Below are 71,843 nucleotides of genomic sequence, written 5' to 3'. Positions count from 1 at the left end.
TTGGTCCCAGCCCTTTTCTGGAGCAGGATGTCTAGCCAGAGGGCCATGGAAAACCCTGATGGCTTTTTCAGGGCTCTTAAACCCAGGGGCCAGAAGCTACCTGCATAGTTGACATACAGGGATGAGCAGTGACCACCTAAAACGGGCTGGGGGCTTGCTGCTCCAGCTGAGCACTACTAACCCCTCCTGGTCATTAATCCCCAGGAAACTGAGTCATATCACAGAACTGGAGGATAAATGGGCTGAGGAAACCTTGTGGGATCATCTTATCCAGCCCTCTGCCATGTGACAACATCAGAGAGCCTTTGCTCCAACACCTTTAGGTGTTGCAAGCTAAAAATGAGGAAGGAGAGGGAAAGGAGGAGAAAATATAAAGTGCTTAACGAAAGCTGCAGTGATACTGCCTCAGTGCATGCCCTGTTGTTGTTGGCTCTCAGCTGGCAGTCAGGTGAAGGCATAGCAGATATGTGGGTCCATGAAAATGCTCCAAGGGCTGGAGCTTCTCGGCTCTGGAGACAGGCTGGGAGAGCCAGGGGTGTTCACCTGGGAAAAAGAATGCTCTGAGGAGATCTTAGTGCGCCTTCAGTGCCCAAATGGGCTAAAGAGAGATGGAGAAGGAATTCTATCCAAGGGGTGTCGGGACAAGAGGGAAGGCTTTCAGACTAAATGAGAAGAGATTTAAATTAGATATTAGGGAGAAATTCTTCTCTGTGAGGGTGGTGAGACACTGGCTCAGGTTTCCCAGAGAACCTGAGGATGCTCCATCCCAGGAAGTGTTCAAGGCCATGTTGGACAGGGCTTGGAGCAACCTGCAAGGTGTCCCTGCCCATGGCAGGGCATGGAAGTAAATGATCTTTCAGGTTACTTCCAGGTGAAATTCAATTTATGATTGATTCTATGATATCTGAAGGGGGAATATTTCTTATGGCACAAATAGTCTCAGTGAAAGGTTTGTGTTGAACATCTGATTTGTTCCTTAGGAAGATCTTTCTGCTGTCTTGTTCTACTTGAAATAAATACAGCAAAAATTCAAATCAATATTGTGCCTGAAGTGGGTGTGTAAAAAAAGTTTACACAGATGTGTCTTTTTCTGCATTTTGCAGCTCTGTTTTACAAATTTGGGCTTATTGAGAAATTATTTTATCACACCTGGAAAATAAAAGTAAAATAAACATTTTTTCATACTGATTGATATTTTTGAATGAGGCTTCCAAGAAATCCCAGTCAGTTTTAAAAGTAATGTAGATAAGTAAAAATGTTCAGAATTCAGAAGGAAATTTCATATCACTTGAGAATAAAGTAAAATACAAAATCGGTTCTATAAATATTAAACAGAGAGAGAAAAACTATCTCATTTCCCCTAAAATGTTCTGTGTAGGAAACTTGATGCCACAATGTCATGGGAAGAAAAGATGATCCATGGATTTTTGTGTTGCAGAAGAGGAAGATGGTAGACACTTGTTTAATTGAATATATTAAAATATATGAATAATTTCTTCATATAAAGATTTTTTATTAAGTCCAAATGTATAATCTCAGGCTGCAACTGATAAAGGATATGTAAATCTGGATTTTCATACCCTAAATTCATGTTTTGATTCTAATTCCCCTTTTCCAAAACATCCTGAAGTCCCACACTAGGCACTTCTGAACCCTGCCCATTGTCTGAGTGACCTCCTGTCAGCAACTGTGCTCTTTTGAAAACAGAACATCAGTTTGGAGAGCTGACCACATCTGTAAATCTGGAACAGCTTTTCAAAGAGAATTAGATGTCAAGTTTTGAAAACACTGGTCAGCATTTAAATACCAGGATAGAAACAAATATTTATGTATATAACGCTTTCCTGTGACTCATCAGCCTCTGAGCAAAGAATTTCTTCCAAATATCTAACTTAACCCCTCCCTCTGTCACTTTGAAACCATTCCCCATTGTCCTGTCCCTCCAGACCCTTGTCCAAAGTCCCTCTCCCTCTCTCCTGGAGCCCCTTTAAGCACTGGGAGAAGCTCCAAGTTCTCCCTGCACCTTCTCTTTTCCTGGCTGAGCAATTCCAGCTCTCCCAGCCTGGCTCCACAGGAGAGGAGCTCCAGCCCCCTGATCAACTTAGTGGCCTCCTCTGGATTTGTTCCAGCAGTTCCATGACTTTCTGGTTCTGGGGGCCCCAGACCTGGATGCAGAACTGCAGGTGGGGTTTAGAGGACATGGTTTAGTGTGGGGTTGGCAGTTCTGGGTTAACAGGTGAATTTGATGATCCTAAGGGTCTCTTCCCACTAAAATAATTCTATAATTCTATGATTCTTTAAATTGACTTTTAATCTTGAATTGTCCTATTATCTGCTTTTTAAGGGTTTTTTTCAGGCAACCAGGCAGCAGGTATTTCTTATGCTCCCTGCTCAGAGTAAGCAAAACTTTCAGAGTGAGTTTGGTGTGAGCTTGGTGGTTACACAGCCTGAAACCACCTTTAATACCAGATCTGACACTTCACTGGGGATGCATGGATGAGCAACAAGTGAATATTACCCCCCCTGCCCTGCATCTCAGTCCCTAAACCCATCCTGCCAGCTTGCAATGCAGTGAGTGATGAGTCTGGCTCCTTTGTGAGCTCATCACACTTGAGGATTTCTGGAGACGGGGGATTTGTGAGCCCCAGACACTTCTCGGTGGCTGCAGAGGGCTGGTGCATCTGCTGCATGGTGTTCACTTACGTGGAGTCAGAGGAGCTGTCTGCCAGCTCCCAGCAGACTGATCAAACCAGCATAAAAAGGGATTAGTATCTGAGGACCGGATGGAATTCCCTGACGTTACCCCTTAAAAGTTTCAGGTGGAGGATAAAGAAAAATCCTGTAACTTGAAACCTTCTGATGTCCAAATTGTTATGTTACATAGGAAATCTCCTTCTCTCTTACAGCCCCTGGTGGACTTTCACTGATGAGTGAGTGGGCCATCTGTTTAATTTCACGATTAACGTGATTGTCGTGGAGTCACAAACACTTTCCTCCCTGTGCTGTCCGGCTGCCCATATCTGAAGTGCAGCTGATTATGGTCCAGAAACCACAGCAGGGTGTGTAATTAATAAGGGTAATGTTATGATATGATAAGTGCTGCAGTGTAGTGTGTGGTTGGGCCCATTGTTAACCCCAGAGCTGTTAATTTCAGGGCAATGTTTTAAGCTGATTTACATGGGAGATAAGCAAATTCATCTGTATTACAGCAATAAGACTATTTAGCACTTATCCAGCTGCAGATCTTAAAGCAATTTATAAACATTAATGAATTAACCTCCATCTTCAATCAAACTGCAAACAAGCTTACAGTGCTATAGCCCCATTTCTAGAAAGAAGTCCAGAAGAGTGGGAGAGAAATCCCTGTTTTACCAGCCCAAACTGAGAGAAACTGCCCCCAGGTTTTTTTTTGAAGTTATAAAAGGCTTATTGTGTGGCTCTGTCCTTCTTTGGACACCCTTTAACTTTTTTTAACCAAAGTTAAAGGGACAAAACTCCCTTTAACTTTGAATTTAACTGAGCATTCAATGCTCAGTTTCTCCTTACAACTTAATAGTGAAATATCCCTTTACCAAAATGGGGTACTTCACTGATAAATGAAGAAGTGGGTGAGTTTTTCCCGTGGTGTTCTGACGTACACTAGAAAAATATGTCTTTTATGCCCTATTTATCTATGTCTGTGTCTTCTCTCTCTTTATTCAACAATAAAATGAGAAAGGTCTGCATTTTTCAGCAGTCAGTTGGGGGATGTTCCCAGCTCTGTGTAATCAGTTAAAAGAGTCCTCGTGCTTTCCAGTGGCTCCAGCTCAGACCCGGAGGATAAATGCTCCTTCTTTTTAGTTGCTTTAAAGTCAGGTAGCTCTGCAGTAAGCCGGCCAAACTCACCCAGTGATCTGAGGATGTCTCAGCTGCCCAACAAAAAAGGCCTCATTAATTAAACAGGACCAGCTTCCACAGGTTTGCAGGATGTGGCTGTGCCCTGCAGGCATTATCCCGTGGTGGGATGGGAAGTCCTTGGGAAGGCAGCTGAAATGGTTGCTATAGGGTTTCACAGCAGGAATACAGACTTGGTTGGATGTGATCCTGATTGCTTGTGCCAGGCATTTGACTACTCAGTTGAAAGAGTAAATAGGGACTTCAAAGCCTCATCAACCTGCAAATCGAATATATCCACAGCTGGAGAGAGACGGTGCACAGCAGAGGATGGGAGATGGGCAAGATCAACCCAAGCACAGCTCTGATGAGGAGCAGCTGAGGGAGGAGCTGGGGAAGCTCAGCCTGGACCAAAGGAGGCTCAGGGGGGACCTTCTGTCTCTGCACAACTCCCTGACAGGAGGGGACAGCCAGGTGGGTTTGGGCTCTGCTGCCAGGGAACAGGGACAGGATGGAATAGCCTCAAGTTGTGCCAGGCAAGATTTAGACTGGATATTAGCAAAAATTTCTTCACTGGAAGGTTGTTTAGGCATTGGAAGAGGCCATCAAGGGAAGTGGTGGAATCACCATCCCTGGAAGTGTGGATGTGGCGCCAGGGAAGTGATTTAACCTTGGCCTTGGCAGTGCTGGGTTGAAAGCTGGACTTGATGATCTCAAAGGTCTCTTCCAACCTTAATGATCGAATAATTCTGTAATTCTAAGAGAAGAGATGTGGGCATCCTCCCCCCTGCACATGGATAAAGGTTTGGAAGAACATCTAACCAGAATTGCAATGAGCTCCACAGCCCTCACCAGTGGCATTCACCCTTTAGCTGTTCCTGTAAGTGACCATGTTTTCTGAATCCTCGGTGACCTGTGGTGGCCATCTCTGGCCACCAGTGCCACAGAAGGGCCCCCAGTGTCACAAAAAGGTGATTCTCAGGTGCTCTGCTCACACTTACAAACCAGAACAGGGTCATGGTCTCCATTTCAACTCAATGATCTTTGAAGTCTTTTCCCACTTTAATGAGTCTGTGTTTTCATCCCTGACAAGCTCTGAGGACAGGTTCTGCTGCATGGGCCATCCCAGTGTTGTTGTCTGAAATTCTTGTGAGCATTCCCTGTGATCTGCTGTTTTGTAGTGAGATTTTCAGTCTTGTGTCAGAAAAAAGTGTGAGGTGCTTCCAGCTGCAGCTTTTAATTGCTGATATCACCAAAAAGAATGTCTTCTGTGTCTTTGTAAAGCCTAGGGAGAGATGGAGACCCACAGGGAAGAGGAAAGCTGTATTTATCTAGTTGGCATTCCCTGATGTATGAGCTGGGACACTCACAGACAGAAAATAATCACTAACAGGAACTTTTCCCCTTCAGCTCATATAAAAAAAAAAAAAAAAAAAAAAAAGTGTGCCAAGAAAAATCCTATTCAGGGCCTCCTAGACACTTTCCCAGTGCCAGAGGATGATCTTTGAACATCTGTTACAGCTCTGCACATGAAAGGCTCACAGGCACATTAGTTTGCATGTCCAGCCATCCTATCTCCAAGGAGGATGCGCTCATCGCTGATGGAGTTATCTGCAGGATGTGATTGCTCATGCTGCACCCAGGTACTTGGCAAGTGAGGGGAGTGACGACGTTCTTGGCATCACACCTGCCCCATGTGATGAGCCACGGGCAGGATTTCCACAGCGCTGTCTCCCCTGCCCGGGCTGAGAGCGGCTGCGAGCTCACAGCTGGAGCTGGCCGAGCCCAGCAGCTCGGGAGGGAGGATTTTGTCTCTCCTTTCAAGGCAGAGCTGTGAAAAGGCTTGCACTTGATGGGTTTTTCCTCTCCAGCTAGACTGAAGGTGCTTGGTGAACTTGGTGGTCTTTGGTCTTTGATCAGCTTCTGACATTTTTTAGGTAAAGCGTTCTTCTTCCCTTGGGGTGACTTGCAGAAAATAACAGCTCTGACCCCTAAAATGCAGCAGGAGCTTTCCTGTTGGTTTCAGAGCAGCCCCAAAATTATCAAGGCAGTCAGGATAGGTTCAGCTGTTCTCAGCTCCTGTTGGTTTTCTTTGATTGCAAAACCTACCTTCACCAAAGCAGCATCCTCGCCTCCCTGTCTTATCCTCCTGTTTGCCAGCAGGATACCAGTTTAGATTGCTGTGATTTTTACAACCCTGCTTTTATGCAAAATTGGCAAGAAATCACCCCAAAAGGGCCAGTTGTCTGGAATACCTTGTGATCCTTGTTATTTTCCCAGCCAGAATAAGCAATGCTCCCCTGGGCAGCCCTTGCAAATGAGTCAGGCAGGGTCATGACGCTTTGTTCATTTGTCTCTGCAACTCTCTCTTATCTCTTCTACATATTTATTTCAAAGAAAGTGTTTGGGCTGTTCTTAGGGCAAAGTTCAGCTCAGTCCCCTGTTATATCTAAGAGTCACAGGCTCATTAAGGTTGGAAAAGCCTGCTAAGACACCAAGTCCAACCCCAGCACTGCCAAGTTCCCCACTAAGCCATGTCCCCAGGTGCCACATCCACGGTTTGAACAATTCCAGGGATGGTGATTCCACCACTTCTCAGGGCAGCCTCACCTGCGAGTGCCTGATCACCCCTTCAGTGAAGAACTTTTTCCTAATATCCAGTCTAAACTTCCCCTGACACAACTTGAAGCTGTTTCCTCTTTTCCTATCACTTGTTACCTGGAAGAAGAGAATGATCCAGCAGTGATTCCATTTTATACTTTGATTAAAGACTTTTTACAAGGTGTAAGCAAGGCAGAGAACAGCACCTGGTTTCACACAGGGTACCAGGCAAATGCCACACCAGTGACAGCTTTTGGTCACCAGTGGTAGGGGCTGGGGTTACATCTTGTTGCTGGGAGATAAAACATTTTTTCCTTGGCCAAATGCTGATCTGTGTGGTTGTGGGACTGCTCCCTTCAGAAAAAGGAGACACAGAGATGGGGCAAAACTCCATCCTAAGTCTTACCAGAGCATCAATCTCTCTCTCTTTTTCTCCATCTCACTCCATTTAATTCAACTCTTACTTCCAATTTGCAACAGTGTGTTATTTTTGTCTCTGCAGACACAAATCCAAATCCTGATCTCATTAATGTTAATGGCAAAACTTCTAATAACTTCAGCTGCACCAGGACTTGGCTCACTGTGAAGAAAATGTTGTTCTGAAGGCAATATGTACTGCCACAAGGCTTCAGACATCCATAAATCCATCAGGCCAATGAGTATTTCCATCTGCCATCCAGCATTTGGAGTCGTGTGTTAACAATATGAGCTAAAGAGTGAAAGTTACCAGCAAATGCATTTCTGCAACCATTTCCCCCTCCTTATTGATGGGGCTTTTGCATTCACTGTCAGAAGGGTGAAGAACAGCTTCCAGAGCACAGTAGATTCTGTGTAGGTTGGCTCTTGGATGTCAGCGTGATGGACACCTTGAAAATGCTATAGCAAGACCTAAAAAGGTTGATTTGGTTCAGGAAAAGCTGAGCTTATTTCCCAGCTCTGCCACCAACCTCCTGTGTGTCCCAGGGCAAAACACTTGATCTCACTGTGCCTCAGTCCCTCTGCTACAACATTCCTAGCTCCTGTCCTTTGCCTATGCAAAGCTACAGGCAAGGCTGTAATACAAATACAAATACTACTACTACTACTACTAATAATAATGTAAATATGGCCCATGCACTGCATCAAATCTCAGCCACCCACATCTGGCCAGCTACATTCTGGCAGGACTCTCACAGCTGATCAGCACACACAGGAACCCTTTAGCTGGGGAAAAGAAAAAAAAGTCTTTCCCTTTCCTGGTAAATAATTTTAGGACTAGACTGGTAGCAAAGCCAGAGTGCAACCTGGAGGCAATTTTGCTGGCGTTCTGAAATGAGTTTTATTTAAGTCCATAAATGTTTTTGAAAAGTCTGCTTCAACAGAGGCCAGAGTGCCCTGGGGTGACTCTCTTTAAAGAGCTTTGTTTGGTTAATAATGATTTGTAAATTCTGCCTGTCAGAAATGCCACTGCCACTATCTTGGGGAAGTCTCTGCTGGGAAACACAGGTACCTTGTGTTTATTGAGGTGCTTTGAGTGTTTTCCTGCCAGAGCCCCGACCCTGTGTGGCTGCAGTGAAACCACGCTCAGCTCACAGCCATGTGCTACATCCACACATCCATTGCTTCTCTGGCATGTGGGATGTCACCATGGGGAGCAGATGGCATTGCCCTGGGATCTGGGGAGGTGAACACCTTGGGGAGCTCACCAGACCATTTCTGAGCAAGGACAACCCCTGGCAGATTGCTGCTGCAACCGCAGCTGGATGTGCTGTGGTGTGAATAAAGGACACATCTCACCTGTCCTGTCCTTTGCCAATTCATGGCACAGAGAGGGCCCTGCTGGGATGGTGAATGGTTGCCCTGGGAACTAGGAGCCAAAGCCACAAATCCTGGCATTAACTGTCAGAGAAAGGAAAAGATCAGTCATTTAAATCTCTATATTTTTATCTAGTGGGAAGTAGGACTTCTAAATGACCTTGAGAAATACTCAGAGTTGTATTTCTGCTGCTACTCTCCAAGCATGTACTGTGTAAAAACATGATGCTTGCTATTTCTGCTAAAATCCTACAGTTTGGTTTCTCTGCAATCACTGTTTCAAGCCTCTGTGTCCTTTCAGAGGGCTCAGCTCCATCCTGCAGGGATCAGCAGCACTATTTCCACCCCTCAAATCTACTCCAGCAGCTTCAGTTTGGATAAAATTACAGCAGCCATCAATCCAGTGCTCGTACTCCAGAGCCAACACTAATCACCACAGAGGGGAAGGAAGCAATTTTCTTCACACTTTATTACTGTGCAGCTCCTTACTTACAGATCTCAGTGCTGCTCTTTATTTTGCATCCTTGAGGAGCATCCATCACCATCCAGTGATGGAAGGGCTGACAGAAAACCAGGCTGGCCAGACCACTGCACTGCCCAGGCAGGATTCACCTGACCTAACTGTGGCTGCCTGAAAACTTGGCTAACGCCAGATATCTTTTTCTAGTTGGTGCAGAGACTGGGAGAGGGTCAGGGGATGATTTATCCCATGCTAGGAGAGGTGTCTGAGGCAGCCAGGATGAATCACCCTTTGGAGGCCCAGCTCTGTAGGTGGAGCCCATATGATTCACCCCTGTGAGATTCCAAATTTCTTGATGGCTGTAGTGGAGAGAGGTGTTCCTCACCTCTCTTGGCCATGGGTGATGTATTCCTGAGCCTCTGCAGCAGTTCTCCTTCAGATAAATGAAATTCCAGAAGATTTACTTTTGCTTAATACAAAATTGCCCCAGGCATGCTGCCTCTTAGCAGGTTGATGCAGGACACTAGAGCAATATGGATTCGCCATGATGATAATAATTATAATAATAAAAATTGCTGGCTTGGAAAAGAGAAATATAACAGCTGAAACTCAGCAGAAGGGGCCAGTGAGAAGTTCCAAAATGATTGTTCACTGAGATGAGATGGAAGAGGAGGGGAAGTTTTATTAATTATCGTACTTAAACCTGAGTGCAACAGCAAACATTGCTGCTTTTAAAACTTCCCAGCTGTTCCTTCCTTTGTTCTGGCGACTGCTTGGAAGTTTGAGCAGTGATAAAAGCAAAGGCTCTTAAAGCAGTTTGCAAAGTTGTAGGAGACTTTAAACAGCTGGTATGATAAAACACCCGCATTTCCCTTGACAAATGTAAGCTCCACCGGTAGCTTTTAGTACAGGGATCTGTACCAGAGCCATAAAAGTAATCAAATGGTTAAGTGTGGAGGTGAGGTCCCGGGTTTTCCCAGCTCAGTAAAGATATATCCAACCAGCCATTATCACACAGGTGCACGTATATCATTCAGCATCAGACATCAAGGAAAAATAATCGCCTGGAGCGAGAGAGTAAAGTTCAATGAAAGTTTGAAAGCGTTACACACCAGCTCTCCTGGAAGGATAATCAGACACACACACACACACACACACTCACACACACTCACAAAATTACTCCCATGCTTTTGTTTGGTTGATGAGTTTGGGTTTTCTGGCTGCATCAAATGAGATCTACAAATCCATCTTCATTAGACTTCTTCTAAAAACAATTGTACATTTCCTGGAAGCTCATTAACAGAGGAGCATTGCCAGGCTCTTATTCATAATGACCCTGATTCAACAAAGTAGTTAAACATGTGCTCTGGGACTGATGATTTATAATAGAAAGTATAAAAGGAACCCAGATTTTTTCTAAATTGTAGAAAAAACTAAGTCCAGGTTTCATTTGCATTTTTAGTGAAAATTCTGGTCAATCCCCCTTTTCTTTGATCAGATTTGTTTTAAAAAATATGTCCAATATCTACCTATCCATTATTTCATCACTCATCATAAATTCATGTTGAGCTCAAAAATACTTGATGACTCCACCTCAGCATCTACTGATTCCTCCTTCTTTCTTCTGAAATACTTCAAATACTCCAGAGGCTGGGAGGGCAGCAGCTTCTACCTGTTGAGCACAAGGATATGGAATCATGAATGATTTGGGTTGGGACAGTTGGGACAGGCCAGAAAGTTCATCTGTTCCAACCCCTTGCCATGGGCAGGGACACCTTCCACTAGACCAGGTTGCTCCAAGCCCTGTTCAGCCTGGCTTTGAACAATTCCAAGAATGGGATAGCCACAGATTCTCAGAAAAACCTGTGCCAGGGCCTCTCCAGCCTCTGAGTAAAGAATTTCTTCCTAACATCTAATCTAAATATACCCTCCTTCATCTTAAAGCCATGTAGGTAAAGATCTTTCATGTAGGTTTAAATTTATTTTTTAATAGTTTAAATATCTTTTCCTATTGCAGTTTCCTCACTAGAATAGATTCCCTATTCCTGGCTGAACTTTGATCTGGCTTTGGTCCTTATTCCAACCACCTCCAAGGCATCAGCATCTACTGCTGCTTTGTCCAATTTATTGCTATTTCACCTTTCCTCTTCCTGTAGGATGATAGCCCCAACAGTGATTAATCCCTTACTACATCCTAAGCTCTGTATAAACATGTAGTCAGAGATTAACATCCCTCTGAGAAGCTTGTAACCTAAATAGATGAAATAAATTAGGAGGTGAAGTGATTTGCCAGGAGGAAAAGATGATTTTTGGATTTGCACCTGACGGCGCCAGGTCTCGGTGCCTGGTCATTAATCCCCCCTTCCCCAGGGGAGCACGTGTGTTACCTGCTGGAAGTCCACAGCTGGAAAACGTTCCAGCTACAGCTTTCCTACTGCACTTCTGCTGGATGCAGATCTCTCCTTGCTTGACACATGGAGCTGTATGAAGTCTCATTACAGAAAATGTTTTATGCTGTCGATCTTCCAAAGCGTCGTTGCTGCCAGCAGGGCACTGGCTTCAGAATGGGTGGATTGTGCTTCCAAAAGCTAATTAAAATCATTAGTGGCTTCCTCAGATCAGTTGCCAGAAGCTATCCCTCATGACAGCAGCCTCACATTCCCCTTGTCTGCTTGAGTACATTTAAGAGTTATTCTGAAGTTTATTATCTACCTTTTTAAAAATAATTAATGGTTATTTTATGGTAAGGGGAGACATTTTAAAATGGTTATGTATACCCAGATAAGCAATAAAAATCACAGAGGTCAAGAAAGAGAGGGCCTGTTTTGAATGTTACAAGTGTTCTGTATCTGCTGCTGGATTCAAGGCCAGAACCTTTGCCAAATCCCCTGAAGTCAGATATTTTTGCACTCTCTGCCTGTTACAAATGGAAGCTACAAAGCTGCTCAATGGGAAGGAGTTGGAAAGATGAAAGGGGAATTCTCAACCAGAAAATACTCATGAGACAATATCACCATTTAGGATTTCCTTTTCTTTGCCCTGAATTTCTATTTCCCTCATCCTGCACCATTCCCAGGCTTGTATCCCTTGGAAATGGATAGAAGCAGGAGATTCACACAAGCAAATCTGTGTCTGTAATACGGATAAGAACTTTGACCAGGATTTATACTACTTACCTGAATACCAAAGAGTTGAGCTGCATTAAGTCCCTGGACTGAGAAGGGTGGTTCAGTTCACTGAATTCAGGTTCTGATCCTCAGAAAATCAAAGTAATACTGCTCTCCTCTGAGCCCTTTCTTGTCCTGTCTGCTTCAAGTATATTTTATTTGCCTTCCCCAGTACATACAGTGGATTCTCCAGGTGCTGACACAAGGTATTTTGAGATTTGTAAGCCATGTTACACCTGCAAAGTTCCTGGTAACAGCTGTGAGAGGTGCATTTGTTCCAGCTCTGCTCAGAGCTACTGGCTCCAGCCATTTGTATGGAATAGCTTTGAGCTGCAGTTATGTAGATTTAGATAAAGACATTAGGAAGAAATTCTTTACTGTGAGGGTGGTGAAGCCCTGGCACAGGTTTCCCAAAGAAGCTGTGGCTGCCACATCTCTGGAAATGTTCAAAGGCAGGTTGAATGAGGCTTTAAGCAACCTGGTCTAGTGGAAGGTGTTCCTGCCCATGGCAGGGGATTGGAAATGGATGATCTTTAAAGTCTCTTCTCAACCCAAATTATTCTATGATTTTGGCAGGGAAATTAAGTGTCTAAAACAAAGGATTTGAGGCTACTGGGAGCAGCTCTTTGTGTGGCAGATTGCTTTCATGGACATGGAAACTCATGCTGGAAACGTGGTTCTAATAATTAAATTCATTTGGATATTTATGTAGAGGGTCAGCTTAGCTTTGTAATAATAAATTCCAGTTTTTCTTCTGTTTGCAGTAATTTAACTCTTACTGGAAGAATCACTTCTGTTCTACTTCTGCTTCCCACTCACTGATTAGCTCTAGTGCCATGGATTTATCCCCATATATGGTTTTTAAAAAGCACAGGACCACCTGTAAGATGGGGCTGCCCATTGAATCTCTGCTCAGGGCTGCCAGTGATTCCAGCACAACAAAGAGCAGCTCTGAGTGGTTTTCTCCTAAAAAGAAGATAGAAAGAATGTTCTTTGTGCCTGCCTCCTTCAGTAAGCCTCTTCCATAGTGATGAAAGGTCCTGGTCCACTTCCTGCCTCTCCCACCTGGAAAGGCTACATAACAATAATATTTCCTGGCTTTAGCTGTGCTCCTGCTCAGTCAGGATTTGTTAAAATTTGCAGAAATAGCCATTGGAACCCAAATGTGAAGTGAAGTTTCTGCAAGTCTGATTTTTGCCATGCAGAAAGGCTGTACCTATGGCAGTTGAGAAACACTGCTCAGTGGCAGTCACCTCTGCAGCCATCCTGCAGGGAAAGCAATAATCCAGCCACATTCATCAGTTCAGAGTGAATGACCACAGTTGCTCTGTGCATCCTTCATCTAATGACAGGCTGCCTTCAAAAGTTTTATAGCTTTTTTTATTTTTTTTAAATTTTTTTTTGGTAGTAGGAAGCATCCTTCCAGTGAACATAAGACCATTTGATGTTACAATAAACCATTCTGCTGGCTCAAATCAAAGATGAGGCACTGAGGTGCTGTAAAAATCTTTGAGTCAACGAAAGACAGCTGGTTGAATCATTTCCCAGATTTTCATATGACTCATAAATTTGTTACATAGTGAGGAAATTCCCTGAAAGCTTCTTGGCAGGCACCACCAGTCTGACCAGTAGCTAAGAAACACATAACCTTCCAGTTATAGGGAGGGAGCAGTGTGGGGAGGAAACAAAGAACATCTGCCTTCAGGTTTGAGCCTGGGGTCAGTTGGAAATGCATTTCTGCCACCAAAGCCACAATCCTTCTGCACAAGGGGACAGGACATTGAAGTGACAGCTCTGGGCTGTTATGACAATGTCCAGAAGTCTTGTCCCCTCCTCTCTCTCATTCCACCCCACTGAGTTTGTGCACAGAAACACACATGTCCAGACTCCACAGTGGTGACCTGGTGGTGCAGACACCTGTATCAGCCAAACACATAAAATTAGACCTTATCCATGCTATCTGAGAGCCATAAATTCATAAATGAAATATCAACTCATTCCAACCCTATTCCATGGGCAGAGACCTCTTCCACTATCCCAGGTTGCTCCAAGCCCCATCCAACCTGGCCTTGAACATTTCCAGGGATGTGGTTGCCACAGCTTCTCTGAGCACCCTGTGCCAGGGCCCCACCATCCTCTGAGGACTAGAGAAGCACTGGAGCAAGACAGGGACCCCAGTCCTGTCTTATTTGGACACCTAACTAATGACAAAATTTGAGCTGTTTCTGCCACCATGATCCATGTTTCTTGGGGTAGTTAATGAGGAGCACCTCAGAGAGCCTCTAAAGGGAAAAGCCTACCATGAGCAGGTAGGTTGGGTACTTGTGTTCCCCCAAAAAAATTCAAAGCTGTGTTTGGCTTTTTTACTCTCATCACCGATTGTATATGACAGAAAGGTCTTGCTTCAAGCAAACCAATTAATTAGACACCTATAACCTTGGCACAGATTGGGGCACAGTGATTTGGACCTCAACTTAAGCTGTATGACCAAATACCAGTGACCATCTCATTGACACAAGCATTGGGCCAAGATCTTCTCTGGTACCTCAGAGACCATTTGAGCCTGGAGTTGTCTCCATTACCCCAGAAAAATGGAACTTATCCACAAAACTCCAGCTTCAGAAGTTGCTGGTGCAGACTGCACCTGAATTTCTGTGATCCCTTCTTTGTGTCTGGAGAAAAGGAAGAGCAGGTTCCTCTCATACCAAGCTGTTGAAGCTCCATATGACTTCAGGTATCATGCAGATAATCTCACAATACTTTTCTTTTATATCCCTGTGATATATAGAGAATAAACTCAGGACACACTCTTGAAACATGCTGTGTAGAGTCATTCGTAGCTCTACAGTAAAACTCAACAATGCAGCATTTGGTTGTTCTTTTGGGTCTCTAAGCTCTGCACTTTGTTATCTTTTGAGGGATCCCCAAGGCATCTGCAGGGTCTGTGCACATCTTAGACTGAAGCACAGAATCCTAGGTGCTTTGTGATGTTGGCCGACAGGTCAGCTCAGGGTTTTTCCTGGTCACTGGCACCAAACCCACAAGTCACAAGGAGTAATTGACTCCAGTGTGTTGGGCTGGGTGATGGAAGTGAGACTGCCCAGGTTAGAGGGTGTGAAGATGATGACCACCACCTTTCAGAGACTTGGGGACCACCAGAAAGGCGTGGGCTCCTGTTTGGGGCCCGCCAGAACCAATATTTTAACCAATGCTTAAGAAGAAGCTGTCTGACCTGGCCATTTGCCTCACAGAGTTTTCACACATTTAATTAATTCATCAGGTAATTCAACAGCCGTGGATGATCACGGATAAAAATCCCACTGAAGTCCCAGTGCGTGAGCACACCCAGGCCCAGGCACATCTAATGGAACGCGGCTCCTGGCTCCCCAAATCCCGCCCTGCTTAAAATGGCCAAAGGAAACACAAATGACATTTTGTTTCTTCCCTGTGAAAAACACTTGCAAAACCCTGACCGGCAAGAATGGATTGCATTTCAGGGACTTGTTTATTCATCCGAAGCTCAAAAGATTTAAGAGTTTAAATAAAACGTCTGAATGAGGCTCTGGGTATGTGAGGCTCTGAAATGCTCTTTTTAAGAGACAGACGCCTGACGCCTTGGAGGAGCTCCTCGGTGGCAGAGAGGGGTTTAGCAGCTTCAGTTGGCTGCAATTAAAGCTGATCAGGGCTTCGAGCTGGTTGACAACACAGAAAATCATGCCCAGTTCAGCCCTCCAAAATGCCTCCCCATTTCACATATTTGTCACAGCTTTAGCTTCAAATTGCAGCATGAAATACACAGCCCATCACCAGGTTAGGGGTAAAAATGTTCCTAGGAATTCAGAAACTTTACCAAACCGTTATTCTGACTGCTTTCCAGATTTAGCCTTTTTATTTTTTTTTTTATCCTCTCTTTCTTTTGGTTGCTTTAATTTACTAGAGGAAGCAAAGGCAAATAGTTTAATCATAACCATCCCTAGGGGCAATTTAGAATCATTTTCTCATTAGTGCCTATAATATGCAGTATAAGTAATGTTCAATCAGATGGTGGCTACAAAGGCCTGTGCAGACAGTGAAATGAAATGCACTCCAAAGCCAGGAATAGCTGAATGAGAATAATCTTGTCTTTTTGTATCTTGCTCCTTTGCTGGTGGGTGAGCAGGACTTTTTTCCCTCCTTTATTCTCTTTCTGGTTTTTGGGGGATGAATCAAACTTTCTCCTAAATAGTAAAATCAAGTTATTGAAGTGGAGAGATTCCAAGACTGTTAAGGCTCTGGGGAGTTCAGTCACAGACAGCCAAGGGCAGGAAATATTTGAAGGGGGAGAAGAAAATAAAAACATGAGAGAGCAGGAAATACGTGCTCCATAAAGATGACTTAAGCAGGAGACATGTGTCACACATCCATAAGGAGGGTCCAACGGGAATACCTGAGGGTATTTTGGGAGAGACAGTAGCTTCAAAGGCTTGTTCTTCCCCAAAAAGATTCTCAGCCTGGGATGCAATTACCCCCATCCCCGGTTTCTTCACAACCTCGTGTGGGTCACGGTTGAAATCAGATCATGGAAATGATTCCCATTAAAAAACAAGCTATGAAGATTCAAAATGGTGGGGCAGGAAGATCTTGCACCATCTCTCCTGCCAAAGCTGGCACACTGGGATTATCCCCTGAGTTTGGATGGGTAGATAAGTAGAATTAAAATGCTCATTATTTGGATGGCAGACAGTTCAGTGGTTGCCCTCTTGCTCCTGTTGGGTGGGATGTGCTGCTCAGTGGCAGCTACAACACTTAAATGGGATGTCATGGATCATCCTGACCATGATGGGGAGCCCAAAGAGCACTGCCTGCCAGCTGGGAGCTGAGAAAGGTAAATTCTTTCCTCTTTCCAGGAAAAAAAACAGTAAGACCCTTAGTTGTGTTTCTCTCTGTTTCTCAGGAGGCTCTTGACTTGCTCAGGGTGGTACCTACTGGCTTTGATGGGCCTTGTCTAGGAAAAGGGCAAATTCTGGGATTTCCTGCTTTCCAGCTGGCCCAAGGTGATGACTGGGATTGGATATTGTCTCTTGAATAGCTAAGTCTCTACATAAAAAAAAAAATGTAGTGGCTTCACTTGTCTGTTTTTTATAGGTTGGAAGAGACACTGGTGCTGCTCCCAGCATCCACAGAGATCAAAGCTATGAAATTGGACTCCATAGCAAGGGGTTTTGCAGATCATTTTTCAGGATCATTCAATGAGGGCTTGAACCTCCCAAGTTTCACTTAATTCTTCATAACTGAATAAAACCAAAAATTCAAAGTGAAACTCAACCCAGAAATCCACATTCAGCTTGGTTTTGGATGGATACCAAAGGAAATCATTTAATCCCAACATGGTTTCTACCAGAAGCTCTGCTTTGGTCTGGGTTTGGTTGAAGCTCAGCTTTTGCTTCCCTTTGCTGAACAGTTCATGTAAACTATGGGATAAGAAGAAACAAATTCAGGAAATACTTGTGTATTTTCCTTTAACTGTTCAAAAATATCCCCTGAATTCTATCAAACACATCAGTTCCATGAAACTCCAGAAAATACATCAGTTCAAACTCTCTGTAAATTAGAAAGAACAGAAATTTGTCACTGTTTATCTTCAACACAAATACAGATATCCCACCACTGGAAGAACTTGGATATGTAACCTGCATTTTTTTCCCCCATAGGTGGGGAAAAAAGCTTCAGAAAAAATTATTTGATTTGATAAACAAAAATGAAAGGCTTAATTAATGCTGTAAACAAGCTTTCTTCTCACTTTTGCAAAGTCTGAAGGAAACAAAAGCAGCACATTTACTGCTACAAGAGACTTGGAAGATTTTTTCCCTGAAATTCAAAAACGATGGTATTATACAAATGTCCTATTGGACAACAGGCTTTGAGTGATTAAGGACAAGCCTAATTATTGTCTTGTCTCATGGGTCACGGCAAGGAAAACTCTATTGAATAGGAGGATGGTAAGACTGTTCAGGTAATACATGAATAGTGAGTAATGGGTATGGAAAATAGGTATTTCTTATTTTAGTATGTGTTTGTATAAGTCTGTGTAAGGCTTGTCTGGCTCATATCCTCTTGACCATGAGAATGTGTAGCTTCATTGGAAGGGACAAGAAACCATAATTTACTCTTATGGGATGAGCAGGTTTTTAGTTCAGCCAACAATTAGGGGCACCCTGAACTCAGAAGCTGAAGTATTTGCCCCTTTGGGCTCACAGATGAATTGGTATCTGTAGATTTGGATTATTAAAGGCCAGGTTGGATGGGGCTTGGAGCAACCTGGGGTAGTGGAAGGTGTCCCTGCCCATGGCAGGGGTTGGAATGAGATATCTCTAAGGTCCCTTCCAGCTGAAATCATTCTGTGATTCTGTGATACTACTGTAAACTGGTATTCCCCCTTAGGAATTCTGGATGGCAAAAGTACTTGTTTACAGTTTGGGGTATGATTGTTACTCCACAGGGAGCTCTGGGCGTCTGCAAACTGTGTGCTTGGCAAACTCACACCCTGGAGATATTTCGTGGAAATTCCACTTGCCCGTTTTTTGGTTGTTTCTTCACAAATTCCTTGTTAATACATTCTCCACTAATAAATCTTTTAATTGCTCAACCAGCTCTGCAGAAAACAAAAGTACTGCTGGGGAGTGTTTGATTGCAACATTTCTTTCTACAGAAATAATTATCATCCAATAAAGTTGGAAGGAGCTTGGCAGAGTAAAATCCTCCACTGGGATTGGATCCCCTTGAAAAGACTCAAATTAATTTTGCCGTTGCCATGATTTGATTAGATCTTGTTTCACATGTGGTTGAGCTTCAAAACAGAGATTTATATCTGTGCAGCTAACCTGTGCAACAGCACTTGTTGCTTCTTTTAATTTTATTTAATACATTGAATGAAGCATATAAGCACATTTGAAAGCATGTAAAGAAGCAAACCTAAGGAAAACATTTAAAATACTAACTCACACACATGATGTTTTTGTGCTTCTCTTCTTACACTGTCTGCAAAAACATCATGTGTTTTGGCCAGGCCATTGTCAGAACAGACAGAGATTAATTACTGCAGCCATTTGTTCTCTTACAGAAAAGATAAAAATAACTCATGAGTCATGACAAGAGTGAACACTGTGGAGCCAAATCCTGCATCCCATTTGCCATTTTCTAGCCTCAGCATAGAAGAAGAGATGTGATTTTGAGACATGACCTGATGCTATCTTTAGTCCCTCTGTGGTGTTTGCACAGCTGGGGAAGCCAGTGCCTGGCGCTGCCTTTAGGGACGTGCAGACCTGGCTCAGGGGAGGTGTCCTGCTGCAGGCTGTGGAGTGAGGCCACACCTCGAATCCTGGGTCCAGTTTTGGGCCCCTCATGGCAAGAAAGACACTGAAGGGCTAGAGCGTGTCCAGAGAAGGGAATGGAGCTGGGGAAGGGTCTGGAGCACAGCTCTGATGAGGAGCAGCTGAGGGAGCTGGGAAAGGGGCTCAGCCTGGAGAAAAGGAGGCTCAGGGGGGACCTTCTCATCCTCTACATCTCCCTGACAGGAGAGTGGAGCCAGGTGGGGTCAGAATCTGCTCACAGGGACAAGGTCAGCACAAGAGGAAATGGCCTCAAGTTGCACCACGGGAGGTTTAGATTAGACATTTGGAAAAATTTCTTCATAAGAGGGATGGTCAGACACTGGAACAGGCTGCCCAGGCCAGTGGTGTAGCCACTATCCCTGGAAGTGTTCAGAAATTGTGTGGAAGTGGCGCTGTGGGACATGGTTTAGTGGTGAACATGATTGTGGTCCTGGGTTGATGGGTGGACTTGATGATCTTAGAGGTGTTTTCCAACCTTGATGAGTCTGTGATTCCATAAAAATCCACAGGATGTGCTATAATAAGCATGAAATACATAAACATGACATACATGTGTCACCACTGTGCTGGACCCAGGGTCTGTGAGTGTGCTCCCTTTGCAGCATGGATTTCAAGGCTTTCCTCAGATGTTAGCATGGGCCAGGGAAAATTTCTGACATAGTTATCATCCTGGGAAAACCAGTTTAATAAGGTCATGGACATAATCCATGCAAGAGACAGGTGTGGTTTAGTTTTCTGTCACAGATCATAGAATTGTAGAATCACAGAATCATACAATTATATAATATACTGAATTCAAAGGGGCCCACAAGGATCATTAAGTCTAGCTTTTGTCCCTGCACAGGAAAAACCTAATCCAGTCCTGTGCCTGAGAGCATTGTCCAAACACTCCCTGAACTCTGTCAGGCTTGGTGCTGTGACCACTGCCCTGAGGAGCCTGCTCAGTGCCCAGCCACCCTCTGGATGAAGAACCTTTTCCTAATGTCCAATCTAAACCAATCTAACTTGGCTTCAGGCCATTCCCTTGGGGTATATGATCACCACAGAGAAGATCTCAGTGCCTGCCCCTCTTCTCCTCGTGAGGAAGCTGTAACTGCAATGAGGTCTCCTCTCAGTCTCCTCTTCCCAGGGCTGAACAGACCAAGTGACCTCAGCTGTGCCATGCCCTGCAAGGAGCTCCCTGTGACCTCAGAGGGACAGACAGCAAGCAGGGACCAGTTCTGGACTCCACACCCAGGCCCAAGGACTGCTCAGATATTTTTCATTTAACAATGACTGGACAAAACAAACAAAGACAAATCTGACTGAAGCCTCCCAGCCTCCTCCTTGAAGTGCTCCTGTCTGTCTGGCCTAGGATGGGGTGAAGAGGAGTTGAGTGCCTTGTTGCTACAGTGCAAAATTGGGCAGCTCCTGATCCAGGCACTGCTCAGCAGCAGACAGTTATGATGATGATGATGATTGTCTTCCAGCTGTGCCTGTCCCTTCCCTTGTTTTTTACTGGGCCAAGTTCTCTGTTGAGGAGCTTGAGCCAGAGATGGCCAAAGACCAAACACGTCACCTGAGTCCCATCATCTCTGGGAGTGTGGTGATGCCAGACAGAAGGCATCTGAGGTCAGCCCTGCATGTGTGACATGAGCAGAGAGGTATCAGGACTCACTCTTTTTTTTTAATTTTGCTGGCACACGTCTTGAGTGTCAGGTCATTCCTTCACACATGCACATGTGTGCACTTCATTACAGCTTCTCATCTCCCTCCCTTCCTCTGCCTTGCCCTGCTTCCCTGCAGTATCCTCCTTCCACCCTGGGGCTTGGAAGCTGTGCTCAGTCTCTGCAGGAAAACTGCTTCCAGCTGTGTGCTGTGACAGGCTCTCAGCCGCTGTGCAGCTGTTCCCTGGCTCCTGATCCCCACACCAAGGGGATGGGTGGGGAAAAGCTGTTCTGTGCTGCTGACTGCCTTCTGAAGCAGTTGTCTGAGTCTGGGTCTGGAGCCCACCCTGTGCCTGAAAGCATTGTCCAAATGCTCCTTCAGTTCTGTCAGGTTTGGTGCTGGGACCATTTCTCTGGGGACCCTGCTCAGTTCCCAACCACCCTCTGAGTGAGGATCCTTCTCCCAATATCCAACCTAAACCTTCCCTGGCACAACTTCAGGCCATTCCCTAGGGTCCTGTCACTGGTCACCAGTGAGGAGATCAGTGCCTGCCCCTCCTCTTCCTCTCCTGAGGAAGATGTAAAACACTGTCTTCACAGGAAGGTGCCTCCCACCCAGCTGACGTCTCAACCTCTCCTGGCATCACCACTATTTGTGGTCACTTTTTGCTTGGTGCTTTCCAAGGACATGTGTCTGCCTGGCCCAAGCTCCTCTGTGAACCCTTGTCCTTCTGGCTGATTCAGCAGTTTTTTCAATTACAGTCACAGCCACATGGGCTTGGCTGTGCTCCTGCCACGCCTCGCTCCTGCTGGAATAAGGGGAGGCAGGCAGACGTTTGTGCATTCTCTGGTGATGCACAATCCCCGTCCTGTGGTCACTGGGTAACTGTAAAATTAAATCAGATCTTTGCTGTTAACCAGAAGGCATCTGCAATGAAAGGAAGTTAAATGCAGAGCTGGAGGGGTTGTTTTGCTGCTAACAACACATTACAGGACCTGCTAGGAAATCAAATTCACTGTTCTATCCTCGCCCACATGATTAAGTTCACCCTCAGCTTAATGTGATTTAGGTTTAGGTGGGATGTTTTATATTGATTGTAGGTTCAAGGACCCCTTTTTTTTATCCCTGGACTTTGGTAACACTGCCATTATTAAGAATGACAGAATGAAATGGCCTCAATTTGCACCACAGGAGGTTTAGATTAGACATTTGGAAAAATTTCTTCATAGAAAGGGTGTTCAAACACTGGAGCAGGCTGCCTAGGGAAGCAGTGGAGCCACCATCTCTGAAAGAGTTCAAAAATTGTGTGGAAGTGGCGCTGTGGGACATGGTTTAGTGGTGAACGTGATTGTGGTGCTGGGTTGATGGTTGGACTTGATGATCTTAGAGGTTTTCTCCAACCTTAATGATTCTAGGATTCTATAAAATCCACAGGATGTGCTAAAGCAAACATGAAATACATAAAATACAATTTTTTCCCTATGTATAATTCTTCCATGAGGTAGAAAGTGGCCAGACACTCTCATCTTCTTCTCTAGGGACCAGGCAGGAAGCCAGAGACAAAAAATTCTGCCTTTGGGTGCTTTCCAGGTAACACAGTGATGCTGGAGGGTTGATCTCTGGGACTGTCAAAAGTGTGACCAAAGGTGCAGACCTTCCAATCCAGTACATGGAGGAAGATTTGGCATCTCCCCAGGAAAGGCACTTTGTCACAGCAAAATGACACAGTTGTGTGACTAAACATCTGCTACAATGGGGAAAGAAACTGTTCAGGGCCCTCTAAAGCAACGACCAACCATTTATTGTGTGGGGTGAAAACACCTCATGGGTGTTCCCACCAAACTGCTGTGTCTGGCTTTGTCTTGTTTTCCTCTACCCTTGAAACAAGATGAGCATCTCTGTCTCTTTTCAAATAAAGCAGCAGCAAAATGGGGAACAAAAACCCTCGAGGTCACTGTTGGAGCCAGGATGAGCTAAGGATGTAGAAGCAGCATTTTGAAGGGAGAATATCTTTGAATAAACCAGCTGGAACAGGGAGGTGAGTTTTAGAGTTCAGGGTAAATGAAATATCTGTAATTATCTGTGTTCTTCACCTTTCTAATGAAAGATCCTACTTCTTCCCAAACCTTGGAAGAGCTCAGCAGGAGCATAGATCAAGGAGGGATAAGACTGTTCAGTGCTAGAGATTGATTTGGTTGAGTCAGAATTAAGAAAAAAAGATGGGGGAACACAATCTAAGGAATAATTTAACTTTTATTTATAGTTATTTTATGGTCTGCCATGGAGCTTAATTAATGTGGTCAGTAAACTCACTCTTTTTTTAAGACCCAGTTACAGCGATGGTCCTGCCCAAGCCCTAAGATAATTCACAAACAATTATAGATAAGAGAGAGACAGCTTTGAAATCAATGTTTTACACAAGAGCCAGATAATACAAAGATCAATGCAATAATTAGGTTTTTAAAAAAATAAATATATCATACAGCTGAATTACTCCAGGGGTGCCTTTGTGTCTGAGGTTCAACCAGTGGATTCTTTTAATCAGAATTAGTTCTGGAATAGATTTTGCTGGCTATAGAGCTAAAAACGTAATCCTGGCTGGCTCATTCAGCTTTATTAAGCATTCATGACTATTTTTCAAAAGATGATCTCTTTCTTCTCCTGACACAAAGGCTCATCAAATACAGACAGGAGAGGAGAGGAAAGGAAATCTCAGCTCCATTGAAGCTGAAGCCAAATCTCCCATCGAATTCACTGGGGCCACAGTCTCACCTAAGCCGAATAACACACTTAAAAATGCTACTGGCCTGAAAATGATACAAAATAGACCCCACATTTCTGTCCTGGGAGGGGAGAGGGAGCAGAAGAGGGGAACCTAACACACACATCTGTCTGATCCTGTGAGGCATTTACTAGTAGCATGTACTTGGCAAAAGATGTGATGTATGAAGTGAATAAATAATAAAATAGTCTGTGTTTCCTTATGTCGCAATTAGTAAATGCTTTCAATGCACATAAATGATCCTAAAATACGTACTTGCATTTCCTTTGAGGAATCCTTGAGGAATCCAAACACATCAGCACCACAGTTGTGACTTGGAAACTGAAAGTCATCAAATGAGGCAGATTCAGTCTAATCTCATCTGTGAAAAACCTTGGAGTTGAGAGCAAGACTTTTCTAACCCTGACACTAAGGCATCTCTCAATAAATTACAATAAACCCAGACAGCACCCCCCAACACCTGGCAAACAATCAAACCCGCTATGAGTAATCACACCAGCAGCTGAAGTGATGCTGTAAAACACTGCTCATGCCCACTTCTTTACCTTTTCACCTACTGTGTGCATCACAGTCATGCCTGAGGCAGCAGGAATTGGTTAAAGCCACCTCATTTAAATACATAAAAAGCTAATGAGGCTTCCTGGAGGGGAGATGACTCACCTAATGGCCTGCATGGAACCAAAAAAGTGAAGCTGCTCTTTTTTTATCCACAGCTATTCCCTTTTGCTTCAAAATTATTAGTCTCAAAAGTGCTTAGTGTGGAACTTTCAAAGGGTGAGACAATTGCTCGTACTTAGTGGAGATACAGGGCTGCACTGGCTTAGATATGTGTCAAATGTGCCTTTTGAAGTCTTTTTCAGGGTCTGATATCACTCCTAATGTCAGTGCAAGTCTTCAAGATCAGCAGAACCAGGTATTTTTTGTTGGTAAGGAAAGGTAGAAACCGGAGCCCTGGAAAGGCAGAGCACACAGGTCTGGAATCAGTTACAGGGACACTTTGCCTTGAGATGAGTATCTGGCTATTTTTCAAGGTGCTTTTCACTCAGCTAGGAAAATGGGGGAAATGCTATTTGATACTCCACTTTTAAATCCTGCTTGGGAGACAGGTGTTGCTTTGAACCCACATTATGGAAGATAACTGCAAGCTGGGTTCCAGAGATGAATGTGAGACAGATTAAGTCCAGACCACAATAATCTCTCTTCTCCAGCAACATCACTGACCGAGGATACTGAAGGCAAGCCAAAGTTCACACACTGGTTTATGATACTGTTAGCAAGTCTGCAGCCAAAACAAAAGTTCAAACATGGGTTTTGATGCATTTTATTTAGAAATCTATGTTCAGGCCATGATGACAAAAAACAATGAATTTCCAGCGTTTTCATCAGGGGCACAGATCCAGCTGAGTCTGTCAGAGGATCTAATTGTGGGTAGTTACCTCATGTCAGCTACTGGCCCTGAAGCACTGCAGCCCAATATTTCACACTCACTTTAGGCAGACAATGAAGTGGGACATCCTCTGACAGAAGCAGTCTCAGAATCATTAAGGTCAGAAGAGACCTCTAAGATCATCAAGTCCAAACATTAACCCAGCACTGCCAAGCCCAGCACTAAACCATGTTTCTGTGCACCACATCTCCATGGTTTTTCAACACTTCCAGGGGTAGTGGCTCCACTTCCCCTGTACAGCCTGTTCCAATGCCTGATCACCCTTTCAATGAAGAAATTTTTTCCAGTATCCAGTTTAGCCCTCCTTGGTGTAATCTGAGGTTATTTCCTCTTGCCCTATCACTGGTTACCAGGGAGAAGAGCCTGACCCTCACTCTGCTGTCTCCTCCTGTCAGGGAATTGTGCAGAGCCAGGTCCCCCCTGAGCCTCCTTTTCTCCAGTCTGAGCTCCTCCAGCTCCTTCCTTGTGCTCCAGGCCCTTCCCCAGCTCCAATGCCCCTCTTTGGACACCATTCTGTCCCACTTCCAGCTTCACTTACACTTCCTACCTGGAAATGTGGCCCAACTCATGTTTGCTCTGTAAAGGGGATTGGACAATCAAGCTGGATTAACATATTTTAACCCAAAGGTGCTGGCCCAATGCAAACAAGGGTGCAAAAGGCAAACAAGCAGCAACAGGCAAAGACAAGATGCTCCTGTTGGCGCTGGAAGTGTCTTTTTAAAGCAGCCAGAGAACTCTGGTGTGTCTTGGCCACTGCTGGCTGCTGTGACTAATTACAGCGTTACACAGTGCTTATTTCTCTGGAGATTTGCCATGTTTGCAAGAGCTGGCTTCAGCTCTGCTGGATTTCTCACAGGGAACCTCCTGTGCCTCTGCAGTCCCCCCCTTACCTCGAGCTCATGATCTCTGTTATCTGCTGGGTATGGATGAGACACCCAGCTGTTATAATTTAGTTCCCTTGGCTTTCCCAGGTACCTGAATCCAACTCAATTGAAGAAAATGACAGCCTTATCAACTCCACAGACTTTGAAGCAGGCTCCAGCTATGGGATTGATCCAATATGTAAATGCCAAGTCGGATTCCAGGAAGGGAGGAAAATCATCAGCTGAAATTATTTAAGGGCTTGCAGATACATCTTGGCATGCTAAATGGAAATGGAGGAATTTCTTGGGGAGAATGTTAAATAATTCTCAAAATAATTGTTAACACACACAGCACAACCCCCACCCCACCTCTGTCAGTGAGATTAGAGTTTCCCCACTGTAGTGAAGTGTCCATGGGTTTGCATTGTTTATGGTTATACTTATTATTGTTCTTGGAAAGACAGATCAAATTAGTCGGCTTCATAATTTTAAAATAAAAATTTGCTGTCAAGGTGTGCTGGTCACACTTGTGTCCACCAAACATCTGCATTTAGCTACAAAGACATTTAGAAAGATTCAGGGAGTGCTGTCCAGGACATAAACTGGGCCTAAGCCCAAGAAATAGATCTGACAAGCCCAAGCTCCATCATCACCTGCAGCTGGAAGCACTGACATCTACCAGCATCCAAATTTGTTTGAACAGATTTCCTAAGCACTCCAGTTGAAGATCCCACACCTGAATTATCTCAGGATGTTTTAGACAGGCTCTGCTGCTCCATTCACACCATCCTGGAACCAACAAACATGCAGAGCACCCTGTGTGAAATTTGTGGGTTAATTTCTGCAGATCTATACATGGCTGCCCTAGCGCAGGCAGCTGAGGGCAGGTAAAAAACTAAAGCAGGGCACAGCCAAGCTCTAAGTAAATAAAGTCCCTATCCTAGTTTTCTTTCATTAATGAGATAGAAACTTCAGGACAAAAACTCTGACTAAAGACAGGGAAAAATGTGAACTTGCTTAAGTGTTGTGTGAACAAACTACTGCAAAAACATTGAGCAAACCTCCTGCAGGTACTTCTCAAATAGAACCACCTTGTGCTTGCTGTAATTAATAAGTGGTTAATTGCATGCATTTCAAGAAAGAAAAGTCTTTTGTGACTGATCAGTCCTGAATTTGTCTTTTAAACAATTTAAGGCAGTGTTTGAGTACCTGTCTAGCTCCAAAACTGTCAAAAATACAAGGCACATCAAAGGGGCTCTGCTGCAGCCCTAAAAAGAAAGGAAACAATTGTAGTTGTGGTATTGGTAAACCTACAAGGGTTTCTCTGTTAATATCTCCAGCTACCACACAACCACAAGAACTGACATGATATGCCATGATTTTTCCTTTTGGGTATAACCATCCAGGCTAAAATACCCCATATGCTACAAGATTGATGCTTAATACTTCATTCCAGATGTGTTCTGGCTTAGTTAAATATTTAACACATTTCTAGAAGAATGTAGTCTATAATTGCATTAATACTTCAGAAGAATGATGTCCTGGTGAGTAAAGGGAAAAATATTCCAAGGTTGGCTGTGTCTCTACTCCAGTGTAGGAGTCCCTACTCCACTGACCCTACTGTCAGTGATCAGCAGGACTCAGCCAGGCTACATTTAAAAAAATGTGAATTTTTAATTAAAATTAAAATAACTATCAGAAAAATCTGATAATGACTGATCTCCATAGATGGCATTGACAGAGCTACACAGGCACAACCCTGACCCCAGGGTTCTGCAGTAACATTTCCAAGGCCCAAGCAAAGTGACACTCAATCTGGTAAAATTCCAGACAGCAAAACCCCATTTAAATTTCAAGTGTATCCAAGCAAAATTGCATGATGTATGTTACTGAATGTATTTAATTGCTGAATTTTGTGCTGCTAATAACAGTTTTGCATTCTTCCCTGTGCCTTTCCATAAGCCACAGCTCAAAAGACCCAAAGTGTATACACGTTCCTGCCTTTCCCTAATTCCATCCTTTCCCTTCAGGACAAAGAAATACAATCCTGTTGAGATAGGGTGAAAGGAGAAGAGGGGCAAACACAGAACTTCTTTCCCATCCCACACCATGGGTAACAAAGCAGATGATTTATAAAAATTAATGCAGAAAATTTAACAGCATATTTTCTGCTGAGATCTATGGCTCTCTTTGGATGTCTCTATAACACTTATCCTTACCATGGTTCTAGGATGGGGAGATTATTCCAGTATGACCATTGGAGCACCTGATAAAGCTGGGAGTGTATATTCACAAGCACAGAGAAGAGATGGGAACATGGTATTTATTACCTGGACAACAGCTATCCTGCACAGGTAATTCCTATTACAACTTAGTCATGGAAAATAAAGGCAGCAGCAGAGGGAAGACCAGAAACACAAAGGAGGGCTGGGATATGTGAAGATTCAATTTTAGTTAAAATACAGACATTATTACTTCACTGTTATTTAACATTCCAGGTTTATTCAAAAGACATTATTCTGCATGTATCTTACAGGTCTTAAGACTGGTAAAACACTAGGAATAACGTGATAACCCTAGCAAATGAAGAAATGGCTAAAATCATACCAGAGTGATTTTTCTTTTCCTTCAATAAAATTTTGGACATTTCAATCCCATTTTTAACACTGGCCAGAGCTATTCATACCTAGAGCATTTGGAACAGTCCACTGAAGGAACAAAACTTGACAAGATGGAAACAGCAGACTACACTTGGATTTCTGCAACTGCTGGCAAAAGCTGCTGGAGAAGTATCTGCACACTTTAGAAATGTTACATCAGTGACAGATGGAATTTTGTGCTTTAATACTTTGCTTGAAAAGTCTCTTTATCCAACATGAAGTCAGCAAATCTCTGCTGGAGTTCCTTTTCTCTCTCCTGCTGTCGCTGCACATCTTCCTTCAGACACTAAGGAAAACATCATTAAACAACCAGTCAGTTTTCCACCAGTCTCACCCATGGAGATCATTATCAAAGGTTGTATTTTAGTTCCTTCAGAAGAAAAGCCCAGAATTGAGACAGGACATTGCTAAAATTACTTACATTAAATATAAATGTAAAACAGAGCAGTGGACGTAAAGTATCAATAATCACAGTTATCTTACTTCAAATGTCTGGTAGCTCACCATGTTTTTGACAGCAGCTAAGATCAAATGCTTCAAAAAGATAGATTTCAAACTGGAACCTTGCCATTTACTAAAAACAGGTGCTATTAGCAGCTATCAAGTGATTTAATATGTTTTAACTGTTGTCTTTCACTAAACTAAATAATCACTTCTGAGTTTGTAGACACATCTATCAGTATTTCTACATCATCTTCACAAAATCAGTTTTAAGCACTGATGCATTTTATCTTTTTTATAGCAAGTGGTTGAGAATATTTAAGCCTCAATGGAAGCCTCTGTTCTGGAGGAAAACCACATTACAATAAAAATTGTGCTTAGGTGAACACTTATTCCTTGGAAAGAAAGGCTGGCACTGGTTCAAACTTAGGACTGAGTCTTGATTAAGGGTTGTCTCATTAGCTGAATAAAAGGAGAATATCCTGGAGATCCTTAAACCAAGAAAAATGGCTCCAAGGCAGTGATTTTAGCTATACATTTAGTAGACTGACTTTTAAGGAAGAAGGAGATTTTTGACAAGTTTCAGATTTACTTGAAGTTCAAATAGTAATTAAAACTGAAAAACCAAATTGAGAGGGAGATGGAACTTGTGCTGATATGCATTGCAGAAGGCTTATAAAATAAACCACACAAGGAAATAAAAAACCCCCAAAGTTAAAGAACACACTGCCAGATTAGTCCCAGCCTCTAATATGTGTATCACAGAATCTTTGATACCGAAGTAAAAGGCAGTTGAATCTGGTAACAGCCAAAAGTAAGATTTTAAGAGAACATTAAAAACTTGATACCAGCTCAGACTGTGAGGCTCAGAGCTCACGCACTGGAAAAACATCTTTTCCATGAGGTGCCTGTGTCTGACCTCAGCTCCTGGATTTTGGAATCTCACCTCCAGTCTCCGAGGGATTGCAGCATCCTCGTGTTTCTTCAGCTCCTCGAAGGTCCGCAGCTCCAGGTGGGCCTGCTCGATCTGGTCCCACAGATCATTCAGCTGCTTGATGAGCCCCATTGCCCGAGACTGGTAACCACCAAGAAGGATCTTCAGCTTCTTCTCCATCTTGGCAGCCCTCTTGGCTTCAGTGGTCATGTGGCCTCTGTTGATCTGCCAGGAACCCAAGAGTTGATTTAGTTACCCAGAAATCAAAATTCAAGAGGGAAAAAATAAAAAAAGTAAAAATGTATCTGTGGAATTGTGTTGAGTTGATCAAGTTCTTTGATTTCTGTTAAAATAATCATACTGCACATTTTACAAGAACCTAGGCTTTTGTATTAAAATCTTTATAACAGACATAATGCATCTCTGAAATTGTAATCCAGACAAAATCCATAAACAGACAAGTGACACAAATGACAAAATTCTGTCAATTGGGACACAACATCAATAATTGAACATATTTGTGTTAACATGTTATAAAAGTTGTATAAATAATTTATAAATAGCAAAGGTAACAGAAGTCTTTGTGTATTTTTCCACCTGGTGTAAAATTAAATGAGCCCTAACATAACGAAATGGCCATCAGAATATTTAAAACCTGGAAGAAGACATCAAAGAAATCTGTAACACTGAATCCCAATCACAAATGGTCTAAAGATGGAAGATTGGATTACATTAAATATTTGGAAGACAGTGGGTCCCTGTGCGGGTGGTGAGGCCCTGGCACAAGTTGCTCAGAGAAGCTGTGGCTGCCCCATCCCTGGAAGTGTCCAAGTTCAGGCTGGACAGGGCTTGGAGCAACCTGGGACAGTGGAAGGTGTCCCTGCCCATGGAAGGGGGTAGAATGAGATGATCTCTACAGTCCCTTCCAGCCCAGGCCATTCTATGATCCTATGAAACTACAAAAGAACATGGGCCTCCACCACTGAGCACAACTGTGGCGAGGTGCAACAGCTCACATCTCTGAACAGGGACATAAGGTTCCTTGTTGAGGCTTTTTTAATGCTACTTTCTTAAATAAAAACAAAACAACAAAATAAAATCCTTTTTTTGAGAAAGGACTGTATGAAGAATGCCAAGCTCAAGAAAAATGGAATCAAAGTTCTAAGATTTTGATTTTTGCCACGCTTAACAATATATTAGTGCAGGACATGAAATATAATATGAAAATTTCTCAGGTATTAAAAAATAATTCAGAACCACAGTGTCTGAGTCACCAATCCTTGCCTTGTTTCTTTAAAAATTAAAGCTTTGCTGGTGAACTTTCTCCTATACAAAGAAATTACCAATAACCGACCTTTTCATTGCTACAGTTACCCAATATATCATTTATTACTAAAGAAATGGAACTCTTTTGGGAAGGAACTACTGAAGAGGGATCTGTCTTTTACAGTGACAGTTACAGCCAGCCATCACAGTCTTACACACCAAGCCACTGCAAAGTGCATTTCATCAGCCTTCCAGCCCTCCAACCGTACTGAAGTACCCTCTGTTACACAGCTGCAGGTTTCTGTAGCGTGCCCTCCTACTCCTTAACAATTTATTCACTCATTTAGAACAGTTTTACTTGGTGGTGCAGAGATAAACAAAGTGAATGGTCAAGGGAGCAAACTGTTAATGGGTGAGTGAAAGAGGAATTTGACTTTCTGAGCTGTCTAGTATGCTCCTGGGGAGAGCGATGCAGACTGCTACGCTTTTCAAACTCTGTTTGCAATGTAGACTTAAGCTATGCCCAAGGTGCTTTAAGCATACAGAAAGGCGCCTCTTTTTCAATATTTATATAAATCTAGAGAAAATTAAATAAATAGATTAGGGATTTGTGAGGATACTCTCTGATGGAAAAGTATGAAAGCTTTAAATGTCTTCATTGGTAAATAATATGCTATTACTGCAACAACAAATACAGCTGTGCGGTCAATGAACTATTTTCCAATTACTGTTTCTTGCATGAAAAATGTGTGCTGAGCACCACTGACATTTAGAGATCATGGACTAGATGGATGCACAGGCCAAGAGAATGTTGTTTGCAACAGATGCCTAATGTAACAAAGATCAATTGTCCATGCTGCTCCCAGTATTACAGATAACATAGAGTATGGCTGGTGTGAAATGAAACTCCCATCACAATGTCGCTCTTCAGAGCAGGCTAAAAAATAAAACCATTTAGAGAAGTTCCACTGTTCTGTCATCCTGAGTGAAGAGCTTATGCTTTACTGTGAGGGTGGTGAGGCACTGGCACAGGTTGCCCAGAGATGTGGCTGTCCCATCCCTGGAAGTGTCCAAGGCCAGGCTGGATGGAGCTTTGGGTAACCTGGTCTGGTGGAAGGTGCTCCTGCCCATGGTAGAGAGTTGGAACGAGCTGAGCTAGAGCATCCCTTCAAGCCAAACCTTTCTGTGATTCTATGATCTCTCAACAATCTAATTTCCTAATACAATTTTAAACACTGAGTACCTGAGGATATAAATACAGTTATCAGCACTATCCCCACCATACAGAAAAAGGACTGAATCAGGGCACTGTGGTCACAAGCCCTGAATTATCCCCCATGTTCCAACTATCACCAGCAGCAGGGGCAGTACTGGCTTGGTCTGCCACTTTTATACTCTTTAATTGGGATTCACTTTGTTTGGCTTTAGACACCAACATCTGAGCTTGTCACAGAAGGTCTTTCTGTCATCAGGAGAGAAACTGGCAACGCCAGGGCATGGCTCATCTTATCCACAGCCTTAGGAAAAGATTCACTGATAGTGATGGGAGCACAAACTGTTCAGACACTGTTATCCAAGACCAGGTAGATCAATCCAACCCTAAGTGTTTACTGTCTTAAGGTGTTTGATATAATAGAACATTTTTAAATGTAAAACTTTTAACAAAGCAAATTCAAGTCTAATACTTATTACAGTTCAGACCCTGATTATTTGAACACTTGAAGTTTTCAGACAATGAGAATTGGACTTAATATTTCTGAGTTGGTCTGGATACTGGACCTTTAACTACTAGAGCTCCTAAGGTTATATGCTGCTATATTGCTTTTCTACTCAGCTTCTCGTTCATCTTGGATTATCATAGGCCTTACTGATGTGAAAGAAAAAAAAAAAAAAACAAAAAGAAAAGGAAAAAACCTCCCAAGTATCTAAACCCAGAAATAACAGCCCTTTCTTCCTTCTCTGCTTATGGAGTAATGTGAACACTCACCACCTTTTCCCCTCCCTCTCAACTACAAAATTTTAGGACCTACTAGGAAAAGGTCAAAAGGAGGTCTCAGCTTTTGTAACAAATACTATTTATTAAAAATTGCTGACTGCTGCATTAGTGCCAACAACTGCATATAATTTCAGTTCAAGCTTCATAAAATTTTAAGGCTCAGATACCAAGCTAAAAATTCCAAGCAGTTATAAAGAGGTGTGTCTAAACAGTAGTCCACATTATTTGCTTAAAGCAAAGAAATAGATTTGAGTAAAATCTGACTACCATTTCCCCCTGAACCTAACAGAAAGAGTAAAGACATTTGAAAGATTTCTCCACTTATTTATTTTGTACTGTTCCTTGGCCAGCTTTGGTTCTGCTGACTTTTATACCAGTTACAGCAAAATGAGAACAGTTTGTACAGACACAGGGTAAGATGATATATGATGTTAAGGCAAGTGTGAGAGCCTCATCCCATCACAAATCTCTGATGTAAAAGCCTTCCTTCATGACTCATAAAGTGGTGTTCAGTTTTCAGTACTGCACTAGAGAACCAAGGAAGAGAAACCAAAACAAGCAGCAGACAAAAGAGCCAAAAAAGCAACAGACATAACCAGAGGTTTATAAAACATGATCTAGAAAAGGGAGACTGACTGGATTACCAGGGTTTGTTTGGTTTGTTTTCCCTCTGCCTAACAAAAAAAGAGAAAAAGAAGACACAACACCCTGCTTTAAATACCACAAAGTTCATTGTGAAAAATTCATCTGTTCTTACAGCTACTGAGAAAGAAAGAGGGACTTAAATTTGGGAAGGAAATTTTAGATAGTTCTTACTTCCTTCCCTAGATGTCAATTAATGTCAAACTACCACAGTAGGTTATTAGTTGTACGGTTTAACTAAGGACAACGGAGGACAGGGAAGGGCTCCTTAAGAGAGCAAGTATCCACCGAGAAAGATTTAAGAAAAACTGACCCTGAGGAAGGAAGAGCTCAAGTGCCTTAAAAACTGCATTTTCAGACTTCTCATCTCACCAGGTCTACTGAGGACAACCCTCCTGAGTTCCAAGGGCTTTTTTGCCGTACTGACTGATTTGTTTTCCTTCCCTTTAATGTGGAGCTTCTGGTAATCCCTGAACAGCATTAATCTCTCTTGTCTTTTAATTGATCTTCCTAATCATGCTGGATGGATTAAACAAACAGGGAAGAAAAACTGCTGCATGTTCAGAGCAGAGCTACAGTCAAAGTAAACCAACCTGTTCTGTGACCTTGGAGAATCAACATCATCACAACATCACAGAGAAATCCTCTGCCAGCTTCAGCTACGCCGGCTGAGCAGGGTACTCTTGGAACATACATAGGACTACTCTAAACATTACTGTAACTTCCTTCCTCACCTCAGACCCACACATGGCCCTCCCAAATTCAGTTCTGCTGGCAGGAGATGGATTAACTTAATTGGAATGGCAGGTTTGTGAGCTTGGCTTGTGCTGGCTCAGTTGCAGTGTCTGGCTCAGCTTGACAGCAGCTTGTGCTCCAGGCCAGGCATTTCCAACCACTCCAGGGACAACAAGGACCCCCACACTAAAGAATCCTCTGGCCATGCTGGGGTCATCTGCCTTTACAAGCTTATGGTGCACTCAACAACAGCATGTTTAAAAAAAAAAAAAATAAAATTCATTAACTTCTCTACTTAAAAATGTTTTTTCAGTTCCAAGCTGTTGAACAGAATTCTCCAGTTTTGGTTTGAAACATTGTTATATCCGTCTAGAGTCTGACCAGGCAAAACTCTCAGTAGAGCCCTGCCCGAGTTACCCCCGAGTTAGTACAAGTCAACTCTGCTGGAAACTGAGACTTGGAGTTAGTATCAAACCAAAATTGCATGTCCACTGTAGAACAATGTGGCCTCAATCTATTAAACAATATTAGCTCAGCTCATTGACCAAAACTACTCCAAGGGCTTGATACAATTTAACATTTCTGCTGTGACACTAAAGATCATAGAATCAGAGAACTGGTTGGGTTGGAAGGGAAAGATCTAATCATTCCAACCCTCCAGCCATGGGCAAGAACCCCTTCCATTAGACCCGGCTGCTCCAAGCCCAAGCCCAGCCTGGCCATGAACACCTCACCTCCACTAAGGTGCTTTACTTAATGTATGAAGGAGAATGAGGATCATGAAGTAAAGGCGCTGATCAGGATCAGAGCAGTCAAAGAGGGACTGAGCCTGTAGCTGTTAAGACATGAAAAAGCAGAAATTAATTCTAGTTGACTAGGATCACATGAAGATTTTTATGGAAAATTCACTTTAAAAATCCTTAATTTAATGCATTGATGGTAAGCAACTGCAACCTCCCAACTGAAACTAGACCAGATGTTCAGAGCTTGCATAGCAATATTACACTGCCTTTACCCAGTTTAATAGGGGAGCCCCAGATAAACTCCTATACTGTACTTTGTCACATAAATCCTGTACCATGATGATTTACTGAAATCTGCAGAACACTATTCTCTCTACTTACAGCCAAATCTAATGACCCAAGAGCATGCTCCCCCTGAAGAATGTTCCAGAAATTATAATAACTTTCCTTTAATGACAATGACCATGAGTTGATGTGACTGTTGAGTAAAGACAATATAGGGCATATGAAAAGCAAGTGTTCCTACAGGGCTTCACAGCATCCAACTACTTAGAACTAGAATAATGTAGGAAAGTTACTGTGTAAGTAAAGCAGTCATTGCTGATCTACAGCCATGACACTGAAGTCCACTTTGAAGATTTTTATTTGGGAACTGCTTCTAAGACCAGCAGTTTTATGAGTGATACCCATATATGCTCCCTACAAATAAAGGATGTTAGACTGGGCGGGTGTCAGTCTCTTCTCCCAGGTAACAAATGACAGGATGAGGGGAAATGGCTTCAAATTCCATCTGGGTGGTTATACTGGATATTAGGAAAAAAAAAAAGGTTATGGAAAGGATTGCCAAGCATTGGAACAGGCTGCACAGTGCAGTTGGTGAAGTCACCATCCCTGCAACTGTTCAAAAAATGTGTGGACATGGCACTTGAGGACATGGTTTAGAGGTGAACAAGATGGTGGGTTAATAAGGTTGATGGCTGGACTTCGTGATCTTACAGGTGTTTTCCAAATTTAATGATTCAAGGATCCTATCTCAATCACAGCAGAAACACATAACAGAAACTAGAAGAGAATAGTTTATGATGAAAACCGAACAATTTGTTTTTACTAAATTTTTTTGGAAACTCTCTACCACTCATTGGAAAAGAAAAACCTTGCATTAAGATCACAGACAGCAACACCCATGAGAGGCCAGGAGTTTTGATTAACCACAAGCAAACACGGGTTACTGCTGGGTCTGATGAGGTCACAGGGCAGCCAGCACAGTGTAATTACCTTCAAACACTACCCCTGCACACACAGAGTGCCGGCACTGGCCTCTTCCAGAGGCTGACAAGGTTGTGAAAGCTCAGGCAATAAAGGAGCTGGCAAAGAGCCTGGCTCCCTCTCAATACAGCAGAAGCCCCATGGTGATCCTGAAGCAGTCAGCTCTGAACAGTGAGGGTGTGCAAAGGCCTTTGCAATGAGAGCTTTGTCAATGCTGAACTTTTTTTCTAAGCATGCTAAGTTACCAGATTCTGAACAATCTGACAGTGAAGACCCCTGATACCTCTCTGATGTGATCCTCTGGTGCCAACTACATCCCCAACAGACCTTATTAAAAGAAGTGTATTCCACAAATGCAAGACATTAGCACAAAATCAAACATGCGGCCATAAAAGCAATGATACTCAGGATTTTCACCATATTTTAGTTTTGTGAGTAATTTTTCTATTCCTAGTCCCATAAAATCTCTTATTTTCTCCAGGTGCTTTCTGAGTACCAGCACACCTGAAAATGCAAAAGAAACTGCAAACTTTAGCCCATAAACTAGAGAGAAATTAAAAGACAATCTCCAATAAACTAAGTGATATACCCTGCAGCAGAGTGTACCATGTAACCTATAAAACGCCAGCTAAGCAAGCTGTTTTTAATCTGAATTAATTCAGAAGACTTGGGCTGCAATTAAAAGCAAACATCAACACTTTGGTAAATCTCACCTTGATGTATCTTGGATACTGCAAATAGACAATTTACTACATTTTGCATATACAGTGTACCTTGAACTTTTCCCCTGTAGGCTTCCAATAGCATTTATAATTTAGTAATCAACTGAAATGATAATATTAACTACCACAATTTTAATAAAAGTATTTGTATTCTGAAAGCAAACTTTATTAACTGTCTTCAAAGGAAAAGTAAAGATGGCAGGAAGTTTCTATGTTGTGAACTACAAAGGGAAGCAACTGTTAAATAGATGCCTTTACTATCTCATTTTATCTTCTAACATTCCAAATTCAACATATGTTAGTAGGAATGCTTTTCTTTATAAATGTATTGTTTGGAAGAGAAGGGAGCAAAAGGTACTGCAGAGAACTGAAGAAGTTACTCAACACTAATGCAAGCATCAGGAAACTTTGATTTCTGAAATCACTTGCTCTGCAGTGTAGCCTAGCCTTGGAAGAATATTCTGGATTTCTAGAAGCTACTGGAAAGATCAGAAAATTCCACAAATCTAAGGTGCACCAGAGACATATACTGAGGTCACAGGGATTCACTTGCATAGACTGGAAACTCCCCATCTGTAATGAAAGAAAGTTCACATACTAATCCTTTAACCCACAATAAGTAACACATTCAAGGAATCCAAAACCCTCAAAACAAAGCAATGAAAAGTATTACTAATACACAGCAGTACACTTCAACATCAGAACTACTGATGAGCTGTGCATTACTGATGATGCCTGGACAGGATACCATGCCAAACAGAAGCTCTCCACAACAGCTCCACTTTGCCTCCACAAGTTCATCAATAACAGCACAAATCTGTTTGTGATATCAGCATCCATTTGAGAAAGATAAATGTCATGTCAACATAAACCACTCAGGCAGTGAGAACAGGACAATTAGAGGAAGATGAGTGTGTGTCCACACCATCAATCCAGCCAGGAATCTCTGAGCAACCAAGACAGACCCAGAAATAGCTTGGGTTTTTTGCACAGGATCTGCAGGGTGTCAGCAGTCCCATATGGAAGCAGTACACAGTGACTTCCCCATGTGCAGCTGTGCCAAATATCACTACATTCTCATGGCTCTTTTCCCTAACAATCTTCGTGCACTATAAAGAGGAAGAAGCAGCCCCCAAAACTGACCAACATCAGTTGCTGTTGCTGGCAAACTGTTTTACAGTTTCTACTCTTCTCCCAAAGAAACCTAAGAGTACAAGTAAGTGCCTTGGAGTACTGAAAGCTGAGCTAATATCCCTGCTTTTCATTAAGCTTGTCTGATACTTCCCATTAAAATATCTATTTCAACTGATATTGCTTTCAGACAATTTTCCTTGGAAAAACATTAAAATGAAGGTGGGTTTCGTTATTGCTAAGAATGGTGTAGGAAAAAAAAAATCTGTGCTTTTATATTGCATATTTATTTGTTCATTAAACTGCTATGCTTTTTATTTATTGTTTAAAAAACAATTCAGCAGGTGACCTATGCTTAAAAAACCTGTATATGTATATCTTCCTTTTAGGAAGGGCCTTTTAGGGTCAGGCCACAGAGCTGCACTAAACTGAATTTTGCACACACTTGGGAGAGATTTTCAGGTCAAATTTAACTTTGCACAGAGTCCACCTGCACTCAACAACAGTGAGCTGTGAGAAGCAGAACAGAGCTCACTGCACCTGCAGGCACAGGGCTCTGCTGGCCCCAGTGCCTGCCTGGACTGGGGGGTGGTATTTTGGAACACAGGAAAATGGGAGAGCAGGATTGTGTGTGGAATTGTAGCAAGCTGTCAGTCTCATCCAGCAGCACTCTGAGCTCCAAGGGGATGTAGCTACATTAGCTAGAGTCTCATCACTGCAGTGACTGGTAACAGACACAGGATGGGTCAGGCTGGAAGGGACCATCTGGTCCCTCCTCCCTGCTCAAGCAGGGCCATCCCAGAGCACAGGGCACAAGGATGTGTCCAGACAGTTCTGGAATATCTCCAGTGAGGGAGACTGCACTCCCTTCTCTGGACAATCTGTTCAGTGCTCGGTCACTGCACAGGGAAGAAGTTCTGCCTCCTGTTCAGGTGGAACTTGCTGGGATCAATCCCTGCCCGTTCCTCTGGTGACATTGCTGGATCCCCATGGAGCAGAGCCTGGGCCCTGCTCTGAGCCCTCCCTGCTCACAGGGACACCCAGGGATGAGGTTCCCTCTCAGCTGGGGCTCCCCTCGAGGCTGAACAGCCCCAGCCCCCTCAGCCTTTCCTGGGCAGAGAGATGCTCCAGTCCCTCCACCATCTTTGTCACTGGGCACTGCACCCATTCCAGGAGCTCCAGGTCTCTCTGGTCCTGAGGAGCCCAGAACTGGACACAGCACTCCAGATGTGCCTCCCAGGGCTGAGCAGAGGGGCAAGATCACCTTCCTCAGCCTAATGGGACACAGCTAACAGGATTTAACATGTTTTTTTAAGTGTCTTTCACAGAGTCCCATGAAATGTTGGCAGCAAATAATTTCTTTTTCTTGGCAAGACCTCTGATTTGTATTTTGCTTCCTGGGTGACTGTCTTGTGACTGCAAAGCAAAGACCACTTAGAACACACACACACACGAGTTTGATAAATTAAAAACTTGACCTTACTTTGCTTCAGTATCCTTAATAAGCATTCCACCACCAACTACTCATTCAGATATTGGGAAGAGAAGGACAGAAATCAACTCAAGAAAGCCCACACAGAAGTAACCAATTTAGACTGCAGAAACTGTGCGCAGGATAAAGGCACAGGGCCACACACCAAACAATTAAGAGAAAACAAAATATTCAAGAGCTACTCATTAAGCAAGTACCATCCACCCTGTGCAGTAAATGAGTCTGTGGAAAAACTAGGCTGCAATCATGAAATTAAAGACTGTCTCAAAAAGCATATGCATAGGCAAATTAAGGCTGTTCGTGCATTCCCTAACTTGGACTGTTTGACTCTGCAACTTTAATAATGCCCTTCTAACGTCGTTTTGGACCTAAGATATTTAAATTTCAAAAGCATTTGTACACAAATTAGGTGCAGCCCTCCGACTGCTGGCGCTGTGCCCGCCCGGCCCCGCTGCCATGCACAGCCAGGCTGCTGCTGAGCTCCCACACGGGTTTGGGAGAGCAGAGCATGGAGAGTCTGCCAGGCAGCGCTGGGCAGGGCAATGGTGCTCTCTGCTGGGTGAGCAGCAGCACGACAGGGGCTCTGCAGCTCATACCCAACCCCTACCACCAGGCTACCTGCAGGTGAGCTGCTCCTGGAGGGATCTATACCTGGACAGCACTTCTGACTGACAGGCTTTACAAAACACACACTCACTTTGTATTTCATGTGTATGAAACAAGTGAAAATTCTGTCTTTTTGGCCTCTCTCCTTATTTCAAGCGGCTGTTTGGGGAGGTTTACTTCCAGCAACAGTAGCTATGTTGATGTTAAATGCAGAGAAACTTTTTTTGCAAAGTTTCCTTTTACCATGGGGAAAAAAAAAATAACCTGATATCTGCATAATTTAGAGAGACTTTTAGGCTAAAACGCTATTTTAGAAAACATTTAATGACTTACTGCAAGTCAGAACAAACATGCTCTGTGGGAAGAAACTGCTTCAGACCAGCTTACTTGTTATCATGAACGTTGTCTGGTTTTGGTTTTTTGTATGGAGTGTTTGGGTGAAAATCTAGAGAAAGGACTGGGCAAGGGAAATCAGTGTCAAAAAAAAAGGGTCTGATAAATAAAGTGAAATGGGATTACAAACATCCATTGTTCTCTTTTTTGGAGGGAATCTCTGGAACTGGAAAAAGATGGCAGCCTGGCAAGAATTCAGGACTATCTAACCTTCATGTATGCGGTAGTCAGAAATCAAATGTTAAACTGGAAAGAGGACTTGAGAGGAACTTCAGGACAGAAATGGCTTTTTTTTAAGCATCTTTCTCTGAGGTTTCTCCTCATACTGGCCACAATCAAGTGCAAACCAAGAAAGATCTGACCTATTCACAACAGAGATTAAGAAAACATCAAAAATTCCACATGTAATTAAGAGACAGCAGAACCTGACCTTCTTTCCAGTAGAGAATGGAGTGGATGAGCTGTGTTACAGCTAATAGTGCAGAGAAACTCTGTGTGGGAATACTCTGTGTGGGGATATTTTAAGGAGGAAGATGATGGAAGATGATTTAAACACTTCAAGAACATCTATGAACTCCCTAGGAAAATTTCTCAACAACCAACCTTTTCAAATTAATCCCTTCAAAAGACCTGACTGAATTCCTACAGAAAAAAAAAAAAAAAAAAAAGACAAAACCCTAGGAAGCTCAAAAAAAATAGGACATGCAAAAGGCAGAAAAAAGTGACACTGACCTCGAGTCTCTTTTCAAGTGACTCTATCCTGTCTTTTTTGCTGGCCAAGTTAGCCCTTGTGTAGCGGCTCTGTCCAGGCAGGTACAACACTTGGCTGTAACATTCTTCCCACACTTGGTTATAAGCTTCACTTGACAGCTCCCCGTGCCCCATTCCTTGCTTTACCACCTCCATCTCTTGTGCCAGTAGATCCTGTGCCTGTTGAAAAGAATGAGAGAAATTGCAGTTACAATACACAGGATACAAGCAAATTCCTCTTCTTTTCAAACCTTCAGTGTGCAATTCATGGGGGCAGCTTTTCTTTTCATACTCAAAGCTCACCATCAGGTTAAGCTAACTATGAAATCGAACACAGATGCTGTGGATTACAAATGAAACCCAGGCTAGAAGGCTCCTCACAGCACAACTATCCCCCATTTTATATAATTTGGCCAAACCTGACATCACTCTGGCATGGCTAATGAAAGCTGTGGCACAGTGAGATATTTCATCTTGCTGCACAAGAACAGAGATAAAAGCAGGGACCTTGAGGGGAGGGAGAACTGTACAGACAGAAGCAGCTGTCCTATGACACAAAAATCACTTTTCATTTCCTTTTGCTTGCCCTTCTCCACACAACCTGGAAAGTTGAGTCTAAACATTCCTGGGTGAGCTGCGTAAGCTCCGTTGCAGGAAATACAACTCTGATTGTAACTAACACTTCTGTGGCTGAAGAACTGGTGAGATATGAACGCTCTGCTGCTGCCAGTTTAGTTTATGAAGTTTACAATGAACTGAAAAGATTCTTGTTGGTCTCACAACTCTTAATATTTCTGACAAACAGCCTGCCAAAACTGGCACCCAGGTCCTGCTGATTTTATTAATAACTAAAAAACTAAAATATCTTTTCCAATCTAGACTTCATTGGCTGTAAGAGCATGCCCATGTCCTCTCTTTCAACAGCATTTAGAGGTGCAGAACAGATTTCCCTATCAGTAGTAGGTATCTTACTGCAAGCAGATGTTATGTTTTGTAACTGCACACTGACCAGAGGGAAATTCAGGTATCACCAGATTAGATGATCCCACAGATGCTAGGGAAAGGAAAATTAATTACTTGTTCTTGATGGCCAAGACAGATAAAATAGGAGTAACACAACACACATGACAAAGCTAAATGTTACAAATTTCAATTAGCCAAGATTAGCACACTGTGAGGAACTGCACAAGGGTATTTATTTGTGGCACCAGAAGTGTTTCCCAGCTTCAGGAGCTCAGCACACTGTGCCCAGCATCACTAATCCTTCCCATAAGAGAACTGCATATCAGGAAAAGAAAGGAGTCTTTCATTAAAACGTTTTAGCACAAAGATGCTAAAACAAATGAAGTAAAGCAAAATAAATAAGCCCCAGGTGAGATAACAGAGATAGGAAAGTTTTCTGTCTTGAGCTAGATTTTAGACAAAGAGGGAATACTGTGCTGAATGTTAGAGAGCAAGCAGGAGCAGGCATGAAAAAAACCTGCCCATCAGTTAGAAGACAAAACTTCCAGGGACTTTGAAGAAAAATTTCCAGACAAAAACTACTGGACCATGTAATAGTCTCTAAGGGAAGTGATAGCAAACCTGATTCTTGCTGCACTTCAAAACAACCAGAGAAAGCACTTGGAGAACAATCCTAAGGGAACAATTTGACACTGTCAGGGCAATGAAATTCATGATCTAACTATATTTTCCATCTTTAATGTCTCCTGGTAAGAGATCATGAAGTATAATTTTTCATTTAACAGCAAATTCAAAGTACATGCTGTTCAGTGTTTCTCTTCTTAGGCTCTAAATTTATTGGTCAGATATGGTCAAGGACATAGATTTAAAATCTGCTTGTGTACCTTCAGAGTCACCTTAAAGGTACAGGGGATTTAGGTATAGAGATACAACAGGTATTGTCAGAAGACAAGTCTAAAGAGACAGACAATTTGGTGGCACGTGATTTTGGTCTTTTAACTCATTTTTATTCCTGTAGGCATTTGGTCAAAGATTACTGGCACAGCTTTACAGGTGAAGCTCTTAGAAAGAGCTAAACCACAGAACTGCCTATCTGTCACTTGGCAGCAAAAGGCAACATCTGTAGCTGCTTAAATAAATGAACACCCTGAACTGGAACCCTGTTCCAGATCTGCTGTTTAACTTGGGATTACAATGCAAAACAGGACACAGTGCCCAGGCCGCCCACTCACTGCAGCCAGCCACGGCCCAATGTGCTTGTTCAGCACTTCTGGACCAGGTATGGCTGTAAGATCAGCTGCCACAGCCCAGCAGGCTCTGCACTGGCACAGCTTGCTTGGATCAAGCTTGACAAGCATAATTAAACAACTTGATTTGCTGCTCCAAGGTACAAACTGACTACCATTGTCCTATTTGGTCTGCACTGCTTTGAATACTTTGTAATTCTGGACTAGTGAAATTCAGAGGCATCAGAAGGTGGATATCTCATCTGGTTAATGCCTCAATGATTTAACAGCACTTTACAGAAACAGCAAAGTAGAATTTGGTAAATGTTGGGGTATTATTGCTCTTACCCTTACTTAAAATGATAAGCAACCACAACACATTCAAAATTGTATCTCAGTGACAATGTCTATGGGCAAATACAGCATCCTTATCACTCTGCTGAAAATGCTTAGATAAACATCAGCTCACAGAAAGGAGAATGTGCACTTAAATCATCCTTACTTATTAACTGACCCTTACTTAGTGCTTGGCAGTGCTGGGTTAACAATCAAACCTGGTTATCTTAGAGGCCTTTTCCAACCTCAGTAACTCTATGATTACAGCTCTTCATACAACCCTCTGGAGACCTCCCAGCTGAATTCTGTGCAGGCTATTTCCCCCAATATTACAGAGCTACATCCTAAGGAGACTTTAAGTCTCCTTGGGCCACACAATTCTCACCTTCTTGAGATCCTCTTTGGAGAACTTCTCGTAAGGATTTTGCTCCAAGTAAGCCATGTGCTCTGCATTGTTGCTTCCAAATCCTGGGCCTTTCCCTTTCTTACCAGTAAACTGTTCTCCAAAGGGATGGTGTAAAAGATCAAAATGAAGCATGGTAATCATCTCTTTCTTTATGAGTTCTTCACTTTTCTGCAAGTCTGTTAGAGGTGGTTCCACGTTTAAGGGTCTCAGTATTGTTTCATTAACCTGCCCAGGAATGAAAAAAAAGTTTGTAAATATCATATATACCAAAGATAACATTAAATTCATCTATCTCCACTCAAGTGTGAATTTAATGTATCAGCTAAATCCCACAGAGCAGGTGCCAAAATCCCTTGTGGTGGGACACATGCAGCAATCTCAACATCTGTGCAGATGAAATACATCATGACAACTCTGCTGGGGAAATTTCCTTCAAATCAACATAATCTAATAAAGATTTCACTCTCTCATTATCTCTTTAGACTGTATTTCCTCCTATAATGCTTAAAGCCTTTATTTTTAATTTTTGTTCTTTAACAGTGAATTTTGTTTCCACTTACTTCTGAGGGCCGTGGTAGATTCTTCTGCACAGCTTTGTGCATTCTCTTCAGTTCCTTGGCACGCTCCGCTTCTCGGAGAGCCTAAACAAACAAGCCAAGTGTTACTCCAGCCACTGTAAGGCAATCAGATGCTGCCTTGGAATGTATGTGATATAAAAACTAATTGATTATTGCAGTAAAGATTCCTTCCAGTATACAGACTTCATGTTACTAAGCCAGAGCTAAATAATGTGATGACAACATAATTTACTACCTCTAAAGTGAATAGGAAGAGCACAGCAGACTAACTCCAAGAGAAAAGAAACCTTCAAAAGTCATTTCCAGGCATCAAATTCTCCTCCAATCTCAACTCCAGCAAGATTTCGTTCTTTACACGATTCTCCATGTGTGACAACTGCTCTAATTCTCCAGACATTAAATCCACCAGGAAAGAAAGACTCTTAAATTAGCAGCCATGACTCTGTTGTCCTCAATGACTTAAAGTAGGTATTTCACTAAAACAATACTTGTGAAAGTGGAAAAACATGAGAGTTCTCTTTACAATACACTTTCAAACAATAAGTAACATGAAAAGCCAGTGTTGTCAGGAACTTCAGGAACAATGTCCAACATCTTCCATGTTCTAATCCCAGCATCTCCACTTGAAGGCAGGATGCTCTTCTCTTGTATGATGGCACAACTCAGATTCTTTCTTCTATTCTACATACATTACTTGTATTTATTCAGACTTTTTTTTAGGGTATGTATGCACAAGACACACATATACATGTATAAAACATGTTTGTCCCCAAATAGGACACACTAGGAATCAAATTATGGGAAATGCTTATCCCATTTATAGATACCAAAGCATAGGATTTTTAAAAATATTTGGTTCACTTGTCAAAGCATAGCCATTGTCAAAAACTTCTCTAGACTCAAAAATCCCATTTATTTTTACAAAAAACATTTATATTTATATAAGGTATATATCAGAAAGAGATTTGAACACAAAATTTAGGCTAAGCAATGAATAGAAAAGGGACTGTTTTTGTAAAGATTTAAAGTGTCTCTGGTTACTGGCCAGTACAGTCATTTAACTGGCAGAATTTTGGCCTGTACTTTATCCAGCCTTCCTTGATTCTAAACCAAAAAACAACAGTGATCTATTCACAACTTGGCTGTCTGGGTAATCCTCTGGTACCAGCCAAGGGTACCAATTCCCTGCATAGTAGGGAATTTTTATCTGTGTGCTACCAGCCTGCCTGAGTTTGTATGTACCTGTCTAACCATTCACAAACAGCAGCTTTTACCCTCAAGAGAATAACCTGAAACTGAAAAAAGTGCACAGTTCTTATGTGCTTAAAATCAAGCACGTGCCACTGTAGAAAAAAGCTTTAAATAAATTTTTATCTTCTGAGGGACAAATGCAGGAGGTAGGAGACAGGTACTCTTAGGGACTTCACAGTAGAAAATGATGTGATATGTAACATTAAGAAATTAAGAAAATGATTTAGAGAGAAAACCGATTTGTGTGTGTATACTCTGACAGCAGCAAATAAAACAGGAAAATTTTACTTTGCTATCCTGTAGAAGAACCTCTTCCATTGAACAGGTGTGAAATGGTAGGAACCACACAAGGAACACATTTTATTTTATACAAAAGGCACCATTCACATCTCACACACTGACCTGCTTGCGGGCTTCTATATCAGCAGCATCTTCTACAAAGGTTTCATCTACTTCATGTTCTTCAAGCTCCTTTTCTGCATTTTCAGGTAGAACAATCTCAAAGTCGTTCTTTGGAGCAGGGAGGGCCATGAGCCCCAGGCGCAGGTGCTCCCGAGACTCCCTCTCCTGTGGGAAGAGCAGTGAGATGTGTTGCTTCTGGATTCATACCCTGAATGCAGTGTAATACCCCGAGTGCAACACAATCAGACTCCATTCATCTGCATTAACAGACAGAACAACACACTAAATATTCCCTGGACACCTCAGTCTGCTGCAGAGCCAGAAAGCATCATATCTGGAAACCAGTGGAGTCCACCAGGAGTTTGGAAACCTCAGTTTCACTTCTAGCAGTAAAAAGAATTTTTACTATAAAAAGGCTAAGACAGAACCAAAGCATAAGTACATCAAACCAACCTTCTCCTTCAAGCTAAGAGGAGCTTGAATTTTGAACTTGAAGAGTTATTTTTGTGAGAACATGCCAAACACTTGGGAGTGGATATCTTAGCTAGGCCAAAAAGAAAACTGTCAATAGCTCAGGTGTGAGATATTCAAAGCCACAGTAGAGGCTGCAGAATCAGCCACATAAAAGGAGTTCCCAAGGTGATACCTATTAGATGTATGCCCTTTTACACCATGTCTAATTGGCAGGGTCCATCTGGCTGAATCTCCAAGAATGGAAACATCTGTTGCCAAAGGTGATGAAAGAGTCTGGATGGGACTCAGATTTCTGAACATCTCAAACCTCAGTGCTCCTAGTGGCAAGAATTAAACTCCTTTAGCTCAGTGTTGTCAACAAGACAGACTGATGAAAAGGTCCTGTAGGTAAATCAGGAAGCCAAGATGACGAGGAATTTGAGGATTGTGTAGGATTGCAAGAAAAATGAGTCTTTGCTCAAGATGCATTTCCTGCTCAGCTTCAAAGACAGAAATAGGATGGAAACTTAACTACGTCTTCTCCGACAGTTTTAGAGTGTGTTTACTGAGCACACTGAAAGCCATTCTAAACAGCAGGATTTCTGCTCTTTTAAATAAAGACTGTATTTTATTATGTGATAAGGACAGACCTATAGACAAGTGGAAGAAATAACATTTATTATAAAATAAAATTATTTTCAAGAGATGAGAGCTAAAAACCTGAAAATTAATAGAGCACTGATTTCCACTTCTCAAGTACTACTTACCATTTGTTTTGCATAGGATGGGTCACTGTAATCTGCCATTCCCTCTTCTGGGTTGATGTTCAGTTTATCCCGCAGGGGAGTTCTCCCAGGAGTTGTGCCAAGCGCAGGTTTGGGAGTCAGTCCTCCTCGAGGAGTTAAGCTCTCTGACCCCTGAGAGGGTGTTCTAGTGAAGTGTAGTTAGTCATTAGTTTTTTACTAAAGAGTTCTACTTACAGAAGTCTGAATGTTGGGAAAAGTTACATAAACACAGTCGATACATTCAATCTAGAGTTGTTTTTTGGAAGGCAGTGAAACTGTAAAGTGCAATTAGAAGAATACTAAAAACAAATCGTTTAAGCCTGTCAAGATGTAACCAAGGTCCTGTCGAGCTGACAAGAGAAACTTCAGGAACTCCATGAACACAAACTCCCACTATTGCTTTTGAGAGAGGAGCTTATCAAGTCACCAGGCATTATTCTGGGATACAGTAATCAGGATTGAATTGCAAGCTCTGATTTCCCCACCACCTGGGCAAGTCATTCACTCCAAAATCATCTGGCCCAACAGCTGTCCCACACTGCAGTTGAATGGATCATCCTGACAATGTCTCTTTGCTTTCACTGACTATTGAAGAAATAATTACATTATAATAATTACTTCTAATCATCTATGGTTAGGTAACATAGATTAAGTCTTAGATTTTGTTGCCCCCAATTGCTTCTCCTCTAGATTGGGAAGGAATATTGTTCTCTATCCCAATGACCTACTCATGAATGTGGGGCTACTTCACAGATTTCTTATTTTTTCCTCTCTGCTCAAGGTCTTGGATTTTCCCACTGACAGAGGACTTCTGCAAGCAAGCCACGCTGACCCACAGGGACTATATTTACATGTACAAATCTGAACTTCAGAAGCTAAAAAAAAACCACCACAAAAAAACTCGAAGAAAATTAAGAGTATCTCTACTTTTAAAATATAAAATAACCCAAATGACACCCAGATCAGTCCAGGTCAAATTCTACATTCATTTTGCACCACACTGACACCAAAAGATCTTAAAAAAAACCACTCATTGCTGGAGCTGCTCTTATAATTAAAAAGATCAGGCTTTTAAACACAGCTTCTAAACAAAATAAAGCTGCTTTGGAAATGCTGCCATAAAGGTCCTTTTTATTTAATTCTCCACTTTTCCTACTAACACGATACAAGTAAAATTAGAACCTAAGTGGAAAAACCTGACACACAAAATGTACCAATTATAACATGTTTCTGTAAGGTATTTGGCATTTGTGAGATATTTATTTGTACACTGTAAGAGTTAAACCAGCAATTCCGTACTATTTAGATTGGCAATATAAGAAATATTTTATTTTGGATATATATGGATTATAAAATATTTACTCCAGCTTTTCAAAAATTCAGTGTGGGTTTGGCTAAGGGACCTCCCACATCTTTGACTCCAAGGTAATACTTTGGAAAGGCCAGAATTCACATACAGAATGACACTCCAGCTTACTATTTATACTCCTGCATTACTCCAGAATAATTTATACTGATCCACACCACAGAAGGCCACATTTTGGACCAAAATTCCAGTGAGCCATACAGTGTATGCACATAGATGAAGAGGACATGGCTGAGCTTTCTAAAAACACAAAGAAGGAGAAATTTGTACAAGGGCTTGAAATAAAATGCAGTTAAAATTTCTTTTGAAGCTCTAATCATGGTAGTACTTTACACATTAAAATCTGCTCTGTCCACCCTCCTCCAAACAGACATGCCCACCCAGGCACCCATCATAAAAGGAGTCTGTTTACCTGAAAGGTGTGGAAAGCACAGTATTTGGAGTCTGAACAACCTGCTTCTGTGGTGTTACCCCTGAAAAGTCACTTTCATGCAAGGGAGTATTAAGACCTCCTTTCAGAGGAGTATCCACATTTGTGAGAGCCATCAGATTCTGGGCCTCCTGTGCAACAGACAACACAAACAATTCTTCACCAAGACATTCACAGTCACGTTTAACAGATTCAGTAGCAGCAAGAACAGCTGAAGAGTCATTTGAGTATCAGTTTGTGGAATATGTTTAAAATTTCTTAGCTTTAACACCTGTGCACTGGTATTTATAAATCTTACTGTTCCACTGAGAGGCATTTGAACTTCATTTCCAGTAAAATATGTTATAAACTGGAGCTTCAAAATGAGTGGGTTACTTACTGTTTCAGCTTCCTTCAGTTTGCCAGACTCTCTGTTACTGAACACTCAATTAATCCTAAGAATCCTGATTTTAAGAGGGAAGAGCACACTTGAACTCTGAAACCTGAATTCAATCAACTTAATCCAAACTGCACTTCAAAGAGAATGTTCCAAAAGATATGGTCACTATTCAGATTCTTGGTCCATGACTCAATTTGGGCTTTTATGAATCACTCCCTTTTTTATTTCATTTTTCCTTATTACAGCGAAGAATTAAGTCTCTCTGAAAATGAGCTAATTATACTATTGCAAATAGCAAATGTATTCCCAGAATACAGCTAATCCATTAATCCACTGAGAGAACTCTGGATATGCATAATACTGTGACATTTATAATGTCAGAGTACTCCATTTGAAGGTGAGCCTGACTGTTGATGCAAACATTGCACAGACTTAGGTCATGACCTGCAGAGCCAGGAACTTTTTCTTTTCTGCTATCATAGAACTGCTGAAATACAGCTCATTGTCAGCTCAGGGGGGTTTTTGTTTTGGAGTGGGATTTTTGGGGTCTTGTTTTGTCCTACTCTAGTTGCACTGATTTAATTCATCCATTTCCACACAATCAACAAAATGTTACTTAACATTACCAGTATTTGAAAAATCCAGACAAACAGAGGTTGCAAAGGAAGGTTTTGGCTAACCTATGTTTTAAGCCAATAAAGTGCTATGAAAATATTCTTGAATTGTTGCAGTTAATCACTACTTCTTAATTGAAATAAAAGTTGGGCAACATGCATAAAATACACTGTTTTAAGAAGATGAACTCATACATCTTCAACACAAGGGAAGTGAAAATTATGCATGACACCAGGAGAATGGTTAAAAGCCTCACACAATATATGACTAAAAGAGAAAGAATCAGAATGTTTTGAAACATAGTGACAATTGATCAAATAGAAGCAGATCTGCTTCTTTGCCCTTCAGTGCGTCCTGAAGATTGGGATTGTTTCCAATCCCAATATTGCACACAATCTGTGGAGTGTTTCTTTGGTATTTCCACCTTCTACTCAGCTGACTCCTGCTCCAAAACTTAAAACCCATCCTGTACATTTATACTCTACCTGCAGGATCCTGTCCTGGGCTGCTGGAGTTTTGGGAGTCCTTAGAGCGATGCTGTTGTTGGTTACATTATATTCAGAGAGAAGAGTGCTGGAAGCCGAGTTTGTGATTCCAGATTCCTCAGCAGTCTGCCGTGCAATCTCACTTGCCTGTCCAACTTTTACAACTTCTTCAAGTTCTGTATCAGAGATCTTTGGAAGAGAAAATCCCAAGGCACAGTAAGATACAATATAACTATGAGATCAACTCAATAAAACAGAAAACACTGTTTGGTATTGGCCTTGCAAGTTGTTTATTATCAGGAAACACCTCACCTGAGGAGCTGGAAGCACCAGTTTACTCCTTTTCTTGGTGAACTCTGACACCCCACTGGTCTGCAGAATAGCTGAGGGCAAGTCTGACTCTTTTTTCCGTTTCATGTGCTGCTTGTCCTTTTTGCGCTCTCTTCCTTCCCTCTCACTGTTATTATGGAAAACAGAATCAGTTCAGAACACAAAGAGCAGCTACAAAGCAAAGCAAACAAGCCAAGAGCAAAAAGGCCATACCCTTATCAAATAGTGGATATGCTGAAATAAAACACTGCAGGAAGAGTGGAGCACCTTGTGGGTGATTAGATGTGATCTGCAGATCTTGCAGCAGAACCTACCACAGGGCAGTGTAATGCTTTTAAATCACGCAATTAGCCAACAGATTTAGTTTTAGGTTGAATAACTATAATCAAAATGGTTGATTGAACTGGATCAATAAAAAAATGTCAGGCCAAGAATTTAGATAGTAAAAATATGGGAATGTGAAGAGTCCCTTTTTCTCCAGCAGCTGCTAAGGGAAGATGAACATTTTCTTTCATGGAAAGTGGGAACCAATTTCTCTTCAGTTTTTAATAAAAATGGCATTTCTTTCCAACAGCAATGGAGGCAGTCAGTAAAATCATAAGCTTCAGTCTGAAGCTCCTGCCTGACTCTTTGAATGGAGTGCTATGCAGAAAAATCAGTTAGTAACACCACAGGAGTTAATAAACCAAACTGTACATGGCACTGGACCCTCTCAGTAAAAAGCAGTTTTGGCAGAAGTAGTGGAAATGCAACTGTACAATTAAATATGTGCCAAGAGTGGCATTTAACTTCTCAACTACACTTTTGTGGATTTTTATGGGGGATAGGGAGAAATGAAGCATTTAAGGACATCTACTTAAGAACAACTACATCAAGAGTAATACTCCAAATCTACTCCTATAAGGAATCTTAATAAGATCATTACTTAAAGGACACTAAATACACAAGCAAATGAACTGCTAAAAAAACCAACCTTAAAAAATTAACATTTTGACTTAAAGAGCAAGAATATGTGTGAGAAACTTTATTCTGATAGATAAAAGGTGAACTAGAGGAAAGACTAAAAGTGATCATAGACAACAGGTAAACCATACCTTTTGGAAAGACAAAACCACTGAAAACTGAAAAGGCAGAGGCCACTTACACTTGTATCTGTTCCATGGAAATATATTCCTCACTATGTTTTCAGGACTTAACACAGATATATGTGGGTTGCTTTTTTTTTCCCAAATACGCTGTTCCCTCCTTATTACAGCACACACTTACGATCTTAACTCTCCATCCAGGTCCTGCTGACGCAGTCTCCTGAAATCTGCATCCAGGGACTGATAATTTTCTTCTGATGTATCATAAAAACCAGGAGCAGGCTTCTTTTCAAATGGAATTTCTGCATTGTAATCCACACCTCTCTTCTTTTTTCTTTTCTTCTGGATCTCAATTCCAGCAGCCCGAAGTTCTCGTCGTTTCTGGAGAGCAGCAAGACGTCTAAAGAAAGAGTAACACCACATGATTTAAAGTGTAGAGTACAGAAAAGCAGTCTCAGGATATGAAACCATATGCAAGTTTACCGAGCTTCTTCCAGCTGCTTCTCCCTGGCTTTTCTCTTGGCCTTCTTTCCCTGTGTATTCGCCAGACGCGCTCGAGCCTCAGACAGCATTTCAAGCTCATCTACAACAGTACAGATAAATACAGCAGTGAATCTGCACTTAAAAGATGAGAGTCAGGAAAAACCTGACTTTAAGATCAGAAAACCATCTTTAAAAGCTGAATCAATCACAGCCATTCTGTGCCATCACTAATCTCCAGGTTGTCCCAATGTATTTACTGAATCACTGGCCAGGTGAAATGAAGACTTTTGGAAAAAAAGCCTAATGGTGAAAACAGTATCAATAAGTATTACCAGCAAATCAAAATATTTACATAAAGAAGTAAACTGACCACATTAATGGAAGTAAGCTTCATTTACATCTTTATCTGAGAGTATTATCTTGAGAACTTGTTAATTGCATTTACTTCCAGAGCTGAGAGCACTGTTTTTGTGAACATGTGACTGTTCGAAAACACCAACGGTTCCATTAATGGAATTTTAAAATGTTCATTTTTCAGTCCACAACACTGCTTTGGTGCAAGGGAAAAAGAAAAAAAACCAAAAACGTCAGGCAGTCCTTCTGTGCTTCAGCATGGATTCATTTGAGAGGTGTAAGCTGATGGAAAATGATGAAGATACAGAAAGCAAACAAGCAGAGCAGTTGCCAAAGCAAAGAACTGCCAGTCATGGTAATAGACAACAGTGACAAATAAGGAGACAGAAAACACACCAAGAAAAGGAAAACTGGAAAACTGTAACTAACTGGCCAGATACAGAAATAAGACAAAATTAGCAAGTAAATTAAAGACCAGGCGGTGGTGGAAGAAAAGAAGAAAACCAAGGTACACTAACTGTGTAAATGGAAAAATTAGCAGATCATATTTCTGTCAAAAATGGTAAACATATTCCTAACTCACCTTCATCCATATCAATGGGATCTGGCCTGGCAGGTTTGGTTTCTGGATTTGGATCTATTTCTCCAGGTTTCAGTTTCCGAGGATCATCAGCAGTTTCCTCCTCATTGTCTCTTTGAGCAGCTTTGTCCCTAAAAACATATTACAGATGTCACCACCAGCTCTTTGTTTTCCCCCAGACTCATAATAACCATCCCTTAAATGTCTCCAAAGACTGATCATAAAGCAGTAACCTTGTACTCTATTGTAATGTAATGTACAATACATTAAATCTGTTATACAATTCAAAAGTGTGGTACAGTTCCATAATCTTAAACAAGATAAGAGAAAGAAACCAACGCAGTATCACATTACAACAATAAATTATTACATAAAATACAATACTGATACAGCTAGTAGTAAAAAATCTCCTCAGGTAATCTTTAACAATAAAAACAAGAATTCAAGCAGTGTGACAAAATTACAAAATCAGGTTTTCTATTATGTTTTTTCTACTCAAGCAATTGCACCAGAATTAAGAAAGCTCACAAGGGAAAACAGCACATTCTTTCTCTTCTTGTGGCCTAAAGAAACTCTGTAGCAGAGATGGTATCTATACATTCAGCCACTTCATCACCTGTTTTGTCTCTTTCCTTTCTCACATACCCACTCCTGCTGATCAGCCACTCAAAAAATGCCCAAACAGCCTAATAACAACATAAATCTTGACAGTCCCTTAGCCAGAATGACCAGGAGCAAGAAAAGATACACCTATCTCTATTCAAGATGCTCCCCAGGTTCCAGGAGCTTCTTTCAAGCTAGACACAAGTGACTGAAAACAGTCTTTAAAGATTTGCTTACAAAAGGACCCAGTCAACTTGAAACCACTCTAATTTACCACCATGGGAGAAGGGAATGACACATTGCTACAACTCCATAGATTTTTTGGGTATTCCTGGTTAGATTTTCCTATAGGCAAGCAGAAACTCACAGCAGAAATTCATAGTGTTCCAAGCACTGTGCAGCAGTTCTCCCAATGATAGGGGCAATGGTTCTCCACTGGGTTGGCATCAGCTTGGCCAGGTGCAACAGTTTCTCCTCCTCCTCCCGAGACCACTCTGTCTTTTTGATGCTCGGGTCCAGCCATTCGTACCTGTAGTAAGGGAAAAAAATTAAGGATGACAGATCCGAGTTATCCACTGATCTGTCTTCAAGAGTGTTTTCATGACATATGCATTTGAGCTTTAAAATGCATTATTTATCCAGCACTTTTCATACAGATACTGCCTCTTTTTCCTTTTCCCATCCCTATTCTGGCAAGGTAAATAGTCACAGAATTAATCCTAAAAAAGAAAAGTAAAAATTGCAACTATCAAAGATAGAGAAATGGTAGAATTATTTGCTCTGGAGCCTTCAACAATTATCTTAATAATCCCCAATTGTGCCAGTACTGTTATCTTACAAAAAGTATTCTATTAAATATGTGCAGTTCAGTACTTGACAAACTAAGTCTGATTCTCAAATACATTCATACTGCATCAGTATTTGCATAAGTTTAAAGCTCCTATCTTTTATAAAATATTAAATTTCACAGTGCAATTTCTAAACATTTACTCTCAAGCCAAACTCCCATTACATGAAATTAGAAAATCATATGTAAGAGAGATTAGTATCTTACAATTTTACTTCCTTGGCAATATCCACCAATTAAAACATGTTTAAATAAAGGGAAAAACTAATGTTTATAATTTAAAGTGATCCTGCATTTGCTAACACTGCAGTCACTGGCAAACAGAACATCTGGCTACTTTTGTTCAACTACTTTCAAGCAGTAAGAATTTGAAGTTTCCATGATAAAATCAAACAGTGTTAAAACTGTTGTTGCTCTGTGGACATAAATTAGTCTGTGGTAAGATTTTTTCCTAAATTTCCACTAATTATGAAGGTCATATTCCCAGGCACAGCACCTCTCACTTACCATCTGGCTTTGCACTGCTTTGCTGATTTCCTGTGCAATAACGAGGCAATTCGAGACCACTGGTTTTTGCCATATTTCATAACAGCTGCTTTCAGAATTTCATCCTTGAAAAAAACATAAATAAATATCCTTATGGACTGCAAAACAGAAAGTCTGAGCTCAAGGAAAGGAGAACATGGTTAATTTCATAGGCTAGCCCAGAGGAAACAGCATAACACTGCTACTTCTGTTCTATTTTATTCTCAAGAAAAATGAGGATTTGTCTTTCAAAGGCCAATGAAATCCATAAAGATTAAATGAAAAAGACACATGATTATTGTTCCAAACTTCATATATCCAACAGAACTTCCCAACTGATAATTTTCACTGCTCTCTCATGCACTAGTATTTAAAGGCTCTGTATGTCTTCTCTGAAGGACAGCAGCAGGGGTAAAGAGGTGTTTGTCTGGTAATGACATCACAATTGGAAAAAAAAGTAGAATTGGCAGATGTCTCTAACTCCCTTATTTTAAATAACACCGTGAAATTCTCTATTCTTCACATATTAATACAATTGGAATAAAAATGTAATATTCAGCTTGGGAGCCAGGTACAACAAAGTGTGCACTGCATTTGATCAAAAGCCAGAAGCATTATCAATTGTCAGTCAATCTATCCCATCCATCAATCCCTCTCTCCCTTCCTCAATAGATGGGTTCATTAGTTCTGCTTTATTCAGAGAAAGTGCTATTTTACATGCATTAAAGCTATTCTTGCAGCCCTGTCAAGCACAGATGTCCCTCTCCCGTACCCAGTGAGTGTTCTGACACTGACTCCACTGACACCTCCCAGAGAACAACTTTAACTTTGAGCTTATGACCAGCTCTTGATCTGGTTTGAGCTGCTACAGGCAACAATTCCTTTAATTAGTGTTCTGAAATAAATAATAAATCCTCTTTTGTGTGTTTTTTTTAACTTACTTGGTGCTCTGCAGCCCACAGGAGCTGTACTTGTGACATTAACAAGCTGCTTTTTTTTTTTTTTTGCAAGCAATTAGTCATTTCATGCATGACCTGGTATCGCCTGATTCCACCTCCTCTGTTTTTAATGTTGTATGTGTAATCAAAATGTTAATAAAAGAAACTCAACACCTCTTTTATCTCTGGTACACAAAGCCTGGTGAATTAGGGATTATTTGGCAACTGGAACAGGCTCCCAAGGGCCTGCCAGAGTTCAAGCATCATTTGGACAATGCTCTCAGGTACAGGGTGGGATTCTTGGTGGTGTTCTGTGCAGGAGTTGGACTCAATGGTCCCTGTGGGTCCCTTTCCACCCAGAATATTCTGTCATTCTATTTAATGCACTGCTCTTTCTCTTCAACAGTCACCAAAATTTATCAAGTATGGAAGACCCCAAGAATGGGGTGAAGATAACCTGAGTTTTCCTGTCTTCTGGTGACCCCAAATTTAGCTGCTTCCTGGCACATCACTGATACATCGTAAGTGCTTAAAAGCACATGCAGCACATTTTATCTTCTCTTACTTCTTCCTCACTCTTTCCTGGAACCACATGCATGCCTGGTGTTCACAGTATGTAGTGACAGCATTCAGTATTTTACAGTGCCAGGTACAGCCTTTTGCTTCAAATATGCATCTAATAAAACTGACATCCTTGATTTCTCATGTTATTAATTTCTTTTTCATGATCACTTGAGGTTCTGAAAGCTTGTGATGGCAAAACTGGAGGGGATCGTTCTTTTTTGGAACAATAATTTCTGTATACAGAATTCTTGGGCTGCAAATGAAGAGCCCACACATGCAAACAAGAAACAGACTGAAGTTACACCAGAGGTTTACATTATTAGGAATTTTTTTCCATGCAAAGGGTTGTAAAGCATTGGAACAGCTGCCCAGGGTGGTAGTGAAGTCACCATTCCTGGAAGTGATAAAAAAACCACCTAGAGGTGGCACTGATGGACAGGTTAAATGGTGACTATGGTGCTGGTGCTGGGCTGATACCTGGACTAGGTTTTTCCAACCCTAAAAATTCTATGCCTCTGCCTTTGCCATTTCCACATTTGGAAATATCTTCAAGGGCAAGAGGTTCCTGCTGCCTCAATCCCCTAGAGCGTAAGAGACCTGCCTATGAAGTACAAGTCACACTCTAGCCTGTGAGAAAGACATCTCCAAACACAGCACGTGTTTCCACTCCAGCAGCAGTGGGAACAGTTCCTCTGGAGCAGAAGGACACGACACACACGTGGCTGAGCTTCCCAATCTGCAGCCTGAGGGAAAAACAACACCAGTGTGACCTTTGCCCAGTGAGGCAGCAGGAAGATGGCACAGGTTGCTGGGGAATGCAGCCCAACAGTGAGCCAAGGAATCACAGAATCAGTTAGGCTGGAAAAGGCCTCTCAGAGGCCTTTAAACTAACTGAGTTTAATCTACGTCTGATCACCACCATGTCAATGAGACCATGGCACTCAGTGCCACATCCAGTCTTTCCTTAAACACCTACAGGGATAGCGACTCCACACCCGCCCGGGCAGCCGATTCCAATACTTAATCGCCCTTTCATGTGAAAAATTTCTTTCTAATGTCCAATATAAACCTCTCCTGCTGCAGTCTGAGGCTATGTCCTCTTGTCCTGTCGCTTGTTGCCTGGGAGCAGAGCCCGGCCCCCACGTGGTTCCATCCTCCTGTCAGGGAGTTGTGCAGAGACAGAAGGGCCCCCCTGAGCCTCCAGGCTGAGATCCCCCAGCTCCTTCTGCCGCTCCTCATCAGACCTGTACTCCAGACTGTTCCCCAGCTGCGCTGCCCTTCCCTGCACTCCTGCAGAGCCCAAACCCTCTGATGTCCCGGCACAGGGCTCCAGCAGACCCGAACCTGCCCCGGGATACCCCAAAAAACTGAACCCCCCGCGCAGGCGCACCGCGACACCCACCTCCACCCCTACCGCGCCTGCGCACCAGTGAGCCCCTTCCCCCCCACCTCCCCGGCCCTGAGGGGGATGAGGGCTCAAACCCCGGCGAGTCTTACCTCGGTGTTCCGCCACACACCGCCTTTAATCATAATCCGCGGCATCTTGGCGGCAAAGAGAGCCGGGGACGAACCCCTGGAGCGAGAGAATGGAGAGAGGACGGGAGCGCCGCTGGCGTCAGCGGCGCAGGCCGAGACCGCGCACGGTCGCCCTCAGCGGCGGCGGGTGCCGAGGGCGAGGGAAGCGGGGCCGACTGCTCTGCCAGAGAAGCGGGAAGCGGGGCCGGCTACTTTTGCAAGGGAAGTGAGGCCGCTGCTCCACCAGGGAAGCGGGTCCGGCCGCTCCGCGCCTGCGCAGCCGCCCCGCGTGTCCTGAGGCGGCGCTCTGCGCTAGCGCCACCGGCCGGCCGGAGGAGCGCACGGCGGAGGGGCCCGGCCAGCGCCGAAAGGAGGAGCTGCGAGTTCATGAAACCCTTCAGATTTCCCCAGGGGACGCAAATGAAGTAGGAAAAGGGACAGAGGAATAATCACATCTCCGCAGTGTTCCGTTTAGAGCGTGTTTTGGTAATTTCAGGAAAAAGCCCCGTGCATTTATGTGTGGAATAAACTCTTCCCTGTGAGGGTGCTGAGGCCCTGGCACAGGTTGCCCAGAGTAGCTGTGGCTACTTCTCATCCCTGGAAGTGTCCAAGGCCACTTTGGACAGGGCTTGGAGCAGCCTAGGATCGTGGAAAGTGCCCCTGCCCATGGCAGGGGGTGGAATGAGATAATCTTTAAAGTGCCAATGGAAAACTATTCTAAGTTTCCACAGGAGACCAACATTGACAGTGCATTTGCATACTCACTCAGACACTGAAGGAGTGTGTACATACCTAGACTTGGGAAATTTTCATAGCAAAGTACTCATGTCACTCTCAACAGGTGAAGGGGTTGAACCTTAAGGACCTTCAGTCCAAGGAGTGGGGATCTCAGCTCAGGATCTGTCACCGTCACTCAGCTGTGGCCCCCCAGGTACCTCCAGCCTGGGAGTTGTGTGGCTCAGAGAGGCCCCACTCAGAGGGAGGTGCTGGCCTCAGCCCGCTGCAGTTCAGAGAGCTCAGAGGGTCTCAAATACCACTGCTTAGAGAATCAAAACACACTTGGCTTTGCTCATAGCAACTTTCACCTTGGCTGCAATTCAGGTTGGTAACTTTCTTTGAAAGTTCAAAACCAAAAATGTTGTTCCACCTGGGTAAGAAAAATAAATTCTCAAAGGCTGTTAAAACCCAGGGGGTTCCTTAGCCAGCGTAAGTTCCTGGGAGCAGACAGAGGTTTGGATAAGCTCAAGAGGAGCTTGGCCCAGCTTGCCAAGGCCAAGCCCAAAGGAGCATTTTTGAGACCCAAACAGGAGGATGCACCACCACACCATCCAGGTCGGACTCACTATTGTTCATTTACATCACCTCCAGTTTAATTTATATTCATTTAATTAGCAGATGTACAACAGGTAAAAGGCCTTTTACTCAATTTGTCTTGTTACATTTCTGTTTTGTCCAAATTCAGGATATTTTCATGGAGAAAATTATTAAACTTTTTTGGTTCAAATAGGAAACTTTATAGATTTTATTTTTGTTTAAACTACAGGAATAAAAAAATATTACACTTCTAGCTACCAAAAAACAAAAACCCAACAACAGCCCATGTCTTATTTGAAACTGAATATGCCTCAACCTTTAAATTTCACTGACTTAGCAGACTGAGAATACCTTTGAAATTCCAAAAATCCAGTGCAGTGCATAAGGAACAGAAAGCAACATCAGGAATTCTTGAACTATTTATTTTTGTTAGAAGCAGAGACTAGGACTAATTATTTTTACAAAATCATCAGTCTCCAACAGAAAATATCTTACTGTTCTTACTTACAACTTGAAGACACTTAGATTTACAAACTCTTTAAAACTTTACTGCAATTAATTTACCCCCCCTAAACCAGGCTCTCTTCATTACTGTTGTAAAGCATACTTTTAAACAACTGTGCTCTATCAGATTTAGCCTTCCTAGCCTCATCTGATATAAAGGTTACAATTCCTTCAGTATTTTGGTTTTCTCTTTGTATCTGTTCTTTTCAAATAAATGATCAGAATTGTTATGTAATGCAGGTAAAAATTCATCCAAGCTTGAGCAACCATTAATATTTCCAAGGAATATTAAGAAATATTTCTTAAAATATTTATATAAAAGAAAGAAGTTATTTTTTTTCTTCATACAGGATAACATTCTTCTTTCTCACAACTGGATTAGGTGGTTCCAAGGTCTAAATCACTCATCTGTAACCACCACAGTTCAGGCACAGATACTTGTCTGATGTTATTGAAGCTGCAAAGAACTGGATCATTTGAATATCTTTGCTGATCTGGCCTTAAAATGTGCATCTGTCCATAAGTTTTAATCCATTATTGGAAAATTGTCTTCCAAATCGCAGAATGACTGCAAGAGCTCTTGAAGACAAGGCCCTGCTCATGCAGGGCCACCCAGAGCCAGCTGTCTAGGATTACATCCAGGTGACTTTTAAATACCTGAAAGAAGGAGGGGACCTCCACTACCTCTCTGGACAGCCCTTCTCAGCCTGTCTCCTACGTTACCAGAAAGCCTCTACAAGACATTATCGGTATTTCCACACATCCAGGAGCAGAAAAAAAAAAAAAAAAAAAGCACTGAGTTCCACATTTACATTCTCTAAATTAAACCACAGGTTCGTTCTACTGCTCCATGGACTGAGCTGTAGCATTGGGACAGTTTGCTTGTTACTCCTTTGCTGTTGTCTTTCCTCAAATAAGAGGATAACACACTGTTACCCTAAAACCACTTACCACACTCAACAGTTGCTGTCACTGCACAACTGCAAAACAAAGATTTGTCTAGATTTGAATATAAATTGGAAGCAGCATCATCTGGGTTCACCATGCCCTGCACCAACTGCTGCATAGTACAATGGTTCTTACACATGGAGTATTTTAGACTAAGAGTAAAGTTCTTAAAATAAATTTAACAGGTTCAGATACTGCTAGGGTTTTCATTTTAACTAAATAGCATTCATAATTATCATCAACTTTTCATATTAAAAGAAGTTAATTAACAACACAGTAACTACCAACCTGAGAAAAGGTAAGGCATTTCATACTAGATTAACATTGAACATTCACATAAAACTCAAGATTAAAGATTCCCAGTATCATGAAATATGTGTTTCTGGACATTAGCATTTCTGTCAGACTACTCAAAAAATTACCAAAACTGCGGACAAGGTAGCAGCTTAATAAACATCTTACACACACAGACACATGGAAAACATTTTCATGTCACAATTACCCAGTGATGACATGCATGTTTTGTTTCTCTAATGTGGCGAGGTACTATTTTTTTCCCCCTCTTACAAGTATTGCAAAAGCACCTGGGAGTAAAGGAGGCAACTTTCAGCAGATGGGAGGTAGCATTAAGCCTCCAAATACACTGGTAATTTTTATATTAAAAGTTATTACTATAAAATATAACATTTCCTTCCTTCCCTCCCTTTAGACATTCTTTCAGTTACAAAAGAGATTTTTTTTCTTGCTATGTTTTTACAAGAAAATAGGTGGTGCAGAATAGCTGTTTAAACACAGATGAACACTGGCCAAAGTAACTGACCTCTACTGAAGCAGTTACTCAGGGATGAAAAAGTGTCTCCAAGATCTTCAGCACAGCCTGTGCTAGAACTGATGTTCTCAGAAACACCTGCAGCAAATCAGTACCCCAAGTTTCACTCTCTCAAACAAAATGCTTGATTACCAGGCATTGCTCTGCACACAGCAAAGGAGCATAAAGCCATGAAGAAATTTAAGACATTCAAACCTGACTAAAACCAAGCGCCAACTTCCAATTCTCAACCTCACACTCCAGGCTTGTGCTGCTGCTTATGCTTCTCCAGAATTTTTCTGGTGGGCAGCACCACATTACAGTTTGCACACTTGTACTTCTTTTTGTGCATTTTTATATGCTTTTGGAAAGTATGTTTATCCATTGTGGAATACTTGCACCTCCTGCAGTGCAGCTTGAGGTGAGTCAGCAAGTGGCGCTTGAGGTGGCTGGAGGTGCGGAAAGCCAGGGAGCACTGCCCACACTGGAATGGCTTCTCCCCTGTGTGGATCCTCATGTGGAGCTTCAGGTTCCCTTTGTGGGCTGTGCAATAGCCACACTCTTCACACTTGTACGTCTTGACAGGCAGCTCCTTGTGCTCGTAGAGGCAGCCAGGAGAGGAGGTTCCCTCCCCAGTGTGTGAAGACAGATGCTGCTTCAAGGACAGCCATTTGCTGGTTGAGTAGTCACAGCCCATGCACTTGAAATGGCCCATGGTCAAATGGGTGAGACTGTGCCTTTTTAGGTGACTGGAAGTACGGAACTTCTTCTGACAAACGCTGCAGCTGTAGGGCTTCTCACCTGTGTGAGTTCTGATGTGGAGTTCCAGGTTGTTCAAAAAGCCAGTAGCGTAACTGCATTCTGTACACTGATATAGTAGTGGTTGACTTTGTGTGTGCACATCATTTACTGGGCCCCTCTGAACACCTTGCTGAACTCCACAGACTTTTGAACCAAGCAAGGAGCTGTTTATGCCTTTGCAGAAACCCAAACCATCCCTTTCTGGGTATGTGCCTCCATTGATTTCACGATGCAATTCAAGATTCTCCAAACACCTCTCTACAAAGTGGAAACTTCCAAACTCTGGTCCATTTTTCACATGAAGAAGGCTGTGTTTTTGCAAATGGTTTGATGTTTTAAATGCCTCATTGCACTCTTTACACACAAATGGTCTTTCATCCATATGTATCTTTAGGTGCAGCCTGAAGTTGTTAGGAACATCAGTAACATAACTGCAGTGCTGGCATCTATATGTTTGGAATGTATTTAAACTGGAAGCACACATATCCTCCAAGTTTTCCACAAAGTTATGAAATGAAGCATCTTCTTGCACCCGTGAAAGTGAGGCCTCTGATTTGAAGGAAGGCTCCTCTTTGTAAGTGACCGTGTCCATTTGGTAAGAGGTCTGAGGAACTTCTGATCTATTTCCAGTAACACCCAGGCTGTTGCCTCCTTGGCTGTTTTCAAGAAATTTCTTTCCAGGGCGTATTTTTTCATTGTCCCACACACCATCTGCTTGCTCAAACTCAACTTCTGAAGCCATGATTCCCTTACCCAGACAATCATTTTCTCTACCAAAAAGAGAGTGAGAAACATGGCCCTGAGAATCACCATCAGTTTTGTGTATTTTGCTTTTACAGTACTTACTGCTCTGACTCATAGAACCATTAGCCTTTAATTGTTCATGAAATTTCTTGTGAAAGCTGAGATGTCCTTTAGTGTAGAACACCAGGTTACATTCTTCACATGTGTAATTCTTTGGAGGTTTTTCAGTTCTCTTTCTCCCACTCAGGCAGTCGGGTTGCTGTCCTTGGCACGTTTCTGTCCCTGCATGAATCCTCCTGTGTCTCTCCAACCCTGAGGTGCTGGTGAATGCTGCCTGGCACAGCTCACAGGAATATGGTTTATCCCGTGTATGGACATGGCTATGCCTCACCATACTTGCAAAATACAGTGAAAAAAAGGTGCAGAACCTGCACTGGTAGAGCTTATAGCCAGCATGCCAGTACATGTGATTTAACAGGTAGGACAAGCTGCTGCAGGAGTAATCACATTGAGGGCACTGGTAAGGTGGTCTTTCCTTGTGTCCCTTCATGTGATGAATAAAACTCCTAGGATTTGATGAAGCAAAGAAGCAAATTCTGCAGGAAAATCTAACTGGCACATCCAGAGATGTAAAGTCCCTGTCAATTTTAATGAAAAATTTATGGTATTTACTTTCTTTTTTCTTAGTCTCAGATTCTCCATCTTCAGATCCTTTTTGCCTCCCTTTTCTTGCACTAATTCTATTTTTTCTTGCCTTTTGCAACCTAGCAATCTTCTTATGAAATTTAAGGTGATTCTTGAGATTGAAAGAAAAGAAAAAAGTTTTTTTACAAAAGCAGCATTTATGTATTTTCTTATCTTTATGAGCTGAATAAATATGTTTTTTCAGGTGTGCACTGCATTTATACACAGAACCACAAAACCTGCACTTGAAACTTGATCTTTCATTCTCCTTTGTAAAACAAGATGTTTTAGGAAGAGGTGTGATGGTCACACTATCATTCAGCCACTTTAAACCTTCTTGCTTGCCCTGGAACTCTTCTGGACTTGCATGAGAAGAAACAACTTTTTGTTGTTGGGATTTTCTCTTAGGGAATGGTGGTAATGCCTTGTAAATATGCTCTCCAGTAGTATTTGATTCAGCAGAAGTGGAAGCATTCATGTCAGGTTTTCCTACATCCTCTGGATGTTCCTCAAAAGTAGGAGAACATCCATTAAGAAATGGATCAGAACAATTATAGGTAAATTTCTCTTCTTCTTTCAAGCCATGCTCCAAACGAGAATTCAGAGTTTCATCTTCGAATTTGCTTACTTTCATGTAATCAATTTCATTATCTCCATTCTTTGAGGAATCAGGATCTACATGGAAATATAAAGCCACATTTCATCCAGTCACAAAGACTCATCATTAACTCATAGTAATAATCCAAAATTGCCTAACGACTTGCTTTGCTCTTCACTACTTCTGCATCCTTATTATTTCCCTCTCTCAATTTTTGCCCTTAATGCCTCTCGATGCATTAAGACCCCACTATATAAATATTGCTCCTAGTTAAAAACCACCTTCTGTTCTGTTTTCACTCAAGACTCTGAATTTCATAGGACAACACCACATCCAGTTTTTAACAGAACACCTTTATGCCAGAATTTCTATCAAACTACTGACACAAAACTTTTCTAATGTTCCGTTCTCACAAATATCATGCTTTTTCTGCATTTTTATTTTGAGAATATTTTCCTGATGAAAGGCCACCCTTTTTTATCATTGGAGAATGACCAAGTACCAATTTTTGTCGTTTCACAGCCTTTTGCAGGAGTCTGAGAAAGAACTGGCTCAGTTCTTTCAGAACATACTTCAGTTCTCAGAACATACTCCAGGCTGTATTTTCTCTCTGCTGCATTTAAGAATCTAATTTGAAATGCTTACTCTAAAAGGAATTGGTTTCATAATGTTTCTGTATATTTTTTATTTCAAAAACTCGAGGCTTTCTGTATTTTTTAAGCTTTTTCAATAATCTTATTAATGTATTACCTTCCATTTTAACAATTATCTCCAGTTCCTTGTGGATTTCTGGTTGGTTCTGTGGACTGCCATCAAAAAGAACCCCTGCAATACTGGCAGGTTCTTCTTCATGTTTGGGTACCACCACCAATGTCTCAAAAGTGTCAGCTCTGTCACTGTCAGCAGAGGAGAGGAGAGGAGGAATCTTCTGAAAACCATCATCACCACAATCTTCTCCATCACTGTATTTTATTATCTCTGGAAGCTCTGTTTTGCAAGACAATGTAGGTAACATGCAATTTTGACCATATTTATCCATGTCTGCACCACTTCCATCACTTAAAGATAGTTTTGATGTGTTACACACACTCTCAGCTAGCCATTTATCCTCAGAGTATGTAATATAATTATCTTCATTTGAGACAGTCTTGTTTGCATCCCAATTGCCTACACTGCTACTGTCGTTTGAAGGCTCCACTTCATTTTTCATGCAAAGGCTGTTGTTTAATTTAAACTCCTGCTCCACCTCGGGAATGGGCACTTCCTGGTCCTTATCATCCTGGAGAAAATCCTCATCGCTCAGCACAAAAACGGTGATTGGCAGCACTGCCTCAAACACTTCGGGCTCTGCGAGGACAAACAAACACAATTATCCCCATTTCCCCACCCCCCAAAAAACCCCGACGACACCGCGTCCTCCATAATCCGTGCGCATGCCCAGTGCGCCCGTCCCGCCGGGCCCCGCCGAGTCGGCCCTTCCCGCCATCCCCGCTTTCCGCGGTGCCACAGGAGCCGCGCTGGGTCCCTGGCCCGGCCGGCCGGCACTTACCGCTGTCTGCGGCCGGCTGCGCCGTTCCCTCCGCGGCCTCCTGCAGCCCCCCCGCCTCCATCCTCATCTCCGGGCCGCTCCGCCGCGGGACACGAGCCCGGGCCGTGCCCGCCTGCGCAGAGGGGCGGGGGAAGCGCCGCTGGCGCCGCCTGATTTGTGGGGGAGGCGGGGGCGCGGCCGGAGGAGTGTGTGGGTCGAGGCCAGAGGCTTTCAAATACGCCTTAAAAGTCAGTTTTAAACGTGCTCTTAAATGGTTTTAAAACTCCGTTTAATCACTCGCCTGGGCCAGGGAGCCCCCAGCCTTGGGCAGAATTATTTGAATGCTCTGCGAAACCTATTCCTGGTTTAAGCAATTTGGTCGGTTGCTGCATCACAAAATAATCGTAGGCTGGAGTCACAAAATTACTGGAAACACAGAACAGCACCTTTGGTTTCATCCTGGTCTCCTCCTTGGCTGTTCAGGCTGAAAGTGGAAACTACAGGAACCTGTGTGCAGACATATTTACATGTGTAGAGATGTAGGCCTTTATATTCATAAATAAATTTCTATACGTGTAGGGTGTTCCCACATGACAGGGTGGTTGGAATGAGATGGTCTATAAGGTCCTTTCCAACAAAAAACATGATGTAACTCTGTGAGCTGGGGCTGGAAGGAACCTCTGGAGATGATCCAGTCCAACCTGTCTGGTAAGGCAGGGTCACCTGCAGCAGCTGACACAGGAATGTGTCCAGGTGGGTTTGGAATGGCTCCAGAGGACAGTGAAAAAACTCCAGGCTCTGCCACCCTCATCTTAAAAACGAGATTCACTTAATAAATTATAAAAATAATTTAATATAAACAAAAGACAATTAGGAGACAAAAGAAATAAAGCAAAGGGTTAAAACGGCCGGGTGCCCTGGTGGGTTACCAGGAACACACCTGGTATCTCAGGAGTGTCCTTTTTATCCCATCTTTGCTGTGAGAGGTTAATGCATATTCAAGCATGTCCCCTCCCTGGTTCCACCTTCTTGGATCATGTTATTTTCTGCTGGTCAGCATTATTTTGGAGTTTGGTTTCTTTTTTGCTGCAGATGGTCACTTGTTGATAACAGCCTGGGCCCCTCATCCTTCCCCTGAGGGCAGCTGGTCTTCATATCTTCCGCTGATAACAGTTTGGGCTCTATTGTTCTCCTGATAACAACTTGGGCCCCACTGTCCTTGCCCTCTGGAGTTTCCTTGCCTTGTACCTAGGAAATTCTTTTAAACTTAAGACTTGTTAGCATAGCTAAAAAGTATTTAATATATAATATTCATCTGCGAAAGCCAATATCACAATACAAATTTATAACACTCAACATAAAGAAGCTCTTCCTCACGTTGATGTGGGAATTGTTGTGTTTCATTTTATGGCCATTATTCCTTGTCCTGTTCCTGGGCACCACTGTGAAGAGCCTGGCACCATCCTTCTGGCACCCGTCTTGGAGATACTTACATAGAACGTTGAGATCCCCTCTCAGTCTTCTCTTCTCCAGACTAACCAGGCCCAGTTCCTGCAGTCTCTCCTCATGAGAGAGATGCTCCAGAGGCCTCATCATCTTTGAAGCCTCTCCAGTAGCTCCTTGTCCTGCCATCCCAGGGATTGCCCCAGCTCCCAGCACCCTGTTCCTGACATTATTTTATCCCCATCTCGAGCTGTGAGCCCACATTCTGCACTGTTAGAGGATTCCTGGTCCTCATTTTCCAGGCTCAGCACTCTGTAGTAGTGTCTCCAGAAGAGGGTGGAATGTTTAGCCACTCCAATGAGAGGAATTTTCCCTATTCCCTGTCTTCTTCCCCCAGTAAAAAACATGGAACCAATTATGCCTTAATTTCAGAGCATTTCACTTCTTGTACACTTAGCTGCACCCATTTTTGGGAACATTTGTTCAGTTTGTGAAATTTAGGTGGCTTCCTTCTACTTTCAAGTAGAACTGAGGAAACCTTGAGGGAGGGGAATTTCTGAAATCTTCCTAACTGGGAGCATTAAATTAGGAAAAGATGAGAAAAGTATTGGCTTGTGTGTTTCAGCTCTCATGGGAGTTTGGGAATCTCTATAGAGTGATACTTGTTGATACTCCAAGGTGAGTGAAATATGCTGGGGTGAGCAGCATGTCTTGCACAGACTTTTTGCTGCCTGAGCAAGCCACATGTGAAAAAACAAAAGTAAAAGAAGTATCCTCCTGGCAGAATTCCCCCACAAGATGGCTCTGCAGCCACAGGCTCTGAAAGGGAAGAACTTGGAAATACCGGTTATTTCTCTTTTTTCAAAACATTAACTTTAAAATAAACTCCTTCGAAAAATATCTCCCTCACTAGAAACCCTTTAAAGTTTTGTGAAAACTTTACAAAGATGTTAATCCAAGCCTTTTTCCTCAAAAGTGGCTCTTTCCACTTTTTTTCTTAAAGGAACAGATTATTACTTTAAGCCGAATACTTGATGATGCCGTCATCCAATGAACAAAGCGACCATGAAATGGCTGAGGAATTAATCTGGTCAGTCTGGGCTTCATTTGTTTTTACAAGCCCTTTGCACAGAACTGTTTTGCAAATTCAACTTGCAATGGAGTGGTCTGAACCTGCTTGCAACTGTGCTCGTGCCCACGCTCCAGCATGAAAAAGTTTTGGAAAGTATCTCGTAAGGAATAGGACAGAGGGGAAATGGCTTCAGACAGAGAGAGGGCGGATTTAGAATGGGTATTAGGAAAAAATCGTTCCCTCTGATGGTGGTGAGGCTGTGGCACAGTTTGCCCAGAGAAGCAACTGGAGAAGTTCCACTGGAAGTGTCCAAGGCCAGGTTGGATGGGGCTTGGAGCAACCTGGGATAGTGGAAGGTGTCCCTGCCTATGGCAGGGGCTTGGAATGAGATGGTCCTTAAGGTTTCTTTCAACCCAAATCGTTTTGTGATTATGTGAAATATTAGATACAATGAGAAATTGAAACAACCCAAATAAATTGTGATTATTTGAATTGTGGATTTTTGACATCTTTGTGGCCAGAATAGTGGCACAGATTTACCTCTGCTAAGATATGATACTGACCTAAAAGGTGTATCTTGAGAATGTAGTCATCTTAGACTGCAAGTGGGTTTTATCCTCTTGCATTTAATCCTGTAGGTTGGAAGGGCCTGTGCCACTAATTTTGTAAAGTCTTACATCAGTATCCTTCATTTTACCAGCCAGGGCACACAACAAAAAATCAAGCTGGAAATATTGAACAAAAAGCCTGAAAGTTGAGGGATAAAAGATAATGTCAGATAATTGTTCCTGGGAAACTTACATTATGTAGGTGCATAATATAAATGCATATGGTCTGCAATAAGAGCAGGAGTGGTAGCTGAATACAAATACAGCTGAAAAAAAGTATAGAAAAGAGGCTGGATAAGTTGTTAATGAAGTTATTGATCAATGTCAGCTGATATAAAGAGGGAAATATCTCCAGAAGGATTGCTCAGCCCAGTTTCAGCTGTATTAGCACTGTGAACTATAGGGACTGGGAGCTTTTTAACAGCCCAGATGTTGCAGTAGCAAACCAAATCTTAGTAACTAGATAGATTCTTTTACTGTAAAACTTGCTGATTTGTTTTTCTCTTTCTCACACTGCCACTGACTTTTTTTGGGGGTTTTTTTTGTCCTTTTTTGAAAACAGGTCCCCTGAAGTCTGTTCCAGAGGGAAGAGAAGAAAACACATCAATGAGGACAAAGAGCTGAGCAGCACTTAGGCACAGAGTCTTCTCACACCAAATGCCCACAGAGAGATGCAGCTGAGGATTGAGAGTCACACAAAATCCTAGCACACTCTGCTTTCCTACACCTTCTCCCCCAAGCAGATCTTCTTATCACTAAGTTCACCTTGAACTTGTGGAAACTGCAGGGCTAGGAAAAAAAGTCATCCTTATGGTTAGGGTACAGGAGCCAGGAAGCTTGATTTCCATTCCTGTTTTTTTCTGCAAGTTTGTGAAAATCCCTATAGTTTGAAGAATGTTTCAAGCTCTTCACATTGTTTTAAGAGAACAGAGCAGTGCTGTTATATGTTTTCAGCTCTCAGTATTGGAAGCAGAGTTTGATTTATTGCCATATGCAGCATTTCCCTAAATCTGGTGACAAATATACTTAAGGTAGAACTCAGGAAAACCTGGAAATACAGAGCCTTTTCTCTGGAAAATTGAGCATGGTCCATTCTACTGATTTTGCTCTTTTGCTCTTCATAGAATCATGGAATAGTTTAAGATGGAAGGACCTTTTAAAGGTCATTGTATCCAACCCCACTGCCATGGCCAGAGACACTTTCTACCAGACCAGGTTGCTGCAAGTCCCTTCCAATCTGGCCCTGGACACTTCCAGGGATGGGGGAGTTCTCTTGTGCCTTTCTGATGTGAAAGACGCAGAACTCCTGAATAAAAAATGATTGCTTTTTATGAAGCCACACTGATCTGAACAAAGTTAGCCCAAAACTGAATTATGGAGTTAATTGCAGTTTAAAAATGTGGCAAGGGAAATTTCAGCTTGAAAGTTCCAGCACAGCAAAACTTCATTGTGGAAAGTGTGAGGAAATCTTAATAGAGGGTCTTGGTGCCTCTGCCTTCTATAATAATTTG

General features: G+C 42.3%; 2 protein-coding genes across 3 annotated transcripts; both read right to left on the bottom strand.

The window, feature by feature from the left end:
• Positions 1–28,313: 28,313 nt before the first annotated feature.
• CDC5L (cell division cycle 5 like) lies at positions 28,314–61,102 on the bottom strand. Of its 2 annotated transcripts, none has more exons than XM_023924253.2 (16): positions 59,263–61,102; positions 56,246–56,349; positions 55,259–55,420; positions 54,292–54,419; positions 53,355–53,454; positions 53,053–53,271; positions 51,769–51,913; positions 51,457–51,645; positions 49,960–50,108; positions 48,164–48,326; positions 46,944–47,108; positions 45,273–45,353; positions 44,692–44,937; positions 41,764–41,961; positions 30,052–30,264; positions 28,314–28,950 (listed from the first exon to the last, which is right to left on the bottom strand). In XM_023924253.2, the coding sequence occupies exons 1-16, from the start codon at positions 59,305–59,307 to the stop codon at positions 28,846–28,848; spliced, it is 2,412 nt and encodes an 803-aa protein (XP_023780021.1). In that variant the 5' UTR covers positions 59,308–61,102; the 3' UTR covers positions 28,314–28,845. The 2 variants fall into 2 exon arrangements, with proteins under 2 accessions (XP_023780021.1, XP_086731728.1); XM_086875602.1 differs by lacking the exon at positions 59,263–61,102 and adding an exon at positions 58,835–59,180.
• On the bottom strand, positions 60,996–67,365 carry LOC111927407 (uncharacterized). Its single transcript, XM_023924252.2, has 3 exons — positions 67,231–67,365; positions 66,432–67,028; positions 60,996–65,758 (listed from the first exon to the last, which is right to left on the bottom strand). The coding sequence occupies exons 1-3, from the start codon at positions 67,295–67,297 to the stop codon at positions 63,108–63,110; spliced, it is 3,315 nt and encodes a 1,104-aa protein (XP_023780020.2). The 5' UTR covers positions 67,298–67,365; the 3' UTR covers positions 60,996–63,107.
• Positions 67,366–71,843: the final 4,478 nt, after the last annotated feature.

Source organism: Cyanistes caeruleus, chromosome 2 (assembly GCF_971803275.1).
Source record: "Cyanistes caeruleus chromosome 2, bCyaCae1.hap1.1, whole genome shotgun sequence".
NCBI lineage: Eukaryota > Metazoa > Chordata > Aves > Passeriformes > Paridae > Cyanistes > Cyanistes caeruleus.
Note: the sequence above shows the minus strand (reverse complement) of the source record. Positions and strands in the feature narration are given on the sequence as shown.

Bases quoted from the DNA above. Each gene is read 5' to 3' on its own strand.
- CDC5L (XM_023924253.2), bottom strand. From the start codon at position 59,307: ATGCCGCGGATTATGATTAAAGGCGGTGTGTGGCGGAACACCGAG. The intron at 56,350-59,262 runs GTAAGACTCGCC...GTTTTTTTCAAG, and splicing joins GTGTGTGGCGGAACACCGAG to GATGAAATTCTGAAAGCAGC. The intron at 50,109-51,456 runs GTAGAGTATAAA...TCTGTTGCACAG, and splicing joins CCCAGGACAGGATCCTGCAG to GAGGCCCAGAATCTGATGGC.
- LOC111927407 (XM_023924252.2), bottom strand. From the start codon at position 67,297: ATGAGGATGGAGGCGGGGGGGCTGCAGGAGGCCGCGGAGGGAACGGCG. The intron at 67,029-67,230 runs GTAAGTGCCGGC...TTGTCCTCGCAG, and splicing joins GCAGCCGGCCGCAGACAGCG to AGCCCGAAGTGTTTGAGGCA. The intron at 65,759-66,431 runs GTAATACATTAA...ATTTCCATGTAG, and splicing joins GATAATTGTTAAAATGGAAG to ATCCTGATTCCTCAAAGAAT.